The sequence below is a fragment of the Nycticebus coucang genome, chromosome 18 (assembly GCF_027406575.1).
Source record: "Nycticebus coucang isolate mNycCou1 chromosome 18, mNycCou1.pri, whole genome shotgun sequence".
NCBI lineage: Eukaryota > Metazoa > Chordata > Mammalia > Primates > Lorisidae > Nycticebus > Nycticebus coucang.
The window spans coordinates 5,600,182-5,672,270 of record NC_069797.1 but is presented as its reverse complement, the minus strand read 5'-3'; the positions used below and the strand labels follow the sequence as shown (position 1 = coordinate 5,672,270).

Here is a 72,089-nt window from a genome sequence, read left to right as displayed (position 1 = left end):
AGTGGTTTTCCTCTGAAATACTTTAGAAATCTTAAGTGGATGTTGTATTAAATGTGTGTTCCCTTACTTTTCTTAGTTTATTTCTGTCATATTGCTGTCCACAATAAAAAAAGAAAAAGGAAAACAACTTCAGAGCTAAAATAATCATGTACAAAGTCAAACTTGAGGATTAAGCTCAATATTAACTCTCCATAACTGCACATTTGGCTTTATCCTATTTACATTGATTGTCTGTGTTTTTTGTTTTCTTAGGGTTTTCTGAGAAACATTACCAGTTGAAGGTAATCACATTTATTTTTTCATCTGGAATTATTCACTATGTGTCATATGAAATATACATTACTTATGAAACCCTTTATTTTAAAGTCCACTCAGCATACCATTAAGATGGATGTTTCCCGTGGCAAGAAAGCAGTAAAACAGAAAAATGTGCAACTGTCCAGATCAGGTAATTTTTTGGGGGGAGGGAAATGGATACATGTTCTTGCTATGTGTAATGACTACAGCTCACTGTAACTTCAAAATCCTGGGGACAAGGGATCTTTCTTCCTTCTTTAATTTTCAACTTAAAATTCCTGTTTTTGTTAGGGCGTGGACAGAGATGAACTGTGAAACTACACAATTGTCTAGTGTTTCAAAGAATTTATGAAATTCTGACTTTACATAGTGGAATGCTTTATACTAACAAGTTGGTCTTCTTTTAACTTTAGTTATTTTATCCTGTTGTTGCACTGATGATAATAAGGCAGTTAAATGTCTGACTAGCAGAACCTATGTGCAAGTGTGTCATCATTAATTATTAAAAACAAGGAAAATAATAAATTATCCTTCCATGGCTATTTGAAAGACATAGTCTTTTAAAATGGCAGTACTAAATGTTTTGGCTTTAGGGTCCTCTCAAACTATTACAAATAATTGAGTGAAGTATCCAACACCTAGAATTAGCTATATGCTATTACCTTGCACTCATACGCTGAAAATGTTTTACTTTATAGGTGACATAGGTGTAAAATCATAATTTGTTTCCATGTCCTAAAATTTCATATAAATGATATATACACTGTGTTCAAAATAAGATGATGAAGTTTGTGAACTCATCCTAGAAAAAGCACTGCATACGTCATTGCTGAATATCACCACAGTCACCTTTGAAGTACTTCCCTTGGAAAGTTGTGCACCAATACCAGTGCCTCATCCAGGTTCCAAAGCAATTTTGGAACTTTTTTTCTGGAATAGCCATCAGCACTGACATTGTATTATCTTTGATGTCCTAAATGTTATCAAAATATCTTCCTTTAAAATGTTCCTTCATCTTTGGGTAAAGAAAAAGGTCATTGGGAGCCAGATTATATGAGTAGGGAGGATGTTCTAATACAGTTATTTGTTTACTGATTAAAGCTCCCCACAGATGGTGCTGTGTGACTTGGTGCATTGTCACACAGCAAGAGCCATTGCCCCCCGATGCAAGAGCCATGATTTGGCAAAAAGTTCAGGTCATTTTCAACTAACTTTTCCATGTAGCCTTTTCAGCACTTACAAATAGTAAACTTTGTTAACTGTGCAGTTGTTGAAAATTTTTAATGAGCAATCCCTCTGATATCAAGAAGGTTAGCAATATCATTGTAACATTTTGTTAGAACTAAAGGAATGTTTTGGTTGTGGAGAAGACCGACTTTCATTGTGCACTTTGATGCTTTTCTTCAGTTCACGCTGGTATGTCTATGTTTCATCACCAGTGATAACATGGCTCAAAACTTCATCTTTCTTCTCTGTAAAGTCTTGTAAAAATTTGACTCTCCTTTCCATTTTTTTACTGGTGATCTACTTTGGGAATCATTTTGTTCAAGTTTTTTCTTGTCAAGATTTTCTATTATGATTTTCCTGATATTTTTATTGGATCATAACTGTGTACATTACTGCATTTGTGTGGTACAGTGTGCTGATTTTATATATAATTTGGAATGTTTACATCAAACTGGTTAACATAGCATTCAACTCCCACCCCTGCCCTCCCCTGTTTGACTTGCGTATTTTAAAAAAATTTCCCGTGTGATTCCATTAATCCGTATAACCCAACTATTGATATGACAGATGTATGTGTGTATATTGACCTTTCAAACACACTTTATACTACATTTATCTACTATGCTACACTCTTCTTACGTAATTAAAAGTTTGCTGACTAAAATAAAAAAAAAAACCATAGCCTTCATCTCACTTATTTATTTTCTTTTTCTTTCAGTTTTTTGCTGGGACTGGGTTTGAATCCACCCGCTCTGGTCTATAGGGCTGGCTCCCTACTCCTTTGAGCCATAGGCAGCGCCCACTTATTTAATTGTTGTGTTTAGACATTTATACTCTACTGTTAATAAAATATTAAATGTAATATTAATAGCAGAATATGCATGTCTCTACAAATTTTAATACTAGTATTAATATTTAATTAATACTTAATATTTAATATTTAATAGTATTAATGCTTAACTAATAGTAGAATATAAATGTCTCTACAATACTTAATATAGTGTTAATATTTAATTGTAGAGTATAAATGTCTAAACACAACAAATAAGGGAAGTGAATTCTGTGTTAACAAGTTTGATTTAAACATTCCAAATTATATATAAAATCAGCACATTATATGCCATAAATGGAGTAATGTATGCAGTTATGATCTAATAAAATAAATTAAAAAAAAGACTTTCCTACCTGTTTCTCTCTTGATGTTTACTTGATATGCTATACTTCTCACAGTCAGCTAATAGTTTTGATGCAAAATTCAATGAATTTTTGTAAGGTTTTCATGACTTTCATTCTTATTACTGGGCACCCTTACCTCTCTTCTTCAATGCTGCTTTTTATCCGTTCAGAAAACTATTTAATCTATTTGCAAACTGCTGATTTTTTTGTGGCATTATCTGCAAACTAACATGTCCCTGACTTCCCTTTCATGCTTGCTAAGTTTAACAAGATTAACATTTATTCATCGCTCTAATTCAGGTTCTGAAATTCTCATAACAGCACACAATCATGCAGCAATGATAATGAACTCCATTCTGAAAGATAGTCAACATAAACACAACTATGAGACACTGATACACCAAAGCTATGAAACCATAATTAGGGGCTTGTACAGTACTACCGACATAAGCACACGGTTGTGAGTTTGTGAACTTAATTGTCAAGGCCTCATATGTCATTCTTTGACTTTCTTTTATTTGCTCAGTATTATATTTGTGAGATCAATCCATATTGACACAAGTATATTTGGTTTAATTTATTTTGATTTTTATAATATTCCATCACATAAATGCTGCAACATCAAACTGTTCGAAAGCTTGTTTATATATATATTCCTATATATATGAATGATAGTCCTAATGGCTTTTGTATTATATAGGTGTATCCACAGATATTTATTGTATTGTTTATTAATATTGAAAAAATTAAAATACAAAACCAAAATTTATATGTTTATTTATTTTATAAAAACATGCATCCTATATGGGACACTGATATTTTATATCCAAAATATTTCCATAAACATTCACTTATTTCAGGCCCACATTGCCTTTATTTTCCAATATGTCCTTGTAATTCATTTTCTGCCATTCACTTGTGTTTTTCTGAAATTCATCTTCCATATAGAGTTTAGAGTGATTTACTTAAGTGAAAATGGGATAATTAATATCTCTTTGAAATATTAACATCCAAGCACCATGAAATTTCATAGAAGGATTTCTGCTATCCCTTCTTGTCGGCATTTTTTTCTGGCATTCCTGAGCTTCTACAATGCCTGGCTCACCAATCCCTGTACTGCAGACAAATACATATACATATGCTTCTTCAGGAATTGTTTTCTCTCTCTCCTTCTGCTTTCTGTCCTGCTCTCATTCTTTCCTGGCCCCTATGCCCTTTAATTTGGCTCATCTTACATTATAAATATCACCTCAGACATGATCTCTGAAAAACTCATTTTTGACAGTTTTATTTATATTCCTTCCAGCCACAGCGTCAATAATTATTGAGTAAAACAGATACAGACTGTTCCAGAAGTTTTGAAATATTGTGCTTATAGTCCAGGGGAAAGGGTAGAGACATGGCAAGAAACAACTTACAGTTTAGGTAGGAACATTGAAGTAGAGATGACACTAGAGTACTAAGGCAGCCCTGAGGGAGGAGATGCCTATTTATCTGGAGAAACAGCAGGAATCAATGAAGGCTTCATGTTGCAGTCTAAGGCCTTAAAAGATAAAAATAAAATTGTTAAAATATCACAGTAAATCTTTTCAAATGTAACAAACAGGATGTACACTGATGAAAATACAAAAAGTAACAGAAATTTGTGAATTATTAATAAAACAACATGCACAGCATGCTTTTGAAAGGTACTATTATGAAATAGAGAATAATCCACAATGTTATTTCATATGTGTGTATTGTATATTTAAATTCTGTTTTTCTTCTAACATTATATGTATATACATTAGGTGGAAAAATCTTTGAGTAAATCTGTGATATGTCTGTATTTGTTGAACCTAGTGACATCTAGTGCCCTCTGGGTTGTTTTGCAAAGTTTTGGATAATTAGAAGCATTTTATTTTATTTTTTTTAACAGAAGTAAATATTTGGCTAAAGATTAAGCTTAACATAAACTCTCAATTTACACATAAATTACTTTTTTACCCCTTTTTATCAAACAATGTAAATTTTGTTGAACTGTGCTCCACTTAACTAAATGTATGATCTATCAGTAGAGCCAGCCTTGCAGATGTCATCAGATGAAGAGAAAGAAAGTCATGAAGGAAATAAAAATAAACAGTCACAGGTATGAAACTATTTAATTTTAGATTTCTGATTTAATATTGCTTTCTTTTGCAATGGTATTTTGAATGGTATTTGCAATGTAGAATAGTCCAAATAAAATTATCTTTTGGACTAACATCTTAGACTGAATAGGTCACAATTTAATATTTTCTTTAAAATATATTCTTAACCAGTTAAAATATTTAAAATCCTGAAAACTCAGATAGCCTTTGTCTTTGGAATAGAGGTAAAGAATTTCTGGGCTTGGGATGGAGCAAGTTGGGGAACCAGAAAAATCATTCAGCTGAGTTCTCCTAGAACGACTGGGGAAAAAGAGAGAACCCAGCTGTACCTAGCATGAAGACCTTACCCAGAGTCCTAGCTAAGGGAGCACAGTGAGGAGGTGGTGAGATAGATATAGCTTATGATCTGGAGAGGTGGAAATCTGATGAATTAGGTAAGTAATTGAGACTGGCTTTGATCAGCTGGCCACCCACAGAGGTTTGTGACAGAAGGAAGCCTTTCTTGAACTTTCAGTTGTTGGGGCAAGCTGTGTGTTGAGTGGAAAGCTTGGAAGAGAAGGCAAGCTCAAACAGTAAACAGCCTAACCATATTCAAATGCTGGTTGGAGTGGATGTGCCATAGGTTTATGCCTGGTGAGGCAGCTATAATGAGAAGTTCTCGGTCGCCAGGTGACTGCCATTGTGGGAAGTCCTGACAAGGTCTTAGCAGGAGCCTAAATCACTGTTGTCTTAATACCTTCTGCCAAGATCAGAACTCATCTATTGGGGCAGGCTGAGGGACTCCTGCAACCTACAGGAACTAGAGTCAGGGGGCACTGTGAAACCTGCCCCTGAAGGATTCTAGCCAGCTTTAAGATCCCAACTCAGCAGCATCTGAATGCTGAGAAAACAATCAGATGATTGCCCAAGGCAATAATTTTGGAATTAGGATGATAGAGGTTGCTGCTGGCTCTCTGTCTCCTGAAGAACCCACAGCACGACCTGATGCCCCAGAAACATACTGTCATCATGCAACATACTGTCATCAAGAGCAAGGACTTCTCTTTAAAACAAACGAGGTAGTGAGAAGTAAAAAGGAGTATAAGGAGGTAAACAAGAAGAAAGAACACATGAGGAGGAACCAATAGAAAAATTCAGGCAAACTGAAAAATAAGAACAGAGGATCCCCCGCAATGAACCATGAGGCACCTACTGCAGAAGACCCCATCTATAAAGAATTAGTTGACTTCTCTCAGAGCTGGACAGATCCTCTAAACAGAAATTAAACAAAGATATAAGAGATTGAAATGAGATCCTAGCAAAACTGTGCTTGATAGATGTATATAGACCACTCCATCCCCAAAATAAGAATATACATTATTGTCATCATCCCATGGAACATTCTCCAAAATCATCTCATCCTGTGACAGAAAATGACACTCAACAAAATCAAAAGAATTGAAATTTTACCGTGCATCTTCTCAGAGCACAAGGCACTAAAAGTCAAACTCAACTTCAACAAAAACGTTCAACCACACAAAAAGGCATGGAAGTTCAACAATCTTATGCTGAATGACAGTTGGGTGCTGGAAGAAATACAAAAGGAAATTATTAACTTCCTTGAGTATAACAACAATGAAGATACAAGTTAAAACAAAAAAAACAACTGTGGGATACAGCAAAAGCAGAAAAAAAATACCACTTTAGAAGCCTATATTCAAAAAACAGAAAAAAGAAAGATGGAGACTTTACCTTTTTCATGTTTATTACATGGATGGAGCTAGAACATATTCTTCTTAGCAAAGTATCTCGAGAATGGAAGAAAAAGTATCCAATTTACCCAGCCCTACTATGAAACTACTTTATAGCTTTCATGTGAAAGCTATAACTCAGTTATAATTTAAGAATATCGGAAAGGGGGAGAGGGAGGGGGAAGATGGGTGGAGGGAGAGTGATTGGTGGTCTCCTGTGGTGCATCTTACAAGGGTACATGTGAAACTTAGTAAATATAGAATATAAATGCCTTAACACAACTAAGAAAATGCCAGAAAGGCTATGTAAACTAGTGTGATGAAAGTGTGTCAAACAGTCTATAAAAGCAGTATATGGTGCCCAATGATTGCATTAATGTACACTGCTATGATTTAATAAAAAAAAAATAATGTTCAAATAATGTACCTTGGTAAAAATTAAATCCAATTTATGTGATAATTGGTTACTAAATTGCCCTCTAAAGAGACACAGGTTGGTTGACTAAATAGAAAAATTCAGGCCAGACATCTGCTGCATTCAAGAGTCTCATCTTTCCTTAAAAGACAAACATAGACTCAAGGTGAAGGAATGGTCACCTTTAATTCAGGCAAATGGAAATCAGAAAAAAGTAGGTGTGGCAATTATATTCTCAGATAAAATAGGCTTTAAACCAATCAAAGTAAGAAAAGATAATGATGGTCACTTCTTATTTCTTAAGGGCTACCCTCAACATGATGAGATTTCAATTATCAACATTTATGCACCCAAGCAGAATGCACCTCAATTTATAAGAGAAATTTTAGCTGACATGAACAATTTGATTTCCCCCTGCACATTAATACATGGAGACTTTAACACTCCTCTGGCAGTGTTGGATAGATCCTCACACAAAAAAGAAGCTAAGCAAAGAAATTTTAGAACTAAACTTAACCATTCAACATTTACATATAATAGACATCTACAGAACATTTCATCCTAATTAAACTGAATACACATTCTTCTCATCAGCCGATGGATCATCCTCCAAAATTGATCACATCTTGGGTCACAAGTTTAACATCAGCAAATTTTAAAAAATATAATTCATTCCTCGTATTTTCTCAGACCATCATGGAATAAAAGTTGAACTCAGTAAAAACAGTAATCTTCACATGTATACAAAAACATTGAAACTAAATAACTTCATGCTGAATGATAGCTGGGTCATAGATGAGATTAAGAAGGAAATTACCAAATTTTGGGAACAAAACAATAATGAAGTCGCAAACTATCAGAACCTCTGGGATACCACAAAGGCAGTCCTAAGGAAAATATATAGTATTGCAAGCCTTCCTCAAGTGAATGGAAAGAGAGGAAGTCAATAACTTCATAGGACATCTCAAGCAACTGGAAAAGGAAGAAATTTCCAACCCTAAATCCAGCAGAAGAAAAAAAAAGATAACTAAAATTAGAACAGAACTAAACGAAATTGAAAACCAAAGAATCGTACAACAGATCATCCAATCAAAGAGTTGTTTTTTGAAAAGGTCAATAAAATAGATAAACCTTTGGCTAACCTAAAAAGAAGTAGAAAAGTAGAATCCCCTATTCATCAATCAGAAAAGATAAAGGCCAAATAACAACAGACTCCTCAGAAATCCAACAAATCCTTAATGAATACTACATAAAACTCTACTCTCAGAAGTATGAAAATCTGAAGGAAAGAGATCAATACTTGGAAACATGCCACCCTCCTAGACTTAGCCAGAAAGAAGTGGAAATGTTGAACAAGCCTATAACAAGCTCTGAAATAGCATCAAGTATAAGAAATCTCCCCCAAAAGAACAGCCCAGGACCAGATGGCTTCACATCAGAATTCTACCAAACCTTTAAGGAGGAACTAGTACCTATATTACTTAATCTTTTCCAAAACATACTAAAAGAAGGAATACTTCTCAATACATTCTATGAAGCAAATATCATGCTTATATCTAAACCAGAAAAAGACCCAACAAGAAAAGAAAATTAGAGACCAATCTCTCTAATGAATATTGATGCAAAAATATTCAATAAGATCCTGGGAAACAATCCAATAACACATCAAACACATTATACACCACAACCAGGTGTGTTTCATCCCAGGGTCCCAAGGATGATCCAGTATACATAAATTCATAAATATAATACATCACATAGACAAATTAAAAATCAAAGACCATATGATTCAATTGATGCAGAAAAAGCTTTAGACAATACCCAGCATCCTCTCTTGATCAGAACACTTAAGAAAATAGGTATAGAATTCACTGAATTCTTGAGACATCTTTTGGGTTACTGCTTGGAATTCTAATTTGATCAATTGATGCTTACTACTGGCTGTTTGAAGAATTTTTTTCTTCTTGACTTCAGACAGGTTCATTACAATGTGTCTTGGAGAGGCTCTGTTAGCATTGAAATTACCCAGGGTATGATATACATCTGAAAGGGGTGTATGGGGGGTCTTTAGTGAAACTTGGGAAGTTTTCCTTTATGATAGTCTCCTGAATGGCTTCCATTCCTTTGGGGCAATCTTCTTCCCCTTTAGGAATCCCTATTCATATATTTGAATACTTCATGGAGTATTGTAGTTTTCTAAGCACATGTTATGCTTTCTTTCTCTTCTTTTCTGGTCATAAACTCTCTGGGTTAAGTCAAAACTTAATTTATCCTGCAGCTCTGAGCTTCATTTTTCTCCATAGTCTACCCTATTTTTGATACTTTTCACTGCAGCTTTACATTCCCTGATTGTTTCCTTCATTTCCTTAATCTCCACCATATCCTTTCTATGTTCTACATATCAATCATCAGATTTTTGGTTCTTTCTTTCCATGTTCTTGCCCATTCCTTTTAGTGTCTTTATCATCCATATTTTAAAATCCCTTTCTATCAACTCCATTAATTCTTTTATTTTCTCCATACAAATAAATGTGTTTATTTGCTTTCCAATTTTGCCTGCATAAAATTAAGAAGACTTAAAATTTAAAAACAATGGCATTGATTAAAATAAGCACTAGAAACAAAAATGTCATCAAGAATGAGCAAAGATTAAAACATTCATAGAAGAGATCAGATTCTTGCTGCCAGAAAATATTGAGCAATAATAATAAGAATGCAAAAAAAAGTAACATTCATATTGTTAGATAAGAGTATGTCTATCATAGAATGCTTTGACTTTGAGGTTCAGTATGGGGTCATCAGTTAACTTCTTTTTCTTTATTCCAAAGTCTCAAAAAATAGACAACTATTCTTGCTAATACATTTGAGTTGTGTGTGGATTCTGGTTATTAAACATTGGTCAAAGGTTTAACCTGCAAATATTTTCTCCCGTTTTGAGGGCTATCTGCTTGCTATACTTAACTATGTTCTTGGCTGTGCAGAAGGTTTTCAGTTTGATCAGGTTCCAGTAGTGTATTTTTGATACTGCTTCAATTGCCTGGGGAGTCCTCCTCATTAAATATTCACCAAGGCCGATTCCTTCAAGAGTTTTCCCTGCTCCTTCTTCTAGTATTTTTATAGTTTCATGTCTTAAGTTTAAAGATTTTACCCAGTGAGAGTCTATCTTAGTTAATGGTGAAAGGTGTGGGTCTAATTTCAGTCTACTACAGATCGCCAGCCAGTTTCTCAGGGTGGGCAAAGGAATGGAAGAGAAACTTCTCTAAGGAAGACAGGCGCATGGACTACAGACACATGAAAAAATGCTCATCATCCTTAATCATCAGAGAAATGCAACTCAAAACTACTTTGAGATATCACCTAAATCCAGTAAGAGTAGCCCACATAACAAAATCCCAAAACCAGAGACGTTGGCATGGATGTGGAGAAAAGTGCACACTTCTGCACTGCTGGGGGGAATGCACACTAATATGTTTCTTTTGGAAGGATGTTTGGAAAAACCTTAGAGACCTAAAAATAGAGGTGCCATTCAATCCTATAATTCCTTAACTAGGTAAATACCAGAAGACCAAAAATCACAATAAAAAAAAGACATCTGTACCAGAATATTTATTGCAGCCCAATTCATAATTGCCAAGCTATGGAAGAAGCCCAAGTGCCCATCGACCCATGAATGGACTAGCAAATTGTGGTACATGTATACTATGGAATATTATGCAGCCTTAAAGAAAGATGGAGACTTTATCTCTTCCATGCTCACATGGATAGAGCTGGAACATATTCTTCTTAGCAAAGTATCTGAAGAATGGAAGAAAAAGTATCCAATGTGCTCAGCCTTACTGTGAAGGTAATTTATAGTTTTCATATGCAGGCTATAACCCAACTGTAGACAAGAATTTGGGGAATGGGCCATAGGCGAGGAAGAGAGAGGGGAATTCAGGGTGAGGGAGGTTAATGGGTGGGGCCACACCTACGGTACATATTATAATGGGTACAGGCAAAACCTACTAAATGCAGAATACAAATGTCTACATACAATAACTAAGAAAATGGCATGAAGGCTACGTTGAAGAATTTGATGAAAATAATTTAGATTGTATATGATACCAGCACATCGTAACCCTTGATTGCACAAATGTACACAGCTATGACTTAACAATAAAAAAAGAAAGAAAAGAAGTATAGAAGTAACATTTCTTAACTGATAGAGGCCATCGGCTGCAAACCCACAGCCAATATCATAGTTAATGGTGTAAAATTGAAATCATTTCCACTCAGATCAGGAACCAGGCAAGGGTGCCTACTGTCTCCACTGCTTTTTAACATTGTAATGGAAGTTTTAGCCACCGCAATCAGGCTAGAGAAGACAATCAAGGGATCCAAATAGGACCAGAGGAGATCAAATTGTCACTCTTCACAGACGATATGATTATATATCTGAAAAATCCAAGGGAATCAACTACAAAATCCTAGAAGTGATCAAGGCATATAGTAAGGTCTCAGGATACAAAATTAACACTCATAAATCTGTAGCCTTTATATATACCAACAATAGTCACAGGGAAGAAACAATCAAGGACTTCATTCCCTTTACAATAGTCCCAAAGAAGATGAAATATCTGGGAGTGTATCCAACTAAGGATGTGAAATGTCTCTATAAAGAAAACTATGAAACTCTGAGAAAAGAAATAGCTGAAGATGTTAACAAATTGAAAAATGTATCATGCTCATGGCTGGGAAGAATCAATGTTGTTAAAATGTCTATACTACCTAAAGCAATCTACAGATTTAACGCAATCTCTATTAAAGCACCTCTGTCATATTTTAAAGACCTGGAAAAATTAGTACTTTTTTTTATACGGAAACAGAAAAAAACCTCAAATAGCCAAGACGTTACTCAGAAATAAAAACAAATTGGGAGGTATCATGCTTCCAGACTTCAAACTATACTATAAATTGATAGTGATCAAAGCAGCATGGTACTGGTACAAAAATAGAGAAGTAGATGTGTACTCAGCCCTACTATGAAACTAAATTATAGCTTTCACATGAAGGCTATAACCCAACTAAAGCACAAGACTATGAGGAAAGGGCCAAGGAAGGGGAAGCGAGGGGGGTTATTATGGTGGAGGCAGGGTAATGGGTGGGGCCACACCTACGGTGCATCTTAGAATGGGTACAGGTGAAACTTACTAAAGGTAGAATACAAATGTCTATATACAATAACCATGAAAATGCCATGAAGGCTACGTTGAACAGTTAGATGAGAATATTTCAGATTGTATATGAAACCAGCATATCGTACCCCTTGATTGCACTAATGTACACAGTTATGATTTAACAATAAAAAATAAATAAATACATAAATAAAAGGGGAAAAAAGAGGTAAACCCAGACATTTATTGTCATTTCATTTTCGATAAGCATATTAAAAATATAAATTTTGGGAAAGATTCCTTATTCAATAAATGGTGCTGGATGAATTGGCTGGAAACTTGTAGAAGACTGAAACTGGATCCACACCTTTCTCCTTTAACAAAAATTGACTCTTACTGGTTAAAAAACTCATAATTAAGACATGAAATTATTAATATTCTTACAGAAAGTGCAAGGGAAATGCTTTAAAAAATTGGCCTGGGAGAATACTTCATGAGGAAGACACCCCAGGCAATTGAAGCACCATCAAAAATACATTACTGGGATCTGATCAAATCAAATGCTTCTGCACTGCCAAGAACACACTAAGTAAAGCAAATAGACAGCCTTCAGAATGGGAGAGGATTTTTGCAAGTTATACTGCTGACAAAGGTCTAAGAACCAGAATCCAGAGAATTCAAACTTCTTACTAACAAAAAACAAGTGATCCCATTTCATTGTGGGCAAGAGACATGAACAGAAGCTTCTATGAAGAAGACAGATGCATGGCCTACAGATACATGAAAAAAATGCTCATCATCTTTAATCATCAGCGAATTGCAAATCAAAACTACTCTGACATACAACCTAACTCCAGTAAGAGTAGCCCACATCACAAAATCCCAAAACAACAGATGTTGGCGTGGATGTGGAGAAAAGGGAAGACTTCTGCACTGCTGATGGGAATGCAAACTATTATGTTCCTTTTGGAAGGAAGTTTGGAGAACACTCAGGGATCTAAATGTAGACCTACCGTTTGATCCTGCAATTCTTCTTCTAGGTGTATATCCAAAGGACCAAAAATCATTTGGCAATAAAGATATTTGCACCAGATTGTTCATTGCAGCTCAATTCATAATTGCCAACTCATAGAAGAAGCCCAGGTGCTCACGGACCCATGAATGGATTAATATATTGTGGTATATGTATACCATGGAGTACTACGCAGCAGTGAAAAAAAAATGGAGACTTTACCTCTTTTATGTTTACATGGGTGGATCTGGAAAATATTCTTCTTAGTAAAGTATCTCAGGAATGAAAATAAAAGTATCCAATATACTCAGTACTACTGTGAAACCAATTTATAATCACTCACACTTGCATATGAAAAATGAAACACAACTTTAGCCTAGGATGAAGGAGGGAAGGGGAGGGAGAGGGGAAGGGAGGCAGTGGGAGGGATAGTAGGGGATAGATGGAGGACCACACCTATGGAGCACATTGCAAGTACAAGTTGGATCTATCATGTGTAGACCACAAATATCCTTATAATATAATTGGGTAAATGAGGTGAAAGCTACGTTGATTAATATGATGTGTAAGCACTCCCAATTTGTATAAGTAATCAACACACTGAAAATGGCATTAATGTGTTTATGATCTATGTACAAAAGACTTAATAAAAAAAGAAAAAAATCATAAATTATGATCAAATAAGATTCATCTTATATTAATTTTTTGAGTGGTGAGAAGTATGGATCCTATTTTATTCTTCTGCATATGGCTATACAAATACAATATTACTGGCACCTTTTATTGAAAGGGAGAGATACCCCAACGTATGTTGTTGCCTGCTTTGTCAAAGATCAGGTGGCTATATGTGGATGGTTTTGTATATGGGTATTTTGTCTTGTTTAATCAGCCTGTGTCTTCATTTTTGTGTCAAAACCATGTTGTCTTGGTTACTTTATACTTGTAGTATAGTTTGAAGGTGGTAATGTGATGCCTCCAAATTTGTAAAAGAAGTCATTTTATCAAAAAATACCTGTACTCAAGTGTTCATTGCAACACAATTAACAATTACAAAGATGGGGAATCAACCAAAATGCACATCAATTCATGAGTAGATTAATAAAACGTGGTTCATGTATTCCATAGAATACTAAGCCTCAAAGAATGACTTAATGTCTTTTGCAACAATCTGTATATAACTAGGGACCATTAGAAGGGACGATTATCCTCAGTGAAGTATCTAAAGAATGAAAACATGAATATCACATGTACTTCCTACTAAATTGGAATTAAATTGATGGGCACACATGTGAAGTAAACCTCAATAGAAATGAAGCAGGGGGTGACGGGGAGGGGAAGCAGAAACCTATCTAACAGGTACAGTGAACACTCTCTGGGTGAAAGACATACTTCTATCGATGACTGAAACATTACAAAAGCAATCTACGTAACCAAACTATTTGTACCCCCATAATACTTTTAGATAAATAAGTATATAAATAAATAAATAAATGAAAGGATAGAAGGTGGCATTTTTGTTTGTCTTTTTATTTCTCAATTTCTGACACTCAAATGGGGTGAAAATTCATTCAATATCAACAGGAAAAGGGAATGACAAAGTTAAGAATGGCCCTTTTTGAAATTTTGAAAAATTCTTTTTGACTCACTCAAAGTGATATAAAGCAGATTCTCCAAACAATTTAAATAACAAAGTTATAATTATATCTCACAATTATGTGATAATACTCAAATGTAATGCTAAAATTAAAGTAATAACAAAATATTTTGCTGGCTCTAATCATAACAAAGTAAAGTGATAAAATCAATCAAAACAAAAAATTTCTTTTTATGGACTAAATTAGTAACAATTATCCCTTCTATTAAACTTTTCATCAAGGTTAAAAAACAAAGGAAGAAGTGTGAAGCTAATGAGATAGAAGTATCTAAATACCTCTGTGATTTTGCAACTGATGACAGTGATGATGATGGATTTACTCAAAAAAGAAAGGCTGGAGAAACCTACAATCAGCAGTTTTCTAGGAAGGAGAATGAAAAGTGGGACAGGTGAGCCTGTAGCGGTGTTTCACAGTAGATAATTATTACTGTACAAGAAAACTAATTTTAATTTGGACTAACATTCACAATTAACAAGTTGTATACTTAACCTAAGGATTTTCAGCCTTTGCCTGCTATTAGAACAATGCAAATTTACAAACAATGGGAGATCATTGTTTTCAGTCATGCTGATATTTTTGTTTAACAAAAGCAGTGCTGAGAAAATTTATTGTCATGCACTATTTGTTGATAAACCGGTAAATCCATGTTGACAGTTAATTTAGCAATGGGCATCAAATTTCAAATATGTCATTCATTGAATCTAAGAGGTCCAGTTCTGCAGCTAGATCCTACAAGACAATGTGACCCATGTAAACACAAAGACGTGTTAAGAACATTCGTTATCTAAGATATATACATAAAATGAACTAATATGTATGTATCTAATATATATATATAACCTATGTTAAAATACATAGTATTAATTATGTATGTTAAGGACTTTTATATAACTACGTTATCTATATATGTGTATTACAGAAGTTTATTATAACATTGTCATATCAAAAGTTGGAGATAGTCTAAATACGTGTCAGTAAGGAAATACTTAAACACCACACCCATAAAGTAATGTTGCATACAATGATTTTCTAAAATGAGGTGAATCCGTAGTATACTAATGAGGTGAATCTGTAGTATACTAATCTAAAATGAGGTGAATCTGTAGTATACTAATCATTTCCCAATGAAAGTATGCTAAAGTATTTAGTTTAGTGATACATATAACCAAATTTTGATAGAATTGCTTAAATATCTGCTGAGTTGCAAAAGGCAGCTACATGTTGTTGGAATTCTAGCTTATAACCAAGAAGGTTGGAGGTTATTATATTTTTGGTTTTGTTCTCAATACATGAGTGCTCAACTATTGGAACCTCAAATTAGTCTGAATATCAGCAAATGATTGCACATGGGCACTCGTTTTCCATATATACATTTCAATAAAGTGTAAAAATGATTACATCAGAGGTTGTTTAATAAAATTAGTCTTGGCCAAATTTTCCTTTAAAAAGCCAGAGAATAAATATGTTTTAGACTTTGTGGGCCGTATGGATTTTGTTATAGTCCAAAATCTGTCATAGTAAATGAAGGAACCGGCATGCCTGTGATCCAATAAAACTTTGCTGACAAAAGCAGGCAATGGGCTGAGCTTGGCTCACATGTGCTAATTTACTGACTCTTGTGGTAAAACCCAGTACTACTAATGCAGCAAGTCTTCTTTTAAAAGATTATGCATTTCAATATGAACCACATCACATTATTCAACAGATCTCATGTTACATTATTTATACAATAAGATTGTTTCTGCAATTTTTCCCCTTTTATTTCCATTATGGAATTCAAAATTTTAACATAAATATTTACTTTGTATAGTGAATGAGTATAAAATATACTAAATTTGGATGATTTTTATCACACAATACATACTTCCCTTGAAATTTCAGTCATTCTTTGGTCTTTATTTATATACATGGACAAAATGATAATCAGGTCTTTTCTTTTCCTGTTTCTTTTTTTTTTAATTTCATGTTAATGTGAGGGTATAAACAATTATTTGTTTACATTATTTTCATTAGTTAGGTAGAGTCCCTCTTGTAGTTGTGTCCCGGACTCAAGAGGTGTTCCATGTACCCTTACATTCTGCCTGTTAAGTAGGAGCACACCAATCTCCCTCCAACCTTCTCTTGCCCCTTCCCTTGTTCCCCTTCCTCCCAACTTGAACTGAAACGAGATTTTCTCTTATGTGGACATGTATTAGATTGTCTACTGGCTTTATACTACTATTGAGTAAGTTGGGTATTTGTGTTTCTATTTTCTGATGCTTTACTGAAGAATGCATTTCACCTCCATCCAGGTTAATATCAAAGATGTAAACTCTCTGTTTTTAAAATGACTGAGAAGTATGGTGTACACATACCACAGTTTCTTGATCCATATCTGAGTTGATGGACATTCAGGTTGTTTCAAAATCTTGGCAAATGTAAACTGAGCTGCAGTAAACAATCTAGTGAAAATGTCTTTATTAAAAAATATTTTTTTTTCTTCTGAGTAGTTATATCTCTATTAATGTGATTCCAGGATCAAATAAAAGTTCCGATTTGAGTTCTCTGAAGATTCTCCATACTTTTATCCAAAAAGGTTGCATTAGTTTGCAGTTCCTGCTAGGGTGTAAAGTGTTCCCCATTACCAACATCAGCAACTTTGGGACGATGTGATGTGGGCTATTCTCACTGGAGCTGGATGATGTCTAGGGCGGTTTTGATTTGCGTTTCTCTATTGATCAGGGAAGATGAGTATTTTTTCATATGTTTGTTAGCCACTCATCGGCTTCCTCAGAGAAAGTTCTGTTCATATCACAGTAGTAAATGGAATTTTTTTGCTCTATTGATGTTGATTTAATTTGAGTTCTCTGTAGATTCTAATTATCAAACCTTTATCAGATTCATAACATGTGTAAAACCATTCTAAAGGTTTTCTATTTGCTTTACCTGTTGTGTCCTTAGCTGGACAGAAGTTTTTTCACCTTAATTAAGTCCCATTTGTTCATTTTACTTGTTGTTGTGATTGCTACTGAGGTCTTTGTCATAAAATCTTTCCTGAGTCCAACATCATCAAGAACTTTTCCCACACTTTCTTCTAAGATTCTTATCATTTCATGTCTTAGATTTAAATCTTTTATCCATCTTAAGTCCATTATTTTAAGGGGTGAAAGGTATTGGTCAAGTTTCGTCTACTACAAGAAATTATGTCTAGAAATTTGGCAATGTGGAGGAAATGGACCAATAGCTGCAATCATGCCATCTTCCTAGACTTAACCAGGAAGAAATAGATCTCCTGAAAAGGCAGATATCAAATGCTGAGAGTGCAGAAACAATAACAAAGCTTCTAACAACACCACCAACAACAAAAGCCCAGAAACAGATGACTTCACAACAGAATTCTATCACACCTTCACAGATGAGCTTCTATCTATACTGAAGAACCTATTTCAAAACATTGACAAGGCTGGAGCCTTCCCAAACACATTCTATAAAGCAAATATCACTTTTGTTTTGATTCCAAAACCAGGAAGGGACTTAACAAACAAGGAGAACTTCAGACCAATTTAACTAATGAATATAGATGGAAAAATACTCCATAAAATCTTAGCTAATAGATTACAGCTACTCATTTCAAAAAAAGTATGCATCACAATCAAGTAGATTGCATCCAAGGGATGCAGGTTGTTTTAACATATGTAAATTCATAAATATAATACATCCTATCCATAAAAACAAAGTCTAAATGATGCTCTCAATAGAGGCAGAAAAAGCATTTGTTAAAATTCAGAATTCTTTACTAACAAGAACATTTAAAATATAGGCATATTTGGTATATTTCTTAAGATGATTGAAGACATCAATCCACAGCTAACATCATGCAGAATGGTGTAAAATTGAATACTTTTCCAAAGAGAATTGGAACCAGACAAGGATGCACACTCTCACCACTATTACTCAACATAGTTCTAGAAATTCTAGCCAATACAATCAGGCAATAGAAAGAAATAAATGACATCCCAATGGGAGCAGAGGAGGTCCAACTCTCACTCTTTCCTGCTGATATACTCTTATATTTAGAAAACCTAGAGACTCAACCAAACACTCCTGGAAGTTATCAGGAAATACAGAAATGTCTCAGGGTATAAAATCAATTTCCAAAGATCAGTAGCCTTGTATATGCCAGTAACAACTAAGCTGTTCAGCTTCTCTTGATTGAGAAGCAAATCAAGGACATAATTCCTTTCAGAGTATCTTCAAAGAAAATTAAATACTTAAGAATATACCTAACAAAAGAGGTGAACTATCTTTTCACAAAGGATTATGAAACCCTAGGAAAAGAAATTATAGAAGATACTAAAAAATTGCAGAATATACCATGCTCTTTGCTGGGAAGAATCAACATTGCCAAAATGCCTATTCTACACAAAGTAATCTACAAATTTGAGGCAATGGTGATTAAAATACTGACATATTTTGAAGAACTGGAAAAAATAGTACTTCATTTTTTATGGAACCAGAAAACAAGCAATATAGCTAAGGCTATTCTTAGTAATAAAAACAAAGTCAGAGGCATCACCCTACCAGACTTTGGGCTATATTACAAATCTGCCATAAACAAAACACCATGGCATTGGCACACAAATAGAGACATAGACATATGGAACCGAATTTAAAACCAAGAGATCAAACCAATCTCCTCTTGCCATCTGATCTTTGATAAACCAAACAAAAATATACAGTGTGGAAAATAATTAATTTTCAAAAAATGGTGCTGGTAAAACTACATAACCACGTGAAAAGACTGAAACTTGACCCACACATTTCCCCCCTTATAAAAATTGTCTCAAGATAGATAAGAGACTTCAATCTAAGACACAAAATGATAAAAATCTTAGAAGAAAGCATAGGGGGAAACTCTTGATGATGTTGAGCTAGGGAAAAATTTTATGACAAAGACTTCAGGGCCCATCATAACAACAACAAAAATTAACAAATGGACTTAATTAAGCTGAAAAGCTTCTGCATCACTAAGGACACAACAAGGAAAGCAAGAAGATAATCTTCAGAATGGTAAAAGATATTTGCCAGGGCATGAATCTGACAAAGGACTGATAACTAGAATCTACAGAGAACTCAAGTTAATCAACAGAACAGAGTAAACAATCCCATCTACCTCGGGGCAAGAGATACAAACAGAACCTTCTCTGACAAAGACAGACAAATGGCTAAGAAACATTTGAAAAATGCTCATCTTCCCTGATCATCAGAAAAATGTAAATCATAACTACCCTGAGATACCACCTAACCCCAATGAGAATAGCCCACATCACAAAGTCTTAAATCTGCAGATGCTGGTGTGGATATGGAGAGAAGGGAACACTTTTACACTGCTGGTGGTACTGAAAACCAATACAACCTTTTTGGAAGGAAGTATGGAGAATCCTCTAAGAACTCAAACTAGCCCTCCCATTTGGTCCTGCATTTCCTTAATGAGGCATCTAGCCACATGGAAAAAAAATCGTACTAAACATTTGCACTGAACATTTGCAGCTCAATTTACAATTGCCAAACTGTGGAAACAACCTAAATGCCCATCAACCGAGGAATGGATTAACAAGCTGTAGTTTGTGTATACCATGAAATACTATTGTGTCATTAAAAAAGATGGAGATTTTACATCTTTTGTATTAACCTGTATGGAGGTGGAACACATTCCTCTTCATAAAGCATCAGAAGAGTGGAGAAGAAAGAACACAATGTACTCAATTCTAATATGAAGGCTGTAAGTGGTCTAATAGAAGGTGGGGAGTAGGGAAATGAGGGATGGGGAGAGGGGCAGAGGAAGTAGGGTAAGGGGTCACAGTGTATGCCCACCTCTTGGGGGTGGGACACAATTACAAGAGGGAGTTTACCTAACAACTTCAATCAGTGTAACCTAATTCTTTGTACCCTTAATAAATTTCAAACAATAAAAATAAATACATAAATGAATAAATAATAAAATTGAAGTTAGAACAAGGTTCTTTTATAGGATTGCTCAATGCTAACCCCGTGAAGCCCAAGGATGGCTCAGAGAAGGTGTCCTTAGCTATGGATCATCCCCAGAATCTCTTAATTATGGGTGAAGCTCTTGATCTTGAAACCTATAAAGCAAAGAAAAAGAATGGAGAACCTCATGCACAGATGGTTAATTTGTGAAACTCTAAATACTTGAGTATCACATCCAGGCTCAGTACTGGAAACTCAGTGCACAACAGGCTGACCTGCAGTCCACCTTATCCAGAGGATAAATTCCAAAGAAGTTTGCCTACAAAGTCACCAGCCTTGAAGAATGGCTATGTCAAGATGGTTTTTACCACTGAGGAGTTTCTTCCGCGTCCTATGTGGCCTCAGTTGCAGCAGCTGTTGTGCCTACGAAGATGATTCAAACCACTCTGAGCAATCTGGTTGTCAAAGGTGCAGACTTGATCATTCAGGAAACAAAACAAATACTCAGAATGCCCCAGAAGAGCTTGTCTTGCTCTGAGGAGTTCAAAGAATTGAGGGATCTGCCACTGAGTGGAGCCAGAAGCCGGTAGCATTTAGTCAAGGCCATGACTACAGGGATCATGGGAAGCCCCAAACCTGCCATGCAGTCTGTATTGGCATCGGCCCTCTTAAAACAACAGAAGCAGCAAATGTTGTAGATGAGGAAAAGGAAATCAGAAGCTTTTTGGAGACAATTTCTCCAAGGCTCAAATGAAGTCAAGAGCCTGGCTCTGCCATCCTCATCTTAGTAGCCCACTGATCAATCTGCATGGATGGGGACTGATTTCCCCAGGATGGAAGGCAGCCTGACCAGGTGGATGCCCAAGATGGGGTGTGGCATCTCAAAAGGAAATGACATTCTCTTTTCTGATGAGTCACAACCACCAAAACCAAAACTGAGTGCTTTAGCAGAAACAAAAAACTTGGCTGCTGTCACCAAATTAAGAACAAAGGCCAGCTTCTTACAGAAACACACCAAAATAGCCTCAAAATGATACAAAAGGATTCCCAGGATACCCTGGGAGTGATGAAATGTGTAGAAAAGAGCACCATGTTTTCTTCCCAAGCTGAGGATGAATTGGAGCCTGCCATGAAGAAAAGGAGAGAGCAGTTTGCCTGACTGGAATCTGAGTAATTTCAGGAAATTCTAAAAGTAAAGTCAAAGTGCACAGGTGTCCTGAAAGAGGCTGAGGCTGAGCTGCATAAATGCTATTTTGAGGCACTGGTGAAACAAAAAAAACAAATGGAAGAAAAGATGAGAAACATCAGGGAAGTGAAGTGTCTAGTCGTGACATGCAAGATGGGCACCTACTCCCATCTCCATGTGCTGGAGACCTGTGTCAGTGAGCAGCACGACTTCTACTGGCTCAATGACATGAAAAAGTGTTTCAAATTTCCCTGTGGGGACAGACTCCCACACAAGCACTGCAGTAATCGTGGCCTCTTAAAAAAAAAAAAGGGAGGGAATGCTAAAAGAAAACTTTGGTCCAAATATCAGAGGAGAAATTTTGTTACTAAGAGGAGAACACGCCAAATTTCTAAGTAGCCTCAAATAACCCTAACGTCATTTGCCTCAATCTTTTTTTCTTCATGTGGCTCTGGAAAGGCCAACATGGACTGCGGATTGCCTTTGTTTCTGACTGACACCGTCAAAAACCCATGCACAGATGGTTCAGTTGTGTCGGCTTGACACCAAATTTAACATTGATGTTTAAGTGGAAAACCAGAATATTGTCTTCCCTGTTCTCACTACAGTATTGTGGCAACATTACAGCTTTCACAGAAATTTTTGGCCCCAAACTGGAAGGTAAACCGAGAGGTGTGTTTCTGTACCTCTTGGTTATACACTCCTTTACCTCAATGAAGTTCTAGTGTTACATGGAGATAAAAATATACATAGTATAATGACATTAACAATAGCATCATTGTGATTTTATGAGATACTCTAAATTATCAGAGGTATAACCTTTATAGTTTAGACAAAGGAAGATTTTGATTATGTACAATAGAAAAATAAAAGATTACTGCTTTCCCAGAAGTTTTTGGCCCCAAACTGGAAGGTAAACCGAGAGATGTGTTTCTGTACCTCTTAGTTATACACTCCTTTATCTCAATGAAGTTCTAGTGTTACAAGGAGATAAAAATACACACAGTATAATGACATTAACAATAGCATCATTGTGATTTATGAGATACTCTAAATTGTCAAAGGTATTACCTTTATAGCCTAGACAAGGGAACATTTTGATTATGTAGAGTAGAAAAATAAATGATTGACCGTTTATTGCAGATAACACTTTTTTGTATTATAAATGTATAAAGCTTGAAAACCACGTTTCTTTGTACCAATAGTGTCATGGATGTGTATTGTGTACTCAATAAGTATTTGTTGAATACACGAATAAATAGTTGAATAGATAAGTTAGTGCTGATGAGGAATTTTCTTTAGAAAAATAAGTTTTGAACTTGTTTAAAGTAGGTTTCTGTAATTACCTAGATACAACGATATGAAGGCTTTTAGTTTCTAAAAAATATGTGAGATTTAGAAAATTTTGTTTATAATTATGGCCATAAAAAGAATGATTATATGGATTTATCTACTATCCTATCATTTAAGCACAATAAATTTGATTTTCACAACAGGTTATGAAACTCATGTGTTGGAGCCAGAATTCTGGGGTTTGTATGTGTGGTCTCTACTGACCATCTGTATGTGCTTGGGCAATTACTTGGTGTTCTGAGCCTAGTCTCCTCCTTTATAAAACCATACAGGATGATAACATCTCTAAAAGGGTAGCTGCATCACAGAGCTCTGTAAGGATTCACATTAATTAAATACATATACAGTGATTTAAATACTACATAGTAATTACATAGTAAGTTGTGAAAGTACAGATGAAAAACATTATTATTATTATTTTCTTCGTCTCTTAATGTTACTGTTTATACTTCAATCCCTCTTGTAGAAAATGATTGATTTTACATTATGTATTAAAAACTCTAAAAACTCTATAAGTAGGAGAAATAAATGAGAAATGCAGATATTTTATTAAACAGCAATTGTTTTAGATATTTTGCATTTTGTATATTTCCTATTTGCTAAAAGGAATTGTTTGTGTTTTTTAGGCCTACAAAGAGAACATCTAAGAACAAGAACAAGGTATTATTAAAAAATCATCAAACATGTCATTATTTGAAAATATAAAGTTAAAGTAAAAACAGAGTCTTTTGCTATAAAGACATTTCCTTTAAAAACTGATTAAGGAACCATAGCCATAGGTAAAAGTGTCATCCTTTTAGCACACATCAGTACTTTACAAAATATCTGTGGTTTTGCTCATATAAAAAATAAATAATTTTTTTCATTCCTGAGATACTTTACTAAGAAGAATATTTTCCATCTCCATCAATGTAAACATAAAAGAGGTAAAGTGGTACAAATAATCAACACATTGAATCCCGAAATGGCATAAATGTGTTTATGATCTATGTACAAATGACTTATTAAAAAAGAAAGAAAAGAAAAGAAATGGATAACTACCACTTCTGTACATTTAGACTATGCTGTAAACATTTGGGGGACATTTTGAAGCACTGTTCTTTATTTTATAGGTGAAAAAAGAAATACACACTATGGATGACCATGATGACTTAACCTGGTCATCTGAGGGAGCCTCAGAGGATTATGAGTTGCCGTCCATTAATTATAAGAATTTGACATTTCTTGCTAAACAACATGGAAAGCACTATAAAGGTAGGACCATTGCATGAGTGTAAGGCCTTTTTATGTGTCCTACAGTAGCATATGCATTGCTTAGCACTGCACTGTAGAGCACAGATGTATTATGGTAACATTAATATCAGAAATGTGCTTTATGTTCATGTAGAATGAGAACTACAGTATGTTGTGAACTTAGTCAAAGAGTTCTGAGAATCCCACTGTACTTCTCTCAGTGTGAATGACACCCCCATGTGTTGCTGACCCTACTTCTCTCTTCACTTTCCCAAGATCAGGTTGCCATTATCTCCCACTTGGAATGCTAAGGTAACCTTAGAACTTTGTGTGCTTTCCTCACAACCCCATCTCCTGAGGCCATGCTTTACTCTGCAAACATTATATATATCATCAAACCTCTGTGAGTTGACCACTCAAGGGACTATAATGAACTGGTCAACACATGGAGATGGCCAACATAAGGAACTAGGCCTACTGTACAGATATGTATGTGTGGTGCATGTGTGTCAACTTGAGGTCAAATTGAGGTGGTCAATGCAGGGAGGTGGTCAACTATAGAGGGCCTACTGTACTTTTAAAAATGAGGATCCCATAGTGTTAAAAATCCTTGTTGAAAATACATCTACCACTTCTCATTATTATAAGATTAGAGATCTCAACTCTAGCATTATCCTGCTAGAGTTGTGTCTGGCTGTTCTTTCTCTGTGTGTTTCGGCCACTATCTTAGGTGTTTGTTCCTGCTTTCAGTGGCTTCAGAGAGGCGTAATTAGTATATGAAGAAATGTACAATATCGTAAGTTTTGAAATATACAAGTGAACCCATGGCCATAATAAGAGAGTTAACATATTCATCACCCACAGCACTCTCCTCCTGGCGTTTTACATTCCCTTATTTTAGAACCTGCTAAATTACTTTCCATAGTATTCATAGTATTTGTACCATTTTCCATTCCTTACAGCAGTCCATGACAGTTCCATTCTCTCTGCATCCTCACACTCAGTATATCATTCTTTTTAATTTTAGACATTCTGATGTGCATGCATTGTGCATACTATTTTGGTTTCAATACACAGCATCCTAATGACTCATAATGTTGAGCATCCTCCCATGTGCATATTTGCCATCTGTACATCTTCAATGAGCTGTCTTTGCAAATTTCTTGCCATTTAAAAAATTAAATTGTTCTTCTCTTTGTTGAGTTTTAAGAGTTCTTTATATATTCTGGATACAGTTTCTTTACTAGCTTTGTTTTTTGCAAGGAATCTTTCCTGGTTTGCATTCCAAGGAATGTTTCCAAACGTTCCAAAAAATGTTTCCCAGTGTTCATTTTTTAATAGTATTCCAATGAATTCTGGTTTATCTGTTTGTTTAATAATGGCTTTTGTTTTGTCCCTATTTAAGAATGGTCTACCTAGTGCAAGGTCACAAATAATTTCTCCTATGCATCTAAAAGTTTTACAGTTTTTGTTGTTACATTTAAGCTTATAATCCTTCTTGAGTTCCTCTTTGTTCATGGTTTGAGGTATGGATTTCAGTTCAATTTGGGGATGTGGAAATCCAGTTTGTTCATATGCCAAAAAAGCCATTGTTGTTCTGGTGCATTGACATTGCACCTTTGTTGAAAACAAATTGTCTGTACACATGCTGGTCTGTTTCTGGATGTTCTATTGTTTTCCACTAATCTATAGGTGTTCCTGAAATATACAGCTATGTCCTGATAAAACCATCATAATTAAAAATCCATTTAATGCCCCCAATAAGTCCATCAAAAAGTTGAAAAATTCTAAGTCAAACCATCTTAAGTTTGGCTGCCATTATACAAGTTGAGCATCCCTATTCCAAAACTCTGAAATATGAAAGGCTCCTAAATCTGAATTTTTTTTTAATTTTTTTATTTATTCCTTTTTTTGAGACAGAGTCTCACTATGTTGTGCTCAGTAGAGTGCCATAGCGTTACAACTCACAGCAACCTCAAACTCTTGTGCTTAAGCAATTCTCAGGTGCCTCAGCCTCCCAAGTAGCTGGGACTCCAAGCACCTGCCACAATGCCTGGCTATTTTTTGTTGCTGTTGTCACTGTTGTTTATGTGGCCTGGGCCAGGTTAGAACCTGCCACCCTCGGTGTATGTGGCTAGCGCCATAACCACTGTGCTATTGGCGCCAAGCTGTACATGTGAAACTTTTGGAGTGTCAACATAATACCACAAGTGGAAGATTCCATACCTGACCTCATGTACACAAACTTTGTTCATGCACAAAATTATTCAAAAGCCTGTAGAAAATTATTCTCAGACTATTGTAAGATGTATATAAAACCTAGGTGTAATTTCGTGTTTAGATTTAGGTTTCATCCCCAAGATGATCTCATTTTATGTGTACGTATGTTTCAAGATCTGAAACACTTTTGCTCTCAAGCATTTTGGATAAGGGACACTCAAGCTGTGCCTGTTTCATGTTGTTCTAGTTAATAAGGGTTCATACAATTCCTAAAAGCACCCCTTCAATTTGGTTATATTCTTCAGGGTTATTTTGGTGCATAAATGTTAGAATAGCTTGTCAATTAAAAACAAGTTACTGGGTGGCGCTTGTGGCTCAGTGGGTAGGGCGCCAGCCCCATATACCGATGGTGGCGTGTTCAAACCTGGCCCCGGCCAAACTGCAAATAAAAAATAGCCAGTAGTTGTAGCAGGTGCCTGTAGTCCCAGGTACTCAGGAGGCTGAAACAAGAGACTCACCTAAGGCCTGGAGTTGAAGGTTGCTGTGAGCTGTGACATCACAGTACTCTACCAAGGGCAACAATGTGAGACTCTGTCTCTACAAAAACGAACAAACAAACAAAAAGAAGCAAACAAACTAACAAAAAACAACTTACTGGCCTACTAGGAATTAGGTTGTGCTTATGATGCTTCTATAGGTTAATTTGGAGAAAATTGACTTCTTAACAATAATGAATTATTTCATTCCTGAATAAAGTGCATTAATTTATTTGTGAAGGTCATATTTAATTTTCTCAGCTAACATTTTGTGCTATGGAGTATATATGTCCTCCCTATTTTATTGCATTTATCTGTATTTTATGTTGTTATAAATGACATTTTAAACATTTTTGCTTTTATATTTTAATGCTAATTGTATTTGGACATACAGGTGATTTCTATATGTTGATTTTGTATCATCAACTTAACTCATTTATGACTTGTAGTACCTCTTTGATAGATTCATTGAGATTTTCTAAATGGACTCTATGTTGTCAAAGCTTTGCTTTCTCAAACTACTTTCTTCATGGATGTGGAGAAAAGGGAACACTTCTGCACTGCTGTTGGGAATGCAAGCTAATACATTCTTTTTGGAAAGAAGTTTGGAGAACACTTAGGGAACCAAAAGTAGACTTGCTATATGATCCTCCAATTCCTCTCCTATATCCAGATGACCAAAAATCATTATACAAACAAAGATATTTGCACCAGAATGTTCATTGCAACCAATGCATAATTGCCCAATCATGGATGAAGCCCAACTGCCCATGAATGGATTAATAAACTGTGGTATATGTATACCATGGAATGTTATGCAGCCTTAAAAAAACATGGAGACTTTAGCTCTTTTGTGTTTACATGGATGGAGCTGGAACATATTCTTCTTAGTAAAGTATCTCAAGAATGCAAGAAAAATTATCCAATGTACTCAGTACTTTTGAGAAACCAATATGCAATCACCCCCACTTTCATATGAAAGATAAAACACAACTATCACCCAGAATGAAGGAGGAAAGAGGAGAGTGAGGGGAGGGGTCAGGTAATTTGGGAGGTTTTCAAGGGTACATGTCAAATCTATTAAGAGTAGAGTATAAATATGTCTTAACACAATAAGTAAGTGAGGTGAAGGCTATAGTAAACAGTTTGATGTAAGCATTCCAAATTATATATAAAATCAGCACATTGTACCCCAGAAATGCATTAATGTAAACAGTTATGATTTAATAAAAAATTATTGAGAAATAAAAAAAGATAGTAAATATTTTAAACCTGTTGTAAAACAAACTCTGATGTAGCTCATCAATTCTGTCATTATTGTATGAGAGTGGTCATAGAGCAGTCAATACAGACATTAATGAACATCTGCGTTATCATAAAACAAAGCTAGCTCACAGGTTGGAGTTCACTCACCCTAGTATGTGATCATGGTTGTAAATAAAGATCACGTTTTACTTCTCCCCTCCAATTAGGATGCCTTTGATTCCTGTTTCTGGCTCACTGTACTGGCCAGAATCTTCAGTGCAATGCTGAATGACAGCACTGAAAGCAGCATTCCTATGTTCTTCCTGGTCTTAGAGAGAAAGCATTCAGTTCTCCCCATGACATCTGTTAGCTGAAAGTTTATCACAGGTGCTCCTTGTCATGCTGAAGAAGTTCCTTTATATTCTTAGTTTGCTGAGAGTGTTTTTAAATAAAGAATGAGTATTAAATTTTTTCTCATGCCTCCATCTACTGATATAGTCCTATAATTCACTTTTGATTTGTAATATGGTGAATAACAGGGATTTTTGAATGTTAAATTAACCCTGTGTTCCTGGGATAAACCTCATTTGTTTATAAGGTATTATCCTTTTAATATATCTTTGAATTTTATTTGTTAACATTTAGTTTAGATTTTTTTAAAGACTTCATTTCTTTTAGAGCCATCTTATTTTATTTATTATTTCAGATTAATATGAGGGTAGATGCCTAGTAATGGGATTGTGAGATCATCTGGAAGGTCTGATTTGAGTTCTTTGAGGATTCTCCATACTTCTTTCCAAAGAGGCTGCATTAGTTTTCACTCCCACCAAAAGTGTAAAAGCATTGATAATGAACTCCATTCTGAAAGACAGTCAACATAAACAGAGTCATGAGACACTGATACACCAAGGTTATGAAACGTTAATGAGGGGCTTGTACAGTACTACCAATGTAAGCACACGGTTGTGAGTTTGTAAACTTAATTGTCAGGCTTCATATGTCATTCTGTGACTTTCTTTTATTTGCTCAGTATTTGTGAGATCAATCCATATTGACACAAGTATATTTGGTTTAATTTATTTTGATTTTTATAATATTCCATCACATAAATGCTGCAACATCAAACTCTTTGAAAGCTGTTATGATACTCCTAATGGCTTTTGTATTACATAGGCATAGCCACAGATATTTATTATGTTTTTTATTAACATTGAAAAAATTAAAATACAAAACCAGGGTTTATGTGTTTATTTATTTGATAAAAACATCCATCCTATATGGGGCACTGATATTTGATATCCAAAATATTTCCAAGAAACATTCACTTATTTCAGGCCCACATTGCCTTTATTTTCCAATATTTCCTTGTAATTCATCTTCTGCCATTCACTTGTGTTTTACTGAAATTCATCTTCCATATAGAATTTAGAGTGATTTACTTCGGTGAAAATGGGATAATTAATATCTCTTTGAAATATTAATATCCAAGCACCATGAAATTTCATAGAAGGATTTCTGCTGTCTCTTCCCTGTCTGCATTTTTTTCTGGCATCCCTGAGCTTCTAGAATGCCTGGCTCACCAATCCCTCTACTGTAGACAAATACATATACATATGTTTTTTTCAGGATTTTTTCTCTCTTGCTTTCTGCTTCCTCTCCTGCTCTCATCCTTTCCTGGCCCCTACACCCTTTAATTTGGCTCATCTAAGTGTCAACTCAGACATGATCACTGGAAAACTCATTTTTGACAGTTTTATTTATATTCCTTCCAGCTACAGCATCAATAATTATTGAGTAAAACAGATAAAGACTGTTCCAGAAGTTTTGAAATATTGTGCTTACAGTATAGGGGCAAAGGTAGAGACATGGCAAGAAACGACTTACAGTTTAGGTAGGAACATTGCAGTAGAGATGACACTAGAGTACTAAGGCAGCCCTGAGGATGGAGATGCCTATTTATCTGACGAAACAGCAGGAATCAATGAAGGCTTCATGTAGCAGGCTAAGGCCTTAAAAGATGAAAATAAAATTGTTAGAATAGCAGAGGAAATCTTTTCATATGTAACAAACAGGATGTACACTGATGAAAATATAAAAAGTAACAGAAGTTTGTGAATTATTAATAAAACAACATGCACAGCATGCTGTTGAACGGTACTATTATGAAGTAGAGAACAATCCACAATGTTATTTTATATGTATATTGTATATTTAAATTCTGTTTTTCTTCTAACATTATATGTATATACATTAGGTGGATAAATCTGTGAGTAAATCTGTGATATGTCTGTATTTGTTGAACCTAGTGACATCTAGTGCCCTTTGGGTGGTTTTGTGAAGTTTTGGATAATTAGAAGTATTTTTTCATCAAAGGTTTCTCATAGATCACAAATATCTCAGTTTTGTGAATATTTTCTTTCATGATATCTAATGTTTTTTTTTTTTTTTTTTCCTATCTGGTGTAGTCTGCCTCTCTGACATTACAATTTACACATCTATCAGTACAGGTTTTTTTAATTTTTAATTTCTTCCATGTCTAAGATTTACATAGGGATAGGGTTGCGTTACTTTAAAACAGCTTGGCCCTTTCTGCTGTTGCTTTTATAATTTGAGATAATACCCTACACAAGAGGCAAGACCTATTTCATGATTATCTTATGCAGTCTGTGTTTTTCCATCCTTCATTATGAGAATGGACACTTCCTGGCACTATATGAGCACCAGGCTTGGTTTACCTTGATGTTGTTTAGATAATTTTTCTCTTAGTCTCAAATAATTCCTAGAACACATGCACAGTTGACTACTCTGATAAATACCTGAGAGGGGAATCTCCACACATCTCCAGGATTCTTTCACTATACTGCTTTCTCCTCTTCAGTTGCTATCCTGTGATCACTGCCTGCTTTGGTCTTTTCAGACTCTCCTTACTCAACTACAATTAGGGGAGTCTGGTAGCGTGTAGGTCAGGCTTTTTCTTTTTTTTTTTAATTTTTTTTCTCCAGGTGTGCTTTCCTGAAAACTCTGTTAAGGCAGGGATCTGGGGCATTCCCAAGGCTTCCTTCTCTTGTTTTCTATTTTTCAAAGATCTTTGTCTTTGTTGCCTAAATTCTACTGTCTTAATAATAACTGTTTAATGTGTTTTGGCTGGGTTTTTTTTGGGGGGGGTAAGGGGGAAGATGGAAAATTAACACCTGTTCCTCTGTCTTGGCTAGAAGGAGATTGCAGTAGAACTTCAGCACATGCTATGGACTGGCCAGCATGCTTTTATTCTTGCTTTACTTTACTGCTTGCTTCTCATCCTTCATTTGTCAGTATGGCCATTTCTTCCTCAGAGAAATCTTCCCTGGGTCCAGTATAGATTAAATTCTCTTACATAACATACTAATTTTCTTACAGAATCTATCTGAATTAATAATTGTCACTGTTTTGCCTTTTTTTTTTTCACTTTACTTCAAGCTAAATAAGAGCAGAGGTCCTGTCTAGTCTGCACAGCTCTACATGTCCGCCACTGTACCCACCGAGTTATATATGTATAATGTGTGAGTGAGTGACTGTGAGAATGTGAAGTCCTTTATATATAAAAAGTGTTCCTGTATTCTCTTTCTTTTTTTCATCCTGATACAGATTCTTTTAACCAATTGGAAATTCAAAACACAGCTCTTCCCTGTAAGAGCCATGCAGAACGTAATAAAAATTATTATAAAAAACTTACAGATAATATCAAAGCACTGGAAACTATGATTATTTTTCTAAAAATGAAGCTATCTAAAACGAAAGGAATAAACTTACAGTTATACCATCAAAGATGTGAATGGGAGCAAAAACTCCACAGTTTGAGGCATGAAATCCTAGCTTTAAAGAAACATTTGAACTATTTATTTACAACTATTTATTTGAAATATTTATTTATTTATATGTTGGAGAATTTTTGACATTGCTGACATATCATCTGGTATTTAATAGGAGAGAAGTCATCTTAGTCTTCTGCGGTATAAAATTCTTGGAAATAATAAAATAAGTTCTTAATTACAATTACTGATAATTAAATGTATATTCTTTTAAATCATAATTCTAATAACTATATTAGAAGTTCACCTTAGGGAAATCTCCATTTATTTAACAAATTGAATTTGGAATTTTAAATATCTGTATTATAATTAATATTGTTATGAACATTTTTACACAAGTCTTAATTTTCAAATTATATGCCTTTAACATATTCTTCAATATAGAATTCTTGGGTTAAAGTAATCTTATGAAAATGGCTTTGATCAATATTTTGAAATGGTTCTCAGGAATGTTTATGCAAATTTATAACTCAACCAACAGAGTTTTAATTGGCCTTTTTCAACCCAGAAGAAGTTTCTTAAGGAAATTACATAGTTTGTTTTCATAATGCAGGGAATGAAAAGGAAAATGGAAAGTGACTACTGATTTGCTTGTTCAACATCTCTCCTACACAGATAAAATTAATTTAAACTTTTGTGTTGAAAACATATATTATTCTTCATTGTTTAATTAAATATTAGACCTTGTCTTTCACCAAAAGGAGTTTCAGAATTGTTTATAATATATACCAGCATCGAAAAGTACCTTGAAATTATCACTCAAAACAGAAACACAGAACACGTGGGTAGCAAATATAAAAATAGCAGTCTGCAATTATGTGTTGTGTGAGAGACATCGGAATGAGTTCTCTTACACTGCCAGTCACTTTCAGGAATGCTTGTGCTGTTTTGTGGAGATGAACATTTCCCTCCAGTGAATTCATAAACTTATTTATAAATGGTAAATTTTGGTTAGTTTACACTCCATGATCTGTCCCAGTTTGGGAGAAATTATGACTATGTAAAAAAGTAATTTTCAACTTATACATTTCAAAATTTTCAATATCCTTTTCAAGAGTAACTAAACTAACAGAAACTTACCAATTAGGAGAATGTTCTTTCACATCTACCTTTCATGTGTACATGTCTTTTGGGAGAAAATGAAGTGAGATATTCAAAACCTTAGAACTAGAAAAAACAAATATTCAAGAAAACAGACATTTTATTAGATAATCAATGAATAGATGAAGAGTCAGGTCTCAAAATGAACTTTTCGCTAACAAAATGAATTTTAAGATAAGTATATTTAACTGCAGATTCACACTAAAAGAAATGGAAGAGATGAGAAAAAATGATTTTATAGCATTTGAACAAATTAAGGAAAAGTTAACAAGAGAAATAGAGCAACATAGAAAAGAAGTTGCAATAAAAGAAGAATTGGAACACAGACTGAGAGCCCAAAATGTGGAGTTGGGGACCCTTAGAAATAATCTGGAGGTAAATTAATCTTTGGTTAACATCACATTTATTATTTTACTTCATCACTATTAGTTGTGATGTCTCTTTGATTCAATGCTTAATATTTAGTTATAAAACAAACCAAAATCTTGCCTTAAAAATTAATTATGATATTTATAGCTAAAGTTGTTTATTATAAATCTTGGCATCCAAGTAGTATCTTATTTCAATACAAAGAATTTTTGAAAATAATATACCATAATATATACTTAATGATGACTTATTAGGTGTTTTGTTCCTAGTAAAATAGTTCAGTGATTTTTCCCCTATTTCACATTTATTACAACTTCAAACATTATGAAGAGGAAAGAAACAAAATGTATTGTAATCTAAAGTAATCTCATGATTTTCTTAGAAGACCTCTGCAAATTTTATCTTATTTGTCATTTGTGTTTTGAAATATAAGGCTTATTTTGCATTTATCTATTTATTCCAGAGAGGTAACTGTGATTTGGTAGATGAGCCTCATGGGTTAGGATCAGAAGACTGAGGAAAATCCTACAAGGGGCTTATACATTTAATCTCTCCTTTTCAGAATTGTGATCAGTAACTGAGTTAATTGATATATAGAGAAATGCTTTGCACAATGCCTAGATTTGTCATTTATCAATAGATATAATTGTTATAACTTAGGATAAAAATGTTAGAAGAGTAGAATATCTATAGAATGCTCTCAGAAAAAAACTTAAAGAACATTGGCAAATTTTGCCTGTTCTAATGTACGCAGAGCTGAGGCTCCTACTATGGAGGGGGATGTAGGTTAGACACCAGAGTGTGCACCCAACTTCCTAGTGTGTCACAGTTATTAGAGTTTTGTGCATTTGGATTTGTTGTAATGCAAAGAAAGCCTTTTCCAATTTGGAGATTCATAAAAATTCTTTACTGATTTCTTTTTTGCTTTCACAGATTCATTGCATTCATGTAAATTTTTGAACTTTCAGGAATTTATGCTCTATAAGGTTTGAGGTTTGGATCCAGCTTCTTTGCCCAGTTAGCTGCTTTTAACAACCCTTTCATTTCATAAATGTGCATGTTATTATTTACTTTCTGGGGAAATCTTGATATATTATTTTATTGAGTGATAGCTAAAAGTTTCCTTTCTTTTACTTAGAATTGTCAAAGGTGTGAACATGAAAGAGATCTCCTGAACAAAGAAATTGTCAGACTAAGATTGAAAGTAGAAAGAATGAAAATGAACAATGAGGAGATAGACAAGAAACACTTGCGGGACTTGGAAATCATCAAAGACAAGACTGATGATCTTCAAAATGCTGTAAAGCTCAGTGAAGAAAGGTTAATGAAAGTAACAGCCCAGTATAGTGGCCAGTTCAACATACTACGAGAGGAGAATAAAGTGCTACAAGCCAAACTGAAGGAAGCAAAAGAAAACCAGGAAAAACTAGAAGCAGAACTTGAATCCCACCGTCTCAGACTGGCAGATGCTAACCATAAGCGTCACCAAATTCAGGTCTCCCAAAGAGACCTTGCCTTCATTGTCCAGAGAACAAAAGAAGAATGGACTGGTACACTGGAATATATGAACTCTCGTGCTGAAACCCTTTTCCAACAACTTTGTGATGCAGAAGAGAAATTCAGTTGCCTGCAAGCTGAGTTTTATCACATGAAAGATGCTCTTCGAGAGAAGACTTTTGCTCTAGAAGGTGCACAGAGAGACCTGATGGAAGCACAGTTTGAAAAGCAGAACATTCAACTGAAGTATCAAAGTGAACAAAGAACAGTGAGTATGTACATTGTAAAGCAGGTGTCTTTAGAGCAGAGACTGTCCGGACTGCAGTGTAAAACTATGTCACTTCAACAACAGCTGGATGATGTTCACAAGGATTCTGCAGATAAAGAGAAGGCAAAACACACCAGAGACAGCCCGTGTGCTGCAGTGGTGAAGGCTCTTGAAGTAGGGCATGAAAAGTACAGTCTGCTTTTGGAAGAGAATAACAAGAAGTTGCTTGATGAATGCAATCACTTAAAAGAAAGGCAGTACCAATATAAAAAAGAGAAAGTGAAAAGAGAAGTAAGTATCAAGAAATAAACATTTTTCAAACTTCCAAAAAGGAAAGTGAAGTGGTATTTGGTAGTGACTAAGCATCGTATCTGGTTGAATGTGAGAATATCTAGATCTATATTTGTGATATCAGCCTAGAAACATACCTTGTTTCCAGCAAATAAATGTTAGTACTGAGAGATGTTTTACTTTGAGTAAAGACAGTGTGTCACAACATTTTAAGAGTTTAAATTATAAATTGTTAATAGACATAGAGTAAAAATGCTGAAATCATAATTTTAGTGTCTTTATGTTGCCTCATTTTAAGACAGAGCCGAAGCAGAAAAAAGTGAGTAGGAAGCTGAGTAGGGGTAGGAGTTGCAGGAGTTGAGATTAGGGAGGGAGGTGGAGGCCAGTTTACTTAGGGCCTGCAGGAGCCATTGGAATTTTACTTTTATTCTAAAATAGGGATTATTGGGAGAGTTTGAGCAGAGGATTGAATTTGTGAGAAACTTTGAGGCTGATCTGAGCTTCTGATCAAAAAGAAAGAAACCATTTTACAGGGTAGAATTTGCCACCACTATCCCATCCACATGCATATGAATCTTTTGTTATGCATTTCACATTGCTTTTAAGCCTTCAGTTGGTCCTTATGCATTTCACATTCATGAGGGGAGGAATGAATAGAGGACTGAATCTGTTGTCTGAGCAGTAGAATACTGACTTGGGGGGGAGGTAGCACTTTCCTTAGTGTCCTTAGCCAAATTTAGTGGTCAACAGGAATGTGTACACAGGAGGAAAAGAAGGTGAGTCAATGCAATGTATGTGATGATAATCTTCAAGGTATATATGTTAAAGTTAAATATTATTAACACATCCTAATAATAAAGTGTTTATAATATCTGCAACAAAAATATCTTACCAGGCAGTTTTGAGACAACTTCGCCAAGAACTGTGTGATACCATGCAAAAACTATCCAGATTGGAGACATTACTAGAAACTACATCACGTTGTCACATTCATTTAGAAGATGAGACCCAACATTCAATGAGAAAAATAAGTCAGATGACAAACCAAGTATGTACGAAATTAACATGCCACCACTTAGTTAATCTAGAGCTGATCCAATAACATAAAGTGTTTTAGAATACTAGCTGCAGGTGACAGCTTTCTTTTTATATTTTCATTATGAGTAGTTTTGTACCATTTTATTATTTTTATCATGTACTTATTTCTTAAATTCTGACTTTCATTCTTCCACTTTTCCTTAAAATTACATAGAAATATACCATACTTTCTTATAATATATACCCTTAGGAAAGTCGAGGATTATGCATCATTTTTCACAGAAGTTGTGAGACATTTTTCCTGTTAAGCAGTAGTTTTCAGTGATTTCTCTATTGCCATTGTGAGGCAAGCCAGATTAAATCAGGGTAATGTCTAATGAAATGTTCCAGAACGTATCTTCAATTTTGTGAATGGATACAAAATCTGTGTATACTTATTTCATGGATTTCAGGTTAGCTCATAGAGAAAGGCCTATATATTCTCGTCTAAAATGAAAATGCTGCTCGGGAGGCTGAGGCAAGAGAATCGCTTAAGTCCAGAAGTTGGAGGTTGCTGTGAGCTGTGTGAGGCCACGGCACTCTACAGAGGGCCATAAAGTGAGACTCTGTCTCTAAAAAAAAAATAAATAAATAAATAAATAAAACGAAAATGTTTTAGGTTAATTTATAAACTCTTTGCAAAGTTAATTGCCTTCATTTTTCATTTCATTTTAATTATATTGTAAAAGCACAGAAATATTCAGGTCTTGGATAGGAGGTACATCCAAAATAAAGAATTAAGAAAATTATCCAGATCCTGCCATTGGATTTTTAAAAGCAAATGTATTGAGGTCTCATTCACATACCATGCAGTTCACCACTTAATGTCTCTTAGTATATTCACAGGGTTGTGGAACCATCATCACAATCAATTTCAGAACATTTGCATCGATGCAAAAAGAAACCCCACATCTTATAACCATAACCTCCACCCTCATCTTATCCCTCCACTTTCCCCAGGCCTGGGCAACCACCATCTACCTTTATCTCCATAGATTTGCTTATCTAGACAGTTCATTTTTGGGGTGGTGGGGTGGGGGTGAGGGAGACTTTATCAATCAAATTTTATTTTATTTTTTTTCAAGGGGCATATTATACATCCTCACAATGTGCACAATAGGTGAGATCTTGCCTCGTGCCCTCCCTCATTCTGCCAAACGTTCCCAACCCCGCTTCACTCTACCCACAAACTGGACTATAAGAGTGTTTTATTGTTCTTATGAGCATGTAATTGTTTATATATTGATTTCATATAGGTATGGAGGTATGGATTTCATATTGGATATTTATTTTTCTATTCTTATGGTACTTTGCTAAGAAGAATGTACTTCAATTCCATCCAGGTAAATGTAAAAGATGTAAAGTCTCCATCTTTTTAATGGCTGAATAATATTCCATGGTATACATATACCACAGTTTGTTGATCCGTTCATAGGTTGATGGACCCTTAGGTTGCTCCATGACTGGGCAATTATGAATTGAGCCACAGTAAACACTCTAGCGCAAATGTCTTTGTGGTAAAATGATTTTTGTTATTCTTGATAGATACCTAGTAATGGAATTGCAGTGTCAAATGGTAGGTCTACTTTTAGATTTTTGAGGATCCTCCATACTTCTCTCCAAAAAGGCTGTATTATTTTGCAATCCCACCAGCATGGTAGAAGCATCCCTTCTCTCCATATCCACAATAGCATCTGTAGTTCTGGGATTGCTGGGGTTAGGTGATATCTTAGAGTGGTTTTGATTTGCATTTCTCTGGTGATTAAAGACAATGAGCATTTTTTCAAGTGTTTGATGGACATTCGTCTGTCGTCTTCAGAGAAGTTTCTGTTCAAATCTCTTGCCCACTTATAGAGAGGGTTGTTTATACTTTCTTATGGTTCAATTTGAGTTCTGTGTACGTTCTAGTTATCAGGCCTTTGTCAGATTCATAACATGCAAAAACTTTCTCCCATTTGAAGGCTGTCTGTTGGTTTCATTTGCGGTAGCCTTAGGTGTGCAAAAGCTTTTAAGCTCGATCAAGTCCCAGGTATTGATTTTTGGTGTTGCTGCAATTGCTAAGAGGGTCTATCTCACAAAGTTTTTTCCCAGGCCAATGTATTCAAGTGTTTTCCCCCACTCTTTCCTAGAATTTTTATTGTTTTGTATCTTATAATTAAATCTTTCATCTACGAAGAATCAATTTTTTGTCAATGGTGAGAGGTGCAGGTCCAGTTTCAGTCCTCTACATGTGGATAACCAGTTCTTCCAGGACCATTTGTTAAATAAGGATCTTTTTCCTCATTGCATGCTCTTTGTAGGCTTTTCAAAGATTAAATGGCGATATGTGGCTGGGTTCATCTCTAAACTCTCTATCCAATTTCATAGATCTACATCTTTATTTTTGTGCCAGTACCATGCTGTTTTGTAGACAGTTCTTATAAATGGAGCCATGTACTACTTAGTCCTTTGTGACTGGATTCTTTCACAAAGCGTGTTTTCAGGATGAATCCATGTTGTAGTATGGATCAATACTTCATTTCCTTTCATGGTCTAGTACTATTCTATGGTGTGGTCCTACTGGTGATCGATTCTTCACTTGCTGGACCTTTAGGTTTGTTTCTACTTTTTGCCACCAATGCATCATAGTCCCATGAACATTAATTTAAATGATATCAAGTGGACATGTTTTTATTTCCCTGCCATTGACTATCATCCTCAGTTAGTTAGCAGATTTGACCATCTCTCTGCCTTGCTCATGCTGTGCTTCCCGCTTTTTTAGCTTCTGATCATCTAACCTCATTCAGACCTGAGAACAATTTTTCCTTCTTCATGAAACTTTCTCTGAGTGTTCTGACTTTCGCTGACTTTATTCTTTAGTACTTGTTATCTAATCTGTGCAGAATAAGTTAGTCCTTCATTTTGCATTGCTTTTTTAAATTTTTTTATTATTAAATCATAGCTGTGTACATTTGTGCAATCAAGGAGTACAATGTGCTGGTTTCATATACAATCTGAAATATTCTCATCAAACTGTTCAATGTAGCCTTCATCTCATTTTCATGCTTATTGTATGTAGACATTTGTATTCTACCTTTAGTAAGTTTCACCTGTACCCATTCTAAGATGCACTGTGATGTGGCCCCACCCCTTACCCTCCATCCACCGTAACCTCCCTTCTCCCTTCCCTTCCCTTGGTCCTTTCCCCATATTCTTGAGCTATAGTTAGGTTATAGCCTTCATATGAAAGCTATAAATAAGCTTTATAGTAGGGATGAGTACATTGGATACTTTTTCTTCCATTCTTGAGATACTTTGCTAAGAAGAATATGTTCCAGCTCCATCCATGTAAACATGAAAGAGGTAAAGTCTCCATCTTTCTTTAAGGCTGCATAATGTTCCATGGTATACATGTACCACAATTTGCTAGTCCATTCATGGGTTGATGGGCACTTGGGCTTCTTCCATGACTTAGCAATTATGAATTGGGCTGCAATAAACATCCTGGTACAGATGTCTTTGTTATATTGTCATTTTTGGTCTTCTGGGTATATACCTAGTAAAGGAATTATAGGATTGAATGGCAGGTCTATTTTTAGATCTCTAAGTATTCTCCAAACATCCTTCCAAAAGGAACATATTAGTGTGCATTCCCACCAGCAGTGTAGAAGTGTGCTCTTTTCTCCACATCCATGCGAAGATCTCTGGTTTGGGGATTTTGTTATGTGGGCTACTCTTACTCGGGTTAGGTGATATCTCAAAGTAGTTTTGATTGGCATTTCTCTGATGATTAAGAATGAAGAGCTTTTCTTCATGTGTCTGTATTCCTTGTGTCTGTCTTCTTTAGAGAAGTTTCTCTTCAAGTTCTTTGCCCACCCTGTGACTGGATCACTTGTTCTTTTCTTGCTAATACGTTTGAGTTCTCTGTGGATTCTGGTTATTAAAACTTTATCGGAGGTATAACCTGCAAATATTTTCTCCCATTCTGAGGGCTTTTATTTTTTCATGAGGAGTCATCTTGTTCAATTATAAATTTGCCTAAGGTGAGAATAATATCTAAGTTGTATATAAAACGAGCACATTGTACCCCATAATTGCATTAATGTACACAGCTATGATTTAATAGCAAAAGTTGATACGCCTATAAGTTATCCTTATATAAATTGAAAATGTTTTAGATTAACATTTGTTAGAATATAATTAAATACTTTATACTATACTGATAATTGATATAATAAAATTTTATTCTAAATATATTTTAAGCAATAAAATATAAAATTGGAACTTTTTTATTAAAAAAACAGAAAAAACTCTTTCTTGCTATTGTTGTTAATTTTCTCTATTTGGGATATATATTTCAGTGACTTTTCCCAAGTTATTTTATAATTAATAGATGGTATTTAACAGAATTTAGTGAAAAGTATTTTGTAAATATGTCTAGCTGTGATTTATCCATTGCAATATCTTCCCAGTGAAGTTTGTAATTGGGGAATTAAGGAAATTATATGGAAAGAAGGTGAAGGGGAGTCTCAGGGAAACTTGCCTTTTTCCCCTAGGTTGATTTGCTGAAAAGATCAACTCACAGTTAGAGTAGATTAATAAGAGAAAGGTTTATTTCCAAATACCATGCACATGGGGGGTATGAATGATTGCCCAATGTTTCAGTGATAGTCAGTGGCTTTTAAAGATGCCTTTTAGAAGGGAGGGGGGAGAGAAACTGGAAAATATATGTGTAGCAAGTGGTTGCGAGGGATGATGGGTAGATGGAGGGAAACAGACTGAGTTGCAGTTTAACCTGAGAGACAGGTCGCAGTGCTTCAAAGGACATTAGGGCCAGGCCTATGTGATAAGGACTCCAGCAGCCCCTTTTCTGATTCTAAATCAAGTTATTCAGGTTTTATAGAGGAGAGACTAGTGCATTCTAATCAAAAATGGCCTTTTCATTGAAAATATTCTTTATACCAAGGAATCATATTTTGATTTCCTTATTTCCTTCAAAGATATACATCTGGAAAGTACTCTATGTCTTTGCTTATCTCCTCATGAAATCTTATTTAATATTGATAAAGTTTGAAATATTTCCTGTAGTTTTTTCTTATTGTTCATTGCTGTTTCAACAGTAGCAAGAAAATGTTTTTCTGTTTTTTGTTTGTTTCTTTGTTTGTTTTAATGAGTTAGGGCCAAACCAGTCTGCTTCTTTCCTGCTAGTACTAATTTAATTTCCAAGGAAAGTATTCAACCAAATAAATAAGTGAATGTAGATGCAACCAGCAGGAAAAAAATATATTCATGTCATTGTCACTATAGAAAAAAAATTAAATTAGTATTCCTTCATTACAAAGTCAGAATTGGGACTTGTAGATTGATAATTGCCTTTCCAACTGAAAAGCTCTGGCCTTTCTGATCTACCACAGCACATGACCTTAACTTGATCATCAGAGTGCTTGCTAGTGCAGCCCATCATATCCAGTTGCTGGGAATGCAGTGATCAAGGCACCTTGATTTATCAATGGAGTCTAGTGTTTTCAGGTTGAGGCTATTGCCTGGGGTCATGTAAGTTCCATACAACTCATTCCAGAAGATGCTCTGTGCACTGCAGTGCATGGTCATGCATCCCACTGGTTGCTATGGAGACAAGTAAGCTATGAATTCTTATGAGTGGACGAAAACACTGCTGGCTACTGAAGTTGGTGACTGTTATCTACAGAATTTGGGACTGTTGTGGGCATCATGCTCTGCATTTATTGCCTATTTCAGTAGTGTGGAGATCAGTTGAGTGCAGATGTCGGGGACCATTTTCATTGGCATGTCACCTGCCTAAACTATAAAATTAGAACATAAAATACAAGATGTTAATAGTAAATATAATATGCCACTCACCATGTGCCTCACGTTTTTCTAAGTGCATTACCTGTATTCCCCAGTGCAGTCTTCCCAACATCCACATGAGGAAATCAGTGCTATTCTGTCCATGTTGTAGATGAAGAAACCAAGCTGCTAATTTGCTAAAGGTCACACAGCTAGTACTGGTGGAGCCAGTACTCAAACCCAGATCTTTTGGCCTCTGTAAAGGTCCACCTCTCAAACTATTCCATGAGACATCTGGTTGTCATCTGAAGCATACACACCACTGAGATGTGAGAGAAAAAGGAAAACCTGGTCCCCTTGCTCTGTGGGAAGCTGAAGGGTGTTGTCCCCCTGTGTAGCAGTGCACAAAGTTCTAGCCTTTTCTCTATTTTCCCTGTAAATTGGCTCAGCGACTACAATGTGTCTATGAATATGGACAGTTAGCATTTACCAACTTGTGCCTGTCTACTTGCTCATGTTCACAAAAAGAAAAAAATAAAATAAACATCTGGTCACGATGGTTAGTAAAACATGGCTTTGACGTGACTGGGTAGGTTAAGTGATAATTTTAACATCATGGCCTCTCCTTTGTCATGTTTAATTGCAAAATTTAATAGTCATCCTCACAGTTTAAGGCGACACATTTAAATTAAATTCTCTTCTAGTGAAAACTTAAGCCTTGCGACTTAACTTTGGGGTTGACATTCTCTGTTGTACTTTTCTTCCCATTTATTTTTAAAAGTCCTTTTCCTTCTCCTAAAAGGAAAGATGATGGTGAGTGTTAGATGCTGAAAGTATATAAGTTGCCTTGTTACAATAAAATTAAATGTGAATAAAATAAAATAATAAAAGTTGACGTTGTGATCTTAGAATACAAAATATACATGCTTATCATAATGTAATCTTCTCTTTCCCCATTTTATCAATTTTATAAATTTGAGTATTTATCTCATACAATATAGTTTGTAAAATTAAGAATAATGTATTTATTGAGTATTTAATAGTATTTATGTAATACAATATAATTTGTAAATATTAATAATAATACAATATAATTTGTAAAACAAGAATAATGTTGTGTTTTCATCTTATAACAGGAGTAGATAACCGTCTCTGTGAAGGGCCAAATAGTATATTTTAGGTTTTATAATCCAGAAGATTCCTGTTGGCAACAGCTCCACTGTGCAGTGATGGCAGAAAAGTATCTATAAATAATATGCAGAGTGAAGGGGTGTGTCAGGGTTCCAATGAAATTTAGCTACAAAAATCTCTTCAGGTGATGAGCAGATTTGTACTAGATCATTATTATTTTTAACGCAAATAGTGTGTTAGTCTAAAAACCTTGTTTTCTATATGCTACATTTTTTAGCTGTCCATCCAGTGAGGGAAATGTGGGTCATTTCCAAGTGTAAACATTTTTCTAATCTTTGTTTTAGTTTCAAGAAGTAGAGGATCAACTCAAAGAGGAAGGACACCGTGCTGAGAAGATGCTAGACCAATGGAAAAAGTATGCTTTCAAGCAGCAAAAAAGAAAAATAAAAAGACTTGAGTATTATGAAGAAAATAAGTGTTACAGTTTGAGACTAGTGCTAGTTGTAATAGTAACAATATCTGTGTGAATCTTAGGAAAATTTTCAGCTTTAAGCTGTTTTGAAATGCATTTTTTTTTTTTACTTTGTTTCTAAATTTTGCACATTATGCATGGACATTGCTAGAAAAATGATATAGTTCTTAATCATCTACTTTTCAAATATTTAAGGATTCACATAAACATACCTTCAAGTGTTTGTTCAAAAATTGCATGATATTTAAAAAAATTATCTGACATTAATTATTTTAAAAATTATATTTTAGGATCAAAATGGCAAATTCCAAATTAAAACTTACTGTCAAAGACCAAGACGAAAAACTCAACCAGTATGAGAAAGACTTGTCAAGTGCAAGTTTCGTAAGTTAATCTCTTATTTTAGTTCTGTGGCAGAATAGGCTGAGTGTATCTTACTCAAAATGCTTTGGACTAGAAATGTTTTGGATTGTGGAATATTTGTACATGCATATTGAAATATCTTGGGAAGGGAATTCAAGTCTAAACACAAATTTATTTCTAATATATACACCATATTCACACACCCTGAAGATAATTTTATGTAATGTTCTATAATTTTGTGCATGAAGCAAAGATGTTTTCACTGCAACATGGCACATGAAGTCAGATGTCAAATTTTCCATTTGGAATGTCATTTTGACCCTAAAAGTGATTAGGATTTGGGAGCATTTTGGATTTTAGGTTCTAATATTAAGATGCTCAACCTGTAGTACAGATGCTCACTGACTTTCAGTGGGGTTATATCCCAATAAACCCATCCTCACTTAGCCTAGCCTACCTGGAACATCTTCAGAGCACTTACATTAGCCTTCAGTTGAAAAAATCATCGAATATAAGTCTGTCTATAATAAAGCATTGTATGTCCCTCATACCACATATTACTAGCCTGGGAAGGATCATGAATCAAAATTCAACATACATTGAAACATACATTGGGGTGTTTCATATCATTTTAAAGTCAAAAAAAATTAGGTTGCCATCATCATTATGTCACACTTGCAATGGCTTCACATCATTATGGAGTCAAACCAATAGGAAGTTGGAGGATCCCAAGCCAGGGACAACCTGCATATAAGAATATGGTAGACAATATGAAAAACGTCTCTGATAAAAATATCTATCCCCTTCATAGTGATAGTACTTATTGCAAGTAGTGCCTGTCCCCTTGACTTTACTAAAGAAATTGACTTAATTCCTAAAATTAATGATTTGGGTAGTAAGATTTTAATAAAAACATTGTCATAGCCCAAGAATAATATTTTTATGTATACCACATTTCATTTATCCATTAATCCATTGGTGGACATTTTGTTTTTCCAAGTGTAAATTATTTTTAATCTTTTGTTTCAGGTGCAGAAATCTCTGGAAGATCAGTTAGCAGAGACTATAAAATGTAAAAGGATGATGGAAGACCTCATGCAAAGGTACAGTTAAAAGCAGCACACAAAATAACTTGAGTATTCATAAAGCAAATAGCAGTGTAATATGAGATTGTATCTGTTCAGGCAATAAGTATGTTTGTGTGAAGCCAAGGAAAGTTTCAACTTTAAGCTATTTTGAAATGCATGCCTTTGTATATTTTCTCAAAATTTTATACATTTTCCAAAAATACACCTAGAAAAATACCTTTGCCAAATCATCTGCTTTGTTAATCTTTGAGAAATTCTCTAATTATGCCTTTAGATATTTGTTCACAAGCTTTATGGCATTTTAAAAATTTATCTGTGATAAGAATTATTTTACAATATGTATTTTAGCCTTGAAAAAGAAAATTCAAAAATGAAAGTAAACTTTGGAAAGGCACTGGACTGCATTGAAAAATATGTGTCATCTGCAAGTTCAGTAAGTCAATCTCTTACTTTCTATCATACTTAAAAGGAACTTTTTTTCTCTACTAGTACAGGCTGTATATTCTGTACCCCAAATGCCCAGAAGTATTTCAGATTTTAGAATATTTATATATACACAATAAAATATCTTGAGGATGGGATCCAAGTCTAAACAAAATATTCATTAATGCTTCATGAACAACTTATGCACAAAGCCTGAATGTAACTTGATATAATATTTTTAAGTACTAAATTTTGCATGAAACAAAGATGTGTGTTTTCAATGAAACCTGTCACATGAATTCAGATGTGGAATTTTCCACTTGTGCTGTCATCTTTATATGTAAGATGAATAACATTTTGAAGCATTTTGGATTTCAGGTTTGGAGATTTCAGGATAGATGCTCGTCCAGGAGCACAGGGAAGGGCCTAGTCAGTGCCTGCAGGTGGTGCTGAGAGGTAAAGCAAACTAAGACTCAAAGATATGGCCTTGATGGCCCTCTTTTTTAATTGGAAGTGTAGGATTGTAAAAGATTTTAGTTTTAAAAAGTGATGAAAAATAGATCTCTGGATGAGACTGTGTATTAAGGAATATTAATACACAGTCATGCCATGGAATCCCAGCACTTTATGAGGCCAAAGTAAAAAGGCCAAGGCAAAAAGATCACCTGAAGCCTGGGCCTATCTCTACAAAAACTATAAAGGCATTAGCCCATCATGGTGATATGAAACTGTAATCCTAGCTCCTTGGAGGCCCAGTCAGGTGAATCACTTGAGCCCAGGAATTAGAGACTTCATCAAGCTGTGATGGTAGCACTGTACTTGATCTTGGGTGAGAAAGTTATACCTAGTCTCAAAAAAAAAGCAAGGGGAGAAACAGGATGATAGAAAAGCTGTAAGAGGTGATTCATGCCTGTAATCTAAGCACTGTAGGAGGCTTGAAACCAGGAGCTGTAGACAAGCCTAGGTAATGTGAGAACAAAAAGAAAGAAAGAGAGAGAAGAAAGAACGAGAAGAAAGAAATGAAGAAATAAAGGAAGGAAGGTAGGAAGGATGGAAGGAAGGGAGGGAGGGAGGGGAAAGAGAGAAAAGGAAGAAAAGAAAAGAAAAGAAAAAAGAGAGAGAGAGGAGAGAGAGAGAGAAAGGAAGGAAGAAAGGAGGGAGGGAGGGAAGGAAGGAAAGAAGAAAGGAAGGAAGGAGGGAAGGAGGAAAGGAAGGAAGGGAGGGAGAAAGGAAGTGAGGACCTGCAGGTGGTGCTGAGAGGTAAAGCAAACTAAGACTGAAAGATATGGCCTTGATGACCCTCTTTTTTAATTGAGGAAGGAAGGAAGGGAGGGAGGGAGAGAGGGAGTAAGGAAGGAAAAGGAAAGAAAGAAAGAAAAAATAATTATCCAGGTGTGGGTGTGGTGATGCTTCCCTATAGTCCCAGCTATTCAAGAGGCTGCAGTGAGAAAGTAACATGAGCCTTCATATTAGAGGTTGCAATGAGCTATGATCATGGCATTGTACTGAGAGTCAGAGCAAGACCCTGGCTCAAATAAAAGAAAGTTTAAAACAGAAATAAATAAAATTTTAAATAGAAAGTAAAAATAAAAATAAATGAAAAGCTGCAAGAAACAGGGAAAAGGCATGTTTATTATAGAGAAGTCTTAAACTTTGTGGGGGTTTGTTTCGTTTTGTTTTTGAGTTTGTTAGGGAAAGTCCCTATTATAATTGTTTCTCACTCTGGGGAGATGTGCCCTATGTCCTTACATGTGCCCATTAGGTGGGACCACACTGATCCCATTCCCTTCTCCCCCTTTTTCCTCCCCCCTTAGCTCAACTGGAGTTAAATTGACTTTTTGTTTTGTGGGGGCATGTATTAGTTGGTCTACCAGCTTCATATTACTGTTGAATCCATTGGATACTTGCTTTTCCATTCTTGTGATACTTTACTAAAAAGAATGTTTTCTAACTATCCAGATGTACATTCTCCATCTTTTTATGGCTAAGTAGTATTTCATAGTATACATATACCACAGTTTGTTAATCCATTCATGAGTTGGTGGGCAGTAGGGTAGTTTCCACATCTTGGTGATTGTAAACTGAGCAGCAATAATCAAATGCAGATGTCTTTATGATAAGGTGCCATTTTTTTCTTCTGGGTAGATGCCTAGTAGTGGCATTGTGGGATCAAATGGGAGGTATAATTTGAGTTCTTTGAGGACTCTCCCTACTTATTTCCAAAGAGACTCTATTAGTTTGCAATCTCAACAACAGTGTAAAGATGTTCACTTTTCTCCACATTTGCACAAGCATCTCATTTGGGACCCTATGATGTAAGCTATTCTGAGTGGGGTTAAGTGATATCTAAAAATGATTTTGATTGTATTTCTGTGATGATTAAGACCATTTTTTTCATGTTTGTTAGCCATTCATTTGTCTTCTTCATAGGTTGTGTTCATGACTCTTGCCCAGTGATAGATGGGATTGTTTATTCTTTTTATGTTGATTAATCTGAATTCCCTGTGGATTCTAATTATCAACCCTTTGTCAGATTAATAACCTGCAAATATCTTTTCCCATTCCAAAGGTTCTTTATTTGCTTTAGTTTTTTTTTTATTTTTATTAAATCATAGCTGTGTACATTAGTATGATCATGGGGCACCATAAACTTGGTTCGTAGACCGTTTGACACATTTTCATTACACTAGTTAACATAGCTTTTGTGGCATTCTCTTAGTTATTTGGCTAAGACCTTTACATTCCACTTTTACTAGGATTCACATATTCCCTTGAAGATTACTCGATCTGTTCCAAAAGGTAGAAAAAGAAGGAAGACTACCCAACACGTTCTATGAAGCAAACATCACCCTGATCCCCAAACCAGGAAAAGACCCAACAAGAAAACAAAATTGTAGACCAATATCACTAATGAATATAGATGCAAAAATATTCAACAAGATTCTAACAAACAGAATCCAGCAACATATCAAACAAATCATACATCATGACCAAATCGGTTTTATCCCAGGGTCTCAAGGTTGGTTCAATATACGTAAATCTATAAATGTAATTCAGCACATAAACAAATTAAAAAACAAAGACCATATGATTCTCTCAATCGATGCAGAAAAAGCTTTTGATAACAGCCAACATCCCTTCATGATCAGAACACTTGAGAAAATTGGTATAGAAGGGACATTTCTTAAACTAATAGAGGCCATATACAGCAAACCCACAGCCAATATCATATTGAATGGAGTTAAATTGGAATAATTTCCACTCAGATCTGGAACCAGACAAGGCTGTCCATTGTCTCCATTGCTCTTTAACATTGTAATGGAAGTAGGCTCAGTGCCTGTGGCTCAAGCGGCTAAGGTGCCAGCCACATACACCTGAGCTGGCAGGTTCAAATCCAAAGCAGAGGCCCACCAAACAACAATGACAACTACAACCAAAAAATAGCCAGGTGTTGTGGCCAGCACCTGTGGTCCCAGCTATTTGGGAGGCAGAGGCAGGAGAATCACTTAAACCCAGGAGTTAGAGGTTGCTGTGAGCTGTGATGCCACTACACTCTACCCAGGGCGACAGCTTAAGACTCCATCTCAAAAAAAAAAACAAAAAACATTGTAAAGGAAGTTTTAGCCAGCAAAATTAGGGAAGAAAAGGCGATCAAGGGTATCCACATAGGGTCAGAAGAGATCAAACTTTCACTCTTCGCAGATGATATGATTGTATATCGGGAAAATACTAGGGACTCTACTACAAAACTCTTAGAGGTGATAAAGGAATACAGCAGCGTCTCATGTTACAAAATCAACATTCATAAATCAGTAGCCTTTATATATACCTACAATCGTCAAGTTGAAAAAACAATTAAGGACTCTATTCCATTCACAGTAGTGCCAAAGAAGATGAAATACTTTGGAGTTTATCTAACAAAGGACGTGAAAGATCTATATAAAAAGAATTATGAAACTCTAAGAAAAGAGATAGCTGAGAATGTTAACAAATGGAAAAATATATCATGCCATGGTTGGGAAGAATCAACATTGTTAAAATGTCCATATTACCCAAAGCAATATATAATTTCAACGCAATCCCCATTAAAGCTCCACTGTCATACTTTAAAGATCTTGAAAAAACAATACTTAGTTTTATATGGAATCAGAAAAAACCTCGAATAGCCAAGACATTACTCAGAAATAAAAACAAAGCAGGAGGAATCACTCTACCAGACCTCAGACTATACTACAAATCAATAGTGATCAAAACAGCATGCTGGGCAGTGCCTGTGGCTCAAGGGGATAGGGCGCTGGTCCCATATGCCAGAGGTGGTGGGTTCAAACCCAGTCCTGGCCAAAAACCACAAAAACAAACAAGCAAACAAAAAAACCAGCATGGTACTGGCACAAAAACAGAGAAGTAGACGTCTGGAACAGAATAGAGAACCAAGAGATGAATCCAGCTAATTACCGTTATTTAATCTTTGACAAGCCAATTAAAAACATTCAATGGGGAAAAGATTCCCTATTTAACAAATGGTGCTGGGTGAACTGGCTGACAACCTGTAGAAGACTGAAACTGGACCCACACCTCTCACCATTAACCAATATAGCCTCTCACTGGATTAAAGATTTAAATCTAAGACATGAAACTATAAAAATACTAGAAGAGAGTGCAGGGAAAATCCTTGAAGAAATTGGGTTGGGCGAGTTTTTCATGAGAAGGATCCCCCAGGCAATTGAAGCTGCTTGAAAAATACACTACTGGGACTTGATCAAACTAAAAAGCTTCTGCACAGCCAAGAACACAGGAAGTAAAGCAAGCAAACAGCCCTCAGAATGGGAAAAGATATTTGCAGGTTATGTCTCTGACAAAGATTTAATAACCAGAATCCACAGAGAACTCAAACGCATTAGCAAGAAAAGAACAAGGGATCCCATCACAGGCTGGGCAAAGGACTTGAAGAGAAACTTCTCTGAAGAAGACAGGCACATGGCCTTCAGACGTATGAAAAAATGCTCATCATCTTTAATCATCAGATAAATGCAAATCAAAACTACTTTGAGATATCATCTAACTCCAGTGAGACTAGCCTACATCACAAAATCCCAAAACCAGAGATGTTGGCGTGGATGTGGAGAAAAGGAAACACTTTTGCACTGCTGGTGGGAATGTAAATTAATACATTCCTTTTGGAAAGAGATATGGAGAACACTTGAAGATCTATAAATAGATCTGCCATTCATTCCTGTAATCCCTCTACTGGGCATATACCCAGAAGACCAAAAATCACATCGTAACAAAGATATTTGTATTAGAGTATTTATTGCAGCCCTATTCATAATTGCTAAGTCATCGAAAAAGCCCAAGTGCCCATTGATCCATGAATGGATTAATAAATTGTGGTGTATGTACACCATGGAATATTATGCAGCCTTAAAAAAAGATGGAGACTTTACCTCTTTCATGTTTACATGGATGGAGCTGGAACACATTTTTCTTAGTAAAGTGTCTCAAGAATGGAAGAAAAAGTACCCAATGTACTCACCCTTATTATTAAACTAATGTAGGACCTTCACATGAAAGCTATAACCCAGTTACAACGTAAGAATAGGGAGAAGGGGGAAAGAGGAGGGAGGGAGCAGGGAGGGAGGTGGAGGGTGGGGGATTAATGGCATCTTGCTTTAGTTTTTGTGTCCTTACCTGTGCAGAGACTTTCCAGCTTAATTAAGTCCCATTTGTTTAATTTTGGTATTGTCGTGGATTGCCAACAGAGTCTTCATAAAATCTTTCCCCAGGTCTACATCATCAAGTTTTCCCCTGCACTTTCTTCTAGGACTTTTATCATTTCATGTCTTAGATTTAAACTTTTATCCATCTTGAATTCAATTTTTGCAAGTTGACGAAAAGTGCAGGTCTACTTTCAGTTTTTATGTGAATTATCCAGTTCTGCCAGTACCATTTATTGAATAGTGATTATTTGTTTGGTTTATCAAAGATCAGATAGCAATAAGAAGCTGGTTTCATCTCTACGTTTTCTATTCTGTTCTATATGCCTGTATTTCTATTTTTGTGCCTGTACCATGCTGTTCTGATAACTGTGGACTTACAATATAATGTAAAGTCTGGTAGAGTGATACTTCTGGATTTGTTTTTATTATTAATAATTTCCTTGGCTTTATGGGTTTTTTTATTGTTTCCATACAACATGCAGAACTCTTTCTTCCATTTCTTCAAAGTATGATGTTGGTATTTTAATGGTAATTACATCGAATCCATACATTACTTTGGGTTTTATAAACATTGTAACAATGCAAATCTTCCCAGTCGTGTACATGACATATTCTTCCATATATTCATGTCTCCTGCTATTTCTTTTCTTAGGGTTTCATAATTCTCTTTGTAAAGATCTTTCATGTCCTTGGTTAAGTATATTCCCAGGTATTTCACTTTCTTTGAAGCTGCTCTGAAGGGTATTGTGTCCCTGTTTTCCTCTCATTTTAATTGTTATTTGCGTACACAAAGGCTCCTGATTTGAGCACATTGATTTTATACTCCACACCATTACTCTATATCTTGATCACTCCCAGGAGTCGTGTAGTTGAATCAGTTGGGTTCTCTAAGTATAAAATGATAACATTGGCAAAGAGTGAAAGTTTGACCTCCTCGGCCATCATTTGTATCCACTTAATGTCCTTCTCTTTCCTGATTGCATTAGTTAAAACTTCCAGAGCTATGTGGAATACCAGTGGTGATGGTGTACATCCTGTCTAGTTTCAGTTCTAAGTGGAAAACTTTATTCAGTGTGAAATTGGCTGTGAGTTTGTCCCAGAAGGCTTCAACCAATTAAGAAATGTGTCATCTCTGCCTATTTTCTTAAGTGTTCTTGTTAGAAAAAGATGCTGAATATTGCCAAATGCTTTTTCTGCATCTATTGAGAGGATTTTATGGTCTTTATTTTGGCTTCTATTGATATGGTGAATTATGTTTATGGACTTGTGTAGGTTAAACTAGCTTCATCTTAGCATCACTGGGATGAAGCCGACTTGATTATGACATATAATTTTTTAAATGTATAGATAAAATCTATTTTCTAGGATTTTGTTGAGTATATTTCTGTCGATATTCATTAGTGAAATTGGTCTGTTGTTCTCTTTTTAGTTTGGTCTTTTCTTGGTATTGGTATCAGGGTGATATTTTCTTCATAGAACATGCTAGGGAAGGTTTCTTTCTTCTCAGTGTTTTGGAATTCATTCTGCAGGGTAGGTATAAGCTCTTCATTGAAGATTTGATCAAATTCTCGTGAAGCCATGTGGTTTAGGGATTTTCTTTTTGTTGTTGGAAGCTTTTTATTGTTATTTAAATTTCAGTGCTTGATATTTGTCTGTTCTAGAGCTCTATTTCTCCCTGGTTAAGTCTAGGGACACAGTGTGATTCCAGGTATTGGTCCATTTCGTCCACATTGTCAAATTTCTGGGCATAGAGTTGCTTGTAGTAGACAGAGATAATCTCTTGTATCTCTGTGGTATCTGTAGTTATTTCCCCTTTTTTTGTTTCTGATTGAGGTTTTAGAGATTTTAATGCTATCTTTCTATTTAATCTGGCCAAAGGTTTATTGATTTTATTTATCTTTTCAAAGAACGAACTTTCCATTTTATTGATTTTCTGAATGATTCTTTTGTTTACAACTTCATTTATTTCTAATTTAATTTTGGTTATTTCTTTTCTTCTGCTAGGTTTGCAATTGGATTACTCTTCCTTCTCCATTTCTTTGAGATGATTCATTAGGCTGTTGATGTCCTCTCTTTCCATATTTCTTATGTTGGTATCTAATGCAAGAAATTTCCTCTTATGACATCTTTTTCAGTATCCCACAGGTTTTGGGAATCTGTGGCTTCATTGTCATGCTGTTCATGAAATCTAATAATTTCCTTCTTTTATCCTCCTTGATTCAACTGTCGTGTAGCATAAAGTTTGTAGTTTCCAGGACTTTGTGTGTGGATGAAGGTTTTTGTTGCAATCGATTTCTATCTTTATTCCCTGGTGGACTGAAAAGATGCAAAGTATTATTTCAAATTTTCAAAAAAAATTGTTGAGGTTTGATTTGTGTCTGTGGGCTGGAGTATGATCCATGGGCTGATAGAAGAACATATTCTCATTGGCTTTGGGGTTGTGTGTTCTATATATGTCTATTAAGCATACTGATCTAGGGTAGCATTCAAGTTCCTTGTTTCTATGTGTAGTTTCTGTTTAGTGGCTCTGTCCAGTTCTCTTGGAGGAATGTTAAAGTCCCTAGCTACTGTGGTGTTGTAGGATATTATATTGTTCAGACAATTAGTGTTTGCTTCATAAATCTGGGACCATATAAGTTGGGTGTTATATACTTTTAGAATTGAAATGTCCTCTTGTTCTATTTTTCTCTTGACCAGTATATAGTGACCCTCTTTGTTATTACTTACTTTTTTGCTTTAAATACAATTGTCTCTGAAAATAAACTTGCAACCCCTCCTTTTCTGATTTCCTTTTGTTTTTTAATATTTTAAATATATTTTCCTTCATTAAATCATAACTGTGTACCTTAATGCATTTATGGGGTATAATGTGGTGATTGTACATGTTGAAGGATAAAACAAGACTCAGGATAAAGGACTGGAAAACAATAATTCAGGCAAATGGTAATCATCTCCTCGCTTACTTAACTGCTGGTTCACCCTGAGTCTTCTTTTGTCCTTCAACATTAGGTGTGTTTCTAGAGACAGCATATAGATGGATTGTGCTTTTTTATCCAGTCACCCAGTCTGTGCCTTGTCAGTGGGGATTCCAAGCCATTCATTGAGAGAATTGTTAAGTATTGTGGAGTTCTATTCACCTTATTTTGTGAAGGTCCATTGCTTAATTTTATTTTTTGCACCAATGTGGAAGCTATGTTTTGTTCTTCAGTTTCTGGGTGTCTACTTTTCTTGGAGGTCCATTGTGATGGTCAGTATGGAGAATGGGTCTGAGTATTTCTGCAGAGCTGGACGTGTAGTGGCAGATTTCATCAATGTTTGCATGTCAATAAAAGATTTGATTTCTCTGTCAAATTTAAAACCTAGTATACAGAATCCTGGGCTGAAAATTGTTGTATTCAAGAAAGTTAAATGTCAATGACCACCTTCTTCTGGATTACAAAGTTTCAGCTGAAAGGTCCACTGTCACCCTAATGGATTGGCTCTTATAATTAAATTGGTGCTTACTCTTGGTTGCGTGCAGAATTTTCCCTTTAATTTTGACCTTGGACAGGTTCATTACAATGTGTCTGTTGAGATGAACCAGAGTTTGATATGCATCTAAGAGGACTGTGTCAGAATCTTGGTGATGCTTGGGAAATTTTCATTTACAATATGCTCTAGAAGGGCTTCTATACATTTGGGTTATTTTCCTTTCCCCTCAGGGATCACTTTAATTTGTGTATTTGTATGCTTCATGAATTTCCATAATTCTCTAAGCTCTGCTTTTACTCTTTTCTGCCTCTTTAAATGCCTGAGTTAGCTCAAGAGACATATCCCCTAGCTCTGAGATTCGTCTTTCTCCATGATCTAATCTGTTATTTGTACTTTCTACTGCATCTTCAACTTCCCTGGGTGACTCCTTTATTTCTTTAAGGTCTAGTACCTCTTTCCATCTTTTATTCACTTCTTAAGTCAATTTTTGGATTTCCCTTCAGTGATTATCCACTTTCCCTTCAATTCCCTTCATCATTTTTGCCATCCATACTCTAAATTCCCTTGATGTTACTTCCATAATTTCCTTCTAGGTAGGATCCTCTATGGTAGCTGCCTCATGGTCCCTTGAGTTTAGGGGTGATCTTTTGGTTTTTCGTGTTGCCAGATTTTTTTTCTTGTTGGTTTTTCCTCATATGTGCTTTCTTCTTTATCCATATCCTTCCCCTACTTTTTCCTCTCACGTCCTTCTTCTTAAATGTTCTTGTCTCTGTGCTTGAATGTTGGAGTGGCCTTTTGGTACAGGGACAAAAGGAAGAAAAGTGAAATGAATGAGAAGTGAGAAAAGAAACAGAAAATAAGGGTGAAAGAAAAAGAAAAGAAAGGACAGGAAGAGAAATACGGGAGTAATAGTGGTCTTCAACAGGGTGCATTGACCCATACATGCAATTTCAGGACTCTGAGGGGCCAAGGAAGTTGGGTTCTCCACAGTCAAGAGCTCCTTATCAGCCTGACCAAAAGCAAGACCTTCCCTCCACCATATACAAAAGGAAAACATCTTTGTGTCACTGGGGGGACCTACTAATACTGTCCTTTGGAAGTCTAAAGTGAGAAGGACACACAAGCCCAGGTTTTAAGGCCTCCTTGAGCCATGCCAATGCCATGGACCCCCAGCCTAGGCCGCAGAGCAAGGCTCTGTCCCATAAATAAAATACAGAATGAAAGAGAACAAAACAGATGAGAATAAAATTAAGAAAATAAATAAAATTATAAACTTTGGGGAAAAAAGTAGGGATAGAGGGATACCTTAGTTTTCATTTGAAAAATTTATGAAGGAAAGATGAGAAAAATCTAGAAAAAGGAAGGAAAGAAAAAATAGAAAAGTAAGTTTAAAAAGCAAAGAAATGCTAACACAAAATGGAATCCTTATTATACAAGAAATTAAAAATGAAAAAATAAAACACAAGGAAAGAAAAACTTAAAAAAATTAGAAGGAAAAAATTTTAAATATACATACAGATAGCAATATATTACCTGGACTTCAGGTGGCACTCTGGGGGTTGGAGATGCAAAACAAACATGCTGATTCTGCTATATAAGATGGATGTGGGAAGCCACTGTCTAGTTGCTGAGGAAACCCGCTTCCTTCTTTCTGACTTATTATCCCTCAGTCAGGGCATGGTGGTTTCATTAACATTCAGGCATAGCAGGGTGGGGGCCTGAAGCTTTTACCAGACTTTTTAGGATACACACCTCAACTTTCCAAACAGTGCTCCTTGGCCACAAAGTGGCTTTTCTGGGATGTGAGAACCATCCACCTCACCCCAAGGATGGCTACCCAGCTGATCAGGTGCACCACAGCCAGTCACGTGCTGGGACCCTGCAGGCTGTTTCTTCCCAGTGGCCCTCCCACAATGACAGCCCTCTGATGGCAGCCAACCTAATCAAAGTTACACCCTGCCTGGTAGTTCAATCCCTGCCACTGGGCACCATTCAAGTTCACTCTCTCACGCAGGCTCTCCCAAGGCAGCTGTGGTGAGCACCCAAGCCCAAAAAATCTGCAGGACAGTACTTCCCTGTCTTTACCCCTCTGCCAGAGGGTCGGCCAGCCTCTGCAAGGAGGCACCTGCTTTCCATGCTGGTCCTATACTGCTCCTGACCTCCTTGTGAATGTGTAGGTGATTATATACTGATTTCATACTAGTATTGAATACACTGGATACTTTTTTCCCCATTTTTGAGACACTTTACTAAGAAGAATAACCTAATTTACATAATGCAATGAGACATTTCTAAACTATTAAGAAAAGCGAACGAATGCCTTACCACATCAAATAAGTAAGCGAGGAGATGGTTCTGTTAATCATTTAAATGTAAGCATTCCACGTTGTCTATCAAATCACATTTTACTTCATAAATGCATTAGTGTACACAGTTACTATTTGATAAATAAAACAAAAAGAAAATCATTTGATTATTAAGAGAAGTTAACATAGATCCACAGGAAAGAAAAAGCTGTGATTTAGAAATTAGACCACACTCTTGAATTGTTCTTAAGATACACTATTTAACATTTTTAAAATTTAAATTGATTCTAATATTCTTTGAATGATCATATTACATGAGTTCTAACATAATGATTCCTTTTGTATAATTATATTTAATATTGAATTATATTAACAGCTTACTTTTTTTGTTGTTTTTATTTTTGAGACAGAGTCTCACTCAATAGAGTAACCTTGTGTCACAGCTCACAGCAACCTCAGACTCTTGGGCTTAAGCAATTCTCTTGCTTTAGCTTCCCAAGTAGCTGGGACTACAAGCACCCACCACAATGCCCAGCTATTTTTTGTGTGTGTGTGTTATAATTGTCCTTGTTTGGCAGGCCTGGGCTGGGTTCAAACTCGCCAGCCCCAATGTATGTGGCCAGCACCCTAGCTGCTGAGCTATAGGTGCTTTGCCAACTTAGTTGATCTTGATGATGAACATTTGCAATGTATGCTTTCTCCCCATGTTTAAACTTACTCAGGGCATCACTGACTCAACACATTAAAAAATAAATATACAATAACTATTCATATTATAATTCTTTAAAATGAATCCTTTCAATTTGTTTTAGACTGGAGCATCATCTCAAGGAAAATTAGAGCATATTGTTTCAGCAGGAGCTCAGATGAAATCCTGTATTGCATATCTGGAATCTGAAATCTCTGTAACAGAAACTTCTTGAGAAGAAATCAATGAAACCACATTTCAGAAATACAAGCAACTCTATCTAAAAGAATTGAAAATTAGAAAATTGTCGTACAAAAAACTAAGAGAGTAGGTCAAAACACAAAATCATAGAAAATAAATTAAGTTCATTAATTTTCCTCAATGCATAATTTTTTAGGGAGGGAAGCTCATGAAATTATTTGGAAATAAAAACAGGTCTTAGTGAACTTAATTTTGAAATATTCATTCAGAGCAGTTTGTTTTTCTCCCTTTTTATGATTTTATATGAAATTTTTTCATATGAATTATTATGTAGTGAACCTGATCTCTTATTCCTTCAGCTAGATATTTTTGTAGCTTTATAATTTAGACAGTGATATTGTTATAAATTTCTTGCCACCATTCCACTAGGTAAAAATATTAATGAGTTTCATTAATCTAATGAAGATTACAACTTAAACCCAAATAGTCAAGTACTACAACTATTCTTCCAGCATGTTCTGGCACCTGGAAAATTAACTTTTCTTGGCTGTGATCTTTGGTCTTGGCACTAGTGGGCACATTGAGAAAAAATTTCTGGTATAGTTTTTCCACTCAACACAAAGGCAGATTTGCAAAACTTGCATACTTGATTAACACAGAGATAAAGGATGGATAATTCACGAAGTTCTTAAAAATAATGCCATGGTCAGCCTGAGGTATGGAAGACACACAAAAAGTTAGGCCCCACCACTCATGCCTTGGTAACAGTGTTAGCAGCTAATTTCCACCGGTGCTTGCTGAAGTTCTTCTTGATCACCAACTCAGCCATCTCATTCTCACCTAGAAGTTGTTGCTCTGAATTATCTCTCAGTGCCCAATACTTAACTTTCCCCATATAGTAGGTGAAATGTAAAAGGGTGGCAAAAGCAAGTGCTTGAAGAAGTCTTTAAGGAACTTTTTTTTTTTTTTTAATCTTTGTACTGGCTTAAGAGAATAAGTTTTTCTCTAACTTTTTTGTTGTGGAATGTTTAGTATAGTCAAGCAAATTGATATATTCCCTATTGCACATAGTTGCTTTCCAAACATAAGTATTTCTAATGATACCCTCAAGTGTTTATTATAAAGAGAGCCATTACAGAAGGCAGCGAGCGTACCCTGTTGATCTTTGCATCATTGACAGCCATACCTCTCCCCTCTGCACTTGAACTATTTTCTTATTAGAAACTATTTTCTTATTTAGAATGCTTTTATAACTGGGGTTGCACAGAGTAGGCCTGCCCTGACACATTTTCAGTTACAAAACACTGTTTAAATGGAAATTTTATTTACACTTATGCCAACTTCTTAATATTAAATTGCAAGCCACTTAGGAATGCTTTAGGAAAAATGAAATACTAACCACTCATCTTTTGCAATCTTCATAGAATTCATCAGAATCTAACAGAAGACACTGCTGATTTGCTTGATGAAAAAAAGAGTAACAGATCTTGATGTATCACTCTTGCCATAAGGTCAGTTCTAGATTCACTTGTATTGAAAATATTTAAAAAGTGTAGTTTTCAACAGAAAGTTTATTTGAAGGGAACCTTGGTGATCTTCTGCCTCAAGCCCAGAGATTTCAGATAACAGCCTAGTGAACTACCTAACCAAAGTTAGTTATGTTATCTTTTTTTCTTTTGAGTTTCAAATTTCTGACGTAACTTTTCTTTTTAATTTGTGGAAATGCTGAGTTGTTTAATTAACATGTTAAGCAAAGATCATAATTATCTACCTTAATTAAGAAAAGAAACACAAATTTTATTTTAAGTCCCTGGCGCTCTCATTTTCAAGAGATACCCATTTGTTACCTTGATGGGATAAATATAACTAAACTGATGCATTTTACATTTTTTATTTTTTAATTTTTTATTAAATCATAAAGAGATAGATCTTAACCTGTATGATGTAAGCATTCCAAATTGTGTATGAAATCAGCACACTGTACCCCATAAATGCATTACTGTATGCATTTTACATTTTCTAAAAAGCTACATTTAAGTTACATTTAGGGCATTGAACATTATTGCCTAATAATCGAATGAATACCCATAGGTGCTCTGAGTTACTTTGTAATTGATTTCACTGTGACTGTGTTTCATAACACTTCAAGGTTTCCTGCACCACCTAAAGTGTTCCACCCCTAATCACAAGGGAATGTTTGCCATCCAAAACTTTAACCACATAGGATGTTTACTACCTATAGGAATCCAACATAGACACTTTTTATGAATTCAATAAGCCTGTAATACAAAGAAATATTAATTTCTGTTTCTAATTAATTTCTTTTTTTTTACTTTATTACATAACCATATGTCCTTAATTACCATTGAACTTATGGCGGTTTTGTATCAAGTTTCATAAAATGTATAGATTTCTGGGCAATTGTATTATACTTTTTAAATAGTGAAATCAAGCAACTAATTGACCTTTTAAAATGAAGTTTATCCATGCCTCTCTATTTGACCATTGCTTGAATGATCCAAGACCAAGATGGCAAAAGTATCAAAGATGTGTAAATAGCAATGACAACCAAAGAGAATCAATTAATTCCTCCTACTCAGAATTTCTTGTAAAGGAACACATGGTTCCCATTTCTCTTGGAGATGTAACAAGAACCTGGTATTACAGCCATTTTATTTTATTCATAGTAAGAATTCATTTCTGCAAATCTCAAAATGGATCTGATGATGACAAGCTGTGTCAATTGTAGAGGCCATAAAGAAAAAGTTACTTCAACTGTCTTGTCCCAATTTAAATTGCTTATCTAATGTTTGGCCATTTTTACTCTGGGGGACATTACAAAGGCCGTTCACAGGAACACATTCCTGTGGGAGTCTGAGGCAGGATGAGCTCCAGAGCCCAAGCAGTTCAAGCTGTGGCGTGCGGTGATCATCCCTGTGTATAGCCACTGCACTCCAACCTGAGCAATATAGCATGGCCCTGTCTCAAAAAGAATTTACAAAAACCATAAAACATTTGTTTGAACAAAAACAAATAGCAACTAATTTTCATGATGATTTTAATACTTAAATGGCAAAATACTAGCTTACAAATTTTTCTTCATTATTTGGCTTACATAGTGTTTGTTTTTTTAAAAAAACAAAACATGAGATGATCAGGGTCTATGTACTTCCGAGTCATGAAATTGAACTACTGGATATAAAAAGAAAATGAGGGTTAAATACTCTGCAAATATAAAATGTCCTCATTGGCTCTTACCAGGAAAGTCAGAAAATGTATCATTTTATAGAATAATGATGAAAGAATGTATAAGTACAGATGCAGTGAAAGGGAAGATTTTGGAGGAAATATTCTCCCATAATTTTTCAGAAGGAAAGGAATGTTTATTTTAAATGTGTATATTCCTTCCATTTTCTCTGAGTTATATTTAAAAATCTGTGTGGTTTTATCAATGTGCAGAAAGTAGCTGAAAAAGAACTCCACATTCAAGAAGGTGACCTAAAGCCCATTCCCGGGCTGAAGCTAATTTCCTTTTTGACTTTAGACAAACTACAATCTCTCTGACCCAGTGTTGCCTCTAATATGAATTTAGGGGGTTGATTACATGAATGTGTTTTATGGGTTTTTGGAATTTTTTACAAATATAAAGTTTCTTTAAAAAATGCATGAAACCGTATTATACAAAACAGAAACACAGTCGTCTGGCTAAAGGAGGCATGCTGCCTCTCTAGGTGTGACTTCCTTGACTCTTAATCCTACAGTGTTCTCTCTGGACACTTAGATTTCCCTGGGACATAGATTGTAAGTTACCAGTTATGAGAGAATCTTCTTAATTAGCTAAAATTTGCTGATACATTTGTGTTCTGTATATAATATTACAATATTCCTATATTTAAGAATGAAAAATTAGAAACAAAGTTGCAAATGTGCTCCTCACATTAATATTGGACTTCAAGCTACCCCTGCCACCTGAAACCTAATCTCCACCTGCAAATAAACAGAAAGAACATGGAGATAGGGGCAGTGCTTTTCCTACAAATAATTGGTGCATTGTACTCCATAGGGAGCTAAGATAGCTTTTGACTTAGTATTATGTATGAAAATATTAGCAGTTCATTAAGCTTTTTTATTTCCTCTGGCAGTCATCAGTTTTTCCTAAGATATTGCTCCACACACTTCACAAACCATTGGTGGTACCTTGTCAGTGATCAATGTCACCGAGATATTTTTCTCCCCCTTTTGCTTTTGTCATCTGTACCAGGCACTGTATTAAATAATTCACTTGGGGACAATGATTCTGCATTTCTATTAAGAGAAGTATGAGGAAAAATACATGACTTAATAGGAACATAAAAATAAAGTGAGAGAGGGCAGCGCCTGTGGCTCAGTGAGTAAGGCGCCAGCCCCATATACCGAGGGTGGCGGGTTCAAACCCAGCCCCAGCCAAAGTGCAACAAAAAAATAGCCGGGTGTTGTGGCGGGCGCCTGTAGTCCCAGCTGCTTGGGAGGCTGAGGCAAGAGAATCGCGTAAGCCCAAGAGCTAGAGGTTGCTGTGAGTCCTTTGATGTGATGGCACTCTACTGAGGGCAGTACAGTGAGACTCTGTCTCTACAAAAACATAAATAAATAAATAAATAAATAAATAAATAAATAAATAAATAAATAAAGTGAGAGAGACTTTTTAAAAGTCCTTTAATATTTGACAATTTTCACCTGTGAATACAGACAAAATAACTGCAGCCTCCCATCATCTAGTGCAAGACTGGAGTCATCATAGATCCAGATCTTATTCCATAACTTACATATACCACAATTTGTTAATCTGTTCCTGGGTTAATGGGCATTTGGGTTGCTTCCATGACTTGGCAATTATGAATTGGACTGACAATTTATAATTGAGGTGATGGTTATGTTAATCAGTATGATGTAAGCATTCCATATTTTATATCAAATTAGCACACTGTGCCCCATAAATGTACATAGTTATGATTTAATAAAAAAATAAATAAAATATGAAAAAATCAAGATCTTTCTTGAAGCTTTTAGGTGCCCTCCCAGAGATGCTCCTTCCCTTTGGTCTGGGTCTGTCTCTTTCCCTGTGAGCTCTCACATCTGACCTGGTGTCTCTTTCCCAAGAACAGTTGCCCTTGCCATCACTTATGTGGGAAAGTATTCAAAGGCCAATGAGAGGCAGGAAGAGAACTGATTCCAGGGGTGGAATAAGAGCAACTACTTCAACCACGTGCTAAGAGTTAGGAGGAAAGATGACCTCTCCTTAAATATGTTATATAAAAAGTATTCTCCATCTAGAGAAAACACTCCTTTAGCACAGAAGTAAGCAATCTGTTGAGAAGTGTATTTCATTTTTATATGAGTAAAATGTATATAAAACAGCTTGTGAATCAGGCATAAAGGAGTTAAAAAAAATCCACACATAAGTAGCGAATATTTAAAAGAAGAGCTCCCTGGGGAAAGCTAATAATATTACACTAGTAGTTCCTTAATTCAAGTCATGTAAGGATGTACATTTTACATAGTCTTTATTGATGGTAATGTGAGTATTCATTCTGTAAAAGCTTCTCTTTATATTTGGTATTAAAGTTTTACTTTTATAAGACCTAGTTAGTATGGTTTCATTATGTATTTTATAATCCTGTCAATAATATTATCACAGAAATGTTATGGAAAACAATCTATGAAAATATTAGGAAACCATTTTAACTTATGTCGTGTGGGCAAAGTGGCCTGTGATTCCAACACTTTTGGAAGCCAAGGTGGGTTGATCACTTGAGGCCAGGAGTTTGAGTCTAGTTTGCGCAAGATAGTGAGACCCCCAATCTCTACGAAATGTTTTATAACATTTCAAAAAAATTGACTTTATATCTATAATTTATAAATCCCTTGGATATTATATTATCAACACAAAACATTAACTATATTCAGTAGAGTATTTGAGAGCCTATTTTTGGCACTTAGTAAGAGAACACATTTTATACAAGAGTTAAATAAGAATACTCAAGATGGAGACACTTGCAATATAGTTTGTTTCACACATTTAATAATTTACCTAACAACTGTAATTAATCTAATATTAAAAAAGGTAGTTATTTCTGATCTGAAAAAAACCAAAGTTATGATTAACAAGTTATTTATACTTTTGCATCTAATCCTGTTACACAAAGTCTTGAATCAAAGAAACTAAGTTTGAAAATGAGTTTTAACCTGTATTTATTCTTTTCTTCAAGCAAATTTTCTGAAGTGTTTGTATCTGTATGAATAAGGAAAGGTTAATAATAGCACAGATGGCATAATATTTACACTTAATCTTTTGTCAGTAGAATTTGGATAGGACATTACGACAATGCCACTTCATGTATATGTTTAAGATTCTGAGATGAAAAGTTATTAGCTTTGAACATGCCTAAAAATTCTAATTTTCTAAAACTGGAGAGTGCAAAGATCATTTTTAAGAGAAAATCAACTAAAGTGAAAAAACTGATTCAACTTTTATAAATAACAGAGTTTTGCTCAGAATTAACAAAAAAAAATACATAGATTACAAAGTATGACTTGAGTTGTTTGACCTTTATATTAATAAATAGAAAAATCAGGGCTCTGAAATGATGTATATTCAATAGTAAACCTATGGTAACTGTATTTTATCAGATTATTATAAATAGCTTTACATTTTGATGTTCTCTAGTACGTAAAACAGTTTGTAAACTTAAAATAAGCTGGAATTTACTTTCACTCATGTGATTATTCTTTTATTTAAAAATGCTCGTCAGATATAGTTTTGAAATTTTTTGTTTAAAGGACGCATTTTATAAGAAATATGTCATTCCCTAGCCGGGCATTGTGGCGGGTGCCTGTAGTCCCAGCTACTCGGGACGCTGAGGCAAGAGAATCGCTTGGGCCCAGGAGTTGGAGGTTGCTGTGAGCTGTGTGAGGCCACGGCACTCTACCGAGGGCCATAAAGTGAGACTCTGTCTCTAAAAAAAAAAAAAAAAAGAAATGTGTCATTCCCATGATAATGTCTCTTGTTTAAATTTAACATTATAAATAATATTTGTCTTATTTCAGATCTAGGATTTGTTGCCAAAATTTATGAATTAAGTTAAGATTAATTATTGATTTCTGAAATGAACTTGATAGAGCAAGTGGCACCACTCTTTATTGTGTGGTCAAAGGATACTACATTACATTTTTTTTTTTCTCACACAAATCTACTGAAAACTGTGAACACATAGACACTCATCGTGAAGAGTGTACACATGCTTCGTTTAATTCATGTTTCACAGCTTTAAACATCTCGGGAGGGAAGGCTATGCATCTTTTTCTCTGGCTCTACACTTCCTTCACTTTTGCCATTTCTGAGGGATTCTCAGCATACTGAAGCTATTCCTAGAAAGCAAAGGACTCACCAACTTCTCAGGTTTACCTAGTGATTTAAGGCCAAAGTCCCCAGACACATGTAGTAACACTTAGTCAAGCCATTATAGCTCATTAGCAGTCACTTGACAGGTGACGTTTTCAATGTCTGGTCATTTACTTGTCATTAGTTTTCTTTTGCCCTTAGGAAAAGTACCAAATTCCTTAGCATGGGAATAAAAATACTTAAATCAATTTGGTTTATGTGAAGTTATTCAGCTTTATCTCTTAGGACTTACTGTGCTCTGCCCCTGTCTTCTAGCAACTGGCTCAACTAAACCACTTAGGATTCCCCATGTTCTTTCCCCACCCCATCAGCTGCGTGCATTAGCTTCTTCCTCTCCCTCGTCCTTCAGGCAACCTACATATTGTCTCCACCAAAAAGCCTGTGATGCTGACACAAAACTAGGATAGCTTCGGTGTGCATGTTTCAGTACTGTCCTGATTTGTGCCTGTCATGGTGTCTGTGACTCTGGAAATGGCCTGTCTCTTTTTTCAGGTTATTGTAGACATTTGTTGAGGGATAGACTATATTATGTCTTGTAATTTCAATGCTTGCCACAGTACCTTAGCATAGGACTGTAGAATAGATGAATGAAGAATGAGAAAAGGAGAAACTGATAATTTAACCACAGTGATAATCAATTTATAATTAATATGTAGCATTAGGCATATTATTCTTAATAATTTTTCATTACTAACATAACTGTGCAGATATAGTTTTAATCCTCTGTAATATTGGATAACTTCTTAATTCTTCTTTACTGACTTATACTCAGTTAATTATGAAATCTTTTAGTCAAAAATTCTTTTTTATTTCCTAGCTGCTTCTGAATATGCATCTGGATTCCACATATCTTCTCCTTTAATCATATGATGTGTTAAATGTAAACCAAGTTCTAGTTGGAAAAGCACATGAGAATATATACAAATTTTACAGAAAAAAGTTCCATAATCAGAAAGATAATAAAATGTTCTTACTGGGCTGTTTAAATGGTGTACTGTTTTTCCTTCAATGTATCACATGGGAGAATCTTTGCGAAAAGAAAATAATTTATACCATATCTTTATAATAAAAATTTATTTATGTTTTAAATAATGTTTCTTGGCCTATTGACTATTCAGTGAATTTTGCAGTTGAAGCCAGTATTGCTGCGTTTCCATATACAAACTGCCCTCATGCCGGCTGCTTAGCAACCAAACCACCAAGTTGTCATTGATATTTCAGTGGAGTTGAGAGTTAGGTTATTTGTATTTTATAGCTAGTATAATAATATGTAGTAATAAATTCAAATTTATTTTTTTTAATTCTTTATTAAATCATAACTGTCTACATTAATGCATTTACAGGGTACAATGTGCTGATTTGATATACAATTTGGAATGCTTCCATCTAACTGATTAACATAACCGTCTCCTTGCTTACTTATTTGTTGTGGCAAAAACATTCATACTCTATTCTTAATAGTATAGAAATGTATCATTGCTTTATGCACATTAGATTGGATCCCCCAAAAACCTTCTTCCTCCCAGCCTCCTCACCCCTCCCCTCTCTTTCCTCTTCCCTCCTTTTTCGGGACTATAGTTATGTTTTACCAATCCTACATGTTGGAGCCCAAGATGCCGTGTCTTCATCCCAACCTAGGGCCTCATAGGAGCCGGGACCCTAGGTCTCCGGCCAGCCCACTTCAGTGTCTGGATGTGGGTTGCTGTGCCAGTTTACTCAGGGTAGGTCTTGTTCAGGTCTCGAGTGCCAAAGCACTTAGAAGTCACAGTCAATATGAGCAGAAGTGAGCATCTCAGCAGCAGTCTTAGTAGGAGAGCACCGATCAGCCATCCTCTGAGCAAGAATAGGAGCCAAAGGACGAGCCCTTGCTAACTTCTCCTGAAGCTATTTATAGAAGTAATCCTATGGTCACCTATGCACATCTAACCAATGATGAGCATTCTTTCATGCTCTCATGCATCTCACTAATGAGACCCAATGATGTTAAATCCTTCCCGAATCTCTTATTGCCAAAGTATTTCTCACAGGTGCCTTCTATACCTATGAATGTGTAGGTTATTATATACTGATTTCATAGTAATATTGAATACATTGGATACCTTTTTTCCATTCTTGAGATACTTTACTAAGATGAGTATGTTCCAGCTCCATCAGGTAAACATAAAACATGTGATGCCTCCATCTTTTTATGGCTGCATGGTATTCAATGGCCAAATGTTTATTGCAGCCCAATTCATAATTGCCAAGTCAAGGGAGTAACCAAGTGCCCATGATAGATTCAAATTTAAACAGACATTGTTTTGGTTTACCAGTACTGTGGCCATTGTCTATGTTTTGATTTATTACAATCATTGCAGTATCATCAAACATTTTTTTTTTTATTTTATGCACTGACTTATATAGCTCTTCCTACTGGAAGAGCTGGAAAAGACTGTTAGTAGGATTATTACCTCATTTCACAATTTATGTTTATGAATAGATTTTTGATATCTGAAGTCCTTTATGAAACAGTGTTAATTATGAGATATATAGCATGAAGGAAGAAATAATAATGTATCATGAGCAGGGTTTGGATGATAACCCTTTGACGCCGAGGTTCCAAATGGAGAAAATAATTCCAGTGGTATCAGTTGAGAAACTATGACTGGTATGTATGCATTTTCTTATTAATCCTTATAATAACCTGGTCAGTTATGAATTAGATATCCATTTAACATGTTATGTCAATAATATTCAGAAGGTGTATTTAACAAAGTTTCATGTTAGACAATAACAGACCTAGAATATAAACTTAGCTCTATCATCCCAAAATTTCAGATCCATACTCACACATCTTAGGGGACAGATACTGAGTAGATGTATGACCTGAATGTGTCCCTTCTGAAATGAACCATCAGAGACCCTGTCTCATCACTACATCCTCACATGGTCACTCCTCATGCCCATGTGCCCCCGCCAGAGTAGTGTCTCCACCACTCTCACATTACCCCCAGCTCTGCTCAGGTTCACATGCATCTGACATACACGTAGAAGAACAAAATTATCATGCCTCTCCAATTTTCACCATTTCCAGTGATCAGGATTCCAGTCCCAACTGACTCCAAATGTTACCCTTCCCAAGGCTGTGTCACAGGACATCATTAGAATGTCAGCCAGTTTGGGCGGCACATGTGGCTCAGTGAGTAGGGCGCCAGCCCCATATGCCGAGGGTGGTGGGTTCAAACCCAGCCCCGGCCGAACTGCAACAAAAAAATAGCCGGGCGTTGTGGAGGGTGCCTGTAGTCCCAGCTGCTCGGGAGGCTGAGGCAAGAGAATCACATAAGCCCAAGAGCTGGAGGTTGCTGTGAGCCTTGTGACGCCACGGCACTCTACCGAGGGCAGTAAAGTGAGACTCGGTCTCTACAAAAAAAAAAAAAAAAGTCAACGAGTTTTAGTTATAGCATCACAAGTCACCCAATGACCTTTAAATTTATTTGGTGTCCTAACATGTCTTGTTATCTTCATAAAAATTTCAGATGTTGCCCCAAGACTTTTGAATCTTGTAAATTCTCACATTCCCCATGAATTTTTTCAAATGGATTCACCTCTTACTACCCTGGTGATTTAAAGAAATGCTTCAAGTTACTGTCACAAAGTCAACAAATATCATTGGATTAAATCCCATGAGGGACAAATCTGTTTAAGTTGAAAACTTGTCTCCTTGATTTTGTCCAACTATATTCCCCTCTTTCCTGCTCTGTAGGAAAATATTACTGATTGTGTCATCTTTCCTAGCCCTCACTGCTACTTTCCCATCCAATCCCTTTAACTTGATGTCTTTATTTTTAAAATGAAACCTCCCTGCGGTGCATCTTACAAGGGTATATGTGAAACTTAGTAAATGTGGCATGTAAATGTCTTAGCACAATAACTAAGAAAATGCCAGGAAGGCTATGTTAACCACTGTGATGAAAAAATGTCAAACAGTCTATGAAACAAGTGCATGGTGCCCCATGATCACATTAATGTACACAGCTATGATTTAATAAAAAAGTAAAAATAAAATAAAATGAAACCTCCCCTAAGATGGCTTTCCTGTAGTTCCTGCCCTGTGTCTTTTTTTTTGTTGTTGTTGTTTGTTTCCTTTTCAAAATGAATGCAAATGAACAATACACATTTAGTTACATTCTCCTCACTCCCCCACACCTTGGAGTTACTAAGATCTCCAGGATAGCATCTGGCAGTAGGCTGAGCCAGAGCTGACTCCTGGTGGCTGTGTGGTGTATCTGACTCTCACCCAAGGAGATTCTGTGGGTGATGGTGACCCCCTAGTCAGCTCCTGCACAGTCTCCTGCCTGGAGCTGTGCAAGCACGATGACCTGCAGCTGGTCCAGGAGGCATGACAGTGATGGCTCTGTCTGCCGGTATTTCTCCTTCTTCCTTCTTTCTTCTTCTTCTTCTTCCCTTTTTTTTCTTTTTCATTCCTGGTCCTTCTGCACATGTTACCCTTTGTTCTGCAGATCACAGACAGACTTGAGTCTGTACTGATCTCCAACCCAGAATGAAGGAAAATAAGACTTTGAGGGCTCAGGAAGAGCATTAGGGCTGAAGAGCAACACCCAGCACCCCTACCTGCCAGCCATGACTGGGCATGAGCATGATGGGCCACCAGGGCCCTAACCCCAACTGCCCATTCACACCTAGGACCAGCTACCCCTATGGCCACTTCTTCTCGCAGAAAAATGTGATGGGACTTCCCAGGTGAGAACAGAGAGGTGGTCTCATCTGTCCTGGCCTGCCCTGGGCCATCCTGTGTTATCTTGGGCCCTTCCTGCCAAAATACCTGAGATGTCAGGGGTGAGAGCTGAGCCACAACCTTCAGTGTTAGAAAAGACTCCCATCAGGGCTTCCTGAGCCCAGGGCTTTGGGCAGTCAGGAAAGAGCAGTAACATCCCTTGGACAACTCCTGCCAAAGGAGCTGAGAGGGAGCTGTCTCTGGAATGTGAGTTTCTGGTTCCCAGGGTTGCAGGTTCTGCTGGGGTCTATTGCCTAGGAAGTGACGTCACCTCTAGGGGTCCATTTCCTGGGCTTCCTTTTCAGAAAATCCTTCCGAAAGGTTTCTGGGCTGCTGATTGCTCAGCCTCCACCCCTATGATGAGGCATAGCTCCCCCACAGTGCCTGGGACAGGCCTGTGCAAAGCCAGGGTCCAGCTTAAGGAGACAGAGCTTGGTGAGTCAACCCAATTTCTTCTTCTATCCAGTTGTACAGACCTTAGTTGGCCTCTCAGGGCCTTCCCAATCTCCCTTTTAGCACAATGGTAATTTTAATTCTAAAATGTGTTATTTCTTTTTTCAGTTTTAAGATAGGATTTATTAGATAGAAAGGAATACAGAGTACATTGGATACCTTTTCTTCCATTCTTGAGATGCTTTACTAAGAAGAATATGTTCCAGCTCCATCCATGTAAACATGAAAGAGGTAAAGTCTCCATCTTTCTTTAAAGCTGCATAATATTCCATGGTGTACATATACCACAATTTATTGATCCATTCGTAGATCGATGGGAACTTGGGCTTTTTCCATGACTTAACAATTGTGAATTGGGCTGCAGTAAACATTCTGGTACAAATATCTTTGTTATGATGTGATTTTTGGTCTTCTGGATATATACCTAGTAGATGAATTATAGGATTGAATGGCAGATCTATTTTTAGATCTCTAAGTGTTCTCCAAACATCTTTCCAAAAGGAATGTATTAATTTGCATTCCTACCAGCCGTGTAGAAGTGTTCCCTTTTCTCCACATCCACACCAACATCTATGTTAACCAGTGTGATGAAAATGAGTCAAACTGTTTATAAAACCAGTGTATGGTGCCCCATGATCGTATTACTGTACACAGCTATGATCTAATACTAATAAAAAAAAAAGAAGGAATACAAAGCACTGGAGCTCCCAGCAGAGGGGGAGGAACCAAGTCTGCAATGTGTTATTTTTAAACAAAATAATCTTAAAAACAATACATATTTGAGATTTATTA

The 72,089-nt window shown here is 35.7% G+C and overlaps 3 long non-coding RNA genes and 1 pseudogene across 3 annotated transcripts in view; all 4 read left to right on the top strand.

The window, feature by feature from the left end:
* The first annotated feature begins 20,589 nt into the window (after nucleotides 1-20,589).
* LOC128570135 (protein MCM10 homolog) lies at nucleotides 20,590-22,356 on the top strand (annotated as a pseudogene).
* Nucleotides 22,357-36,864: 14,508 nt separating this feature from the next.
* Nucleotides 36,865-44,718, top strand: LOC128570235 (uncharacterized). The gene is made up of 3 exons (XR_008375538.1): nucleotides 36,865-36,956; nucleotides 44,248-44,318; nucleotides 44,666-44,718. It is a non-coding gene; the product is annotated as an uncharacterized LOC128570235 (long non-coding RNA).
* Nucleotides 44,714-46,228, top strand: LOC128570236 (uncharacterized). The gene is made up of 3 exons (XR_008375539.1): nucleotides 44,714-44,759; nucleotides 45,768-45,841; nucleotides 46,175-46,228. It is a non-coding gene; the product is annotated as an uncharacterized LOC128570236 (long non-coding RNA).
* A 24,717-nt stretch (nucleotides 46,229-70,945) lies between these two features.
* The window catches only part of LOC128571222 (uncharacterized), a 2,112-nt gene continuing 968 nt past the window's right edge, over nucleotides 70,946-72,089 (top strand). The window contains exons 1-2 of the long non-coding RNA XR_008375708.1: nucleotides 70,946-71,279; nucleotides 71,406-71,528. This is a non-coding gene — a long non-coding RNA (uncharacterized LOC128571222). The remainder of the gene's footprint in view (nucleotides 71,280-71,405; nucleotides 71,529-72,089) is intronic.